We start from the raw sequence: 50491 nt of genomic DNA on the forward strand, positions 1-50491 counted from the left end.
TTTATATAGGAAAAGGGAAACAAACAGAGCTGTATTGAGATATATGAAATGTAAATATGCAGATCTTTTCCTTGTATAAGCTTTGTATTTTTTAAAAGTCTTTTTCATATTTTGTTCATGCTCTGTTTATTTGTTTGTTGCCTTTGCGTAGGGTTACCTCTCTTTATATGTCTAACTACGATGTACTTGTACATGTACAATAACAAAATAGATATGCATTATAGCCCTTCTAGGTCCTTAAAAACATTGTCTATTAAGTTTATGTACATACATTGTAGTATATTCCTTTTTCGTTATACAGTTGTTTTTTTGTTTTTTTTTTTGGTGTTCTTTTCAAAATCATTCTATTAATACATATTATAATTAACTTTTGTTTTGCAAATGAAATATTTCAATTGTATCATCTTCTTTTTTTGTAGTAACGCCTGTACAATATAAGATTGTAAAGGGGAGCAACTTTGTAGTAACGCCTGTACCATATAAGATTGTAAAGGGGAGCAACTCCACCTGTCTTTGGTAACTATGGCTTTAAAAACGTACAGCCCATGACAAGCGTCCTTGGCTACGAGCTTGGCCTAATTTCAAGAATTTGGTGTTTTATTTTCTTCTCCTCGTCTGCCCCTTTATTTTCCCAGTTCGTGTGACCATCGTATTGTGTACTTTAATTGTGTTGCTTGAATAGAGAGTAACAGAAAGTTATTTACTCTGAACACAATGGTCACAGGATAGATAACTCAGCTGAAATTGATCCTTTTCTCTGCATTCTTCTGGTGTTTGTTGATTAAATTCGGATCACGGTTCGATTCATTTCTTCGATCTTAGCTAAAGTAAAGGAATGCCTATGAAACGGTACGTGACAATAACTTGGTTTAATCACTTTTGTATTTGTTTTAAATTACTTCACGATGGTCCGACTTCATCACTAAAGTTTTGATGTTTTCCCCTCTTAATGAAAATGATCAACTAGGCTAACTAGGCCTACTAGATCTAGATCTAGAATTACCACTGAAGTTTCTTAATGATTTATTTGCTTTATTATCTTCGCTTTATAGACGTTTTACAGTAAACTACATTAACTATGTACAGAAGAATAAAGTGCACATAAAAAAGTTGATTACTGTGACTAAACTATTACTAGTTGGTTTTCCTTTGAAATCTTTACTATAATACTATTAGACCTATCTATACTTTACACACGTTTACGGTAAAAAAAAAATATGAATGTAGTAGGGCCTAGTTAGCGTGATAAGAGTCTTTTAAAATTATCTAGAGCCAGCGTTAAGGTTGAGACTCTAATTATTGGTATGTTTGGAAGTAGCGAATGTGTCACATATTCATTGTTAATTAGCTTACAGTTTGTTAATAGCTGGTAATTACACAAACTTCTGCTTGCTGAGATTGACTTTTATTATCTCCCTGGGCAATGAATTGTAGATCTTAGACTGTCATTCCGTGATGAAAATACGACTCCGTGTGCGTGTATGTGTGTGTGTGTGCTCTTGTATTATCTTATATATTACAGACGTTACTTCAAAAAAAAAAAAAAAGAAGACAATTACGTCCTATGCATTTCATGTGTCAATCTAGTCATGCATGTTAATCAATGACTTAAACTCTGCTAAGTCCTAGGTTTTCCTGGCTGATTCAGGCAACCGATTCCATTTTTTAACAGCACTAGGGAAAAAGGAGTAATTGTACGAATTTGTTCTAGCACAAGGAATAAGAAATGTGCCTCTATCTTAAGAAATGTGCCTCTATCTTAAGAAATGTGCCTCTATCTTAAGAAATGTGCCTCTATCTTAAGAAATGTGCCTCTATCTTTGTGTCTTTCTGAGTATTTCATTGGGTTTTGTTTTTCTATTTGTAAACTATGGTTTAGTGTTTTGTTAACTGTTTTAGATGTTTCGGATGTTCCTTCGGAGTTGAAGATAGTTTACTCCCTAGTCCAAACCTCCCGCAGGACGACGGGTGGTGGGAGCGGTCAGGGTTTTAACCCGGGACCATCGATAAATCCAAATGACAGTCCAGCGCGCAAACCGAACGACCAGGAAGCAGTTTTAAGTATTATAGCTAATTTACTTTTTATTCTTCTGTCCTGAAGTGTGTTACTGAAATGGTGTTACTCGAATCCAATCATAATATTCGTTTGTTATAAATCTCACTGCACTATTTTGTATTTGTTCTAGTTTCTTAAGGTTTGTGTACGAGAATAATTGCATGGAGATGTCACAATAAATGACTTGGGTTCAAATTGAATTGAGATTGTTTACTTTAGATTTCTCAATACTTTCAAATGTGCACCTTGTTTCAACTAACATTCAATGACAGGGTTATTGTGTTATATCAATGTGATGGTATCACCTTGACATTGTATCGTTGTTATATTTTTTTCACTTCCACCTTGCTGCGCTCAAAAGAAAATAGTTGAATAGACTAAGTGATATTAGAATAGACATCATGCTTAAGTGATATTAGAATAGACACCATGCTTAAGTGATATTAGAATAGACACCATGCTTAAGTGATATTAGAATAGACACGATGGTTAAGTGATATTAGAATTGACACGATGGTTAAGTGATATTAGAATAGACACCATGCTTAAGTGATATTAGAATAGACACCATGCTTAAGTGATATTAGAATAGACACGATGGTTAAGTGATATTAGAATAGACACCATGCTTAAGTGATATTAGAATAGGCACTAAGGTTAAGTGATATTAGAATTGGCACGAAGGTTAAGTGATATTAGAATAGGCAAGAAGGTTAGGTGATATTAGAATAGACACCATGCTTTAAGTGATATTAGAATAGGCACCATAGTTAAGAGATATTAGAATTAGAAAAACGAAAGAACGGAATTTGTTTAAAACATCTCGATCTTCTTTTCTTTGGCGATTCCTAAACGTTGATGATTTGACCTAACAACTTCCTAGGTACTTTGATCTCTATGCTTACATGCTACTTTTTTTACCAAAGGAAACATCTTCTCTATGGTAAAGTATGTATTTATGTAAGATTGTGTCAAAGAAACGGTCAATAGCTCCGCACTGACATTGGTTTGATATCGATTCCTTGTAATCATCACCTGGGAAATCTTTTATTTCAGAATTAGATTTAGTCGTGATGACATTGATTGGGTTACATTCCTCAAGGTTCAAACGATTTCTGATTTTTGAATGAGGAAAAAAAAATAGCAGGACGACAAAAAATGAATATATAAATACAGTGATAGTAATTTTTTTAACATAATTCTTTGTTAACTATTTAGCCACAAAAAAATGTTCGGTATCATTAAATATCAGAAAAAGTTTAATTTCTAACCAATGAATTGATTATGACCTCCGAACTTTGACAGGGAGGCAACCAGTGACAGCCTTTTAGCCAACGGTCCCAGGTCAGAGTATGTCAAACGATATCAAGAATATCCCTTGCAGAGAACCAAAAGTATACGACCATCAAATGAGTTGATAAAAGGTCAAGGTGAAGTGGAATCTGTGACTGTCTTCAGGTAATTTCAAAATGTGTCCCCTTACCAAAGAGTAGACCTAAACGAGCGTTGCTCTAATACAAACCCAAAATGAAAGTATTGGACGATATTAGGTTTTTATTGAATTAATTCAAGATTGTGACTTATCGTGCTGTGCTAAAGTATTTCTTTTAAATTCACTTTGGCTTACCAAGCCTCGAAGTTCGAGGTCCGAGTTCGAAATGAGTTTATAGAAAGATCAAATAGAAATTTAACTTCAAAAACGACAGAAGTAAAAAAAAAAAAAAAGACTTTAAGAATAAAAAAAAACATATACAAAGTGTAATTGTATCAATTAGTCGTGTATCAGTCATGTCATTAAATTTGTAATAGATGTAGACCAACAACAATAAATCTGTGCGATTAGTAGTATTTTTACCAATGGACCTCATTCATCAATCGTAAAACAAACAACATTTTGCCACGTGGTTCTCTATATCTTCTCTACAAATTACGCAATCCATAAAAGCTGTCACGTGATACGTAATTTTCATTGTTGTATCAATATTATCACGTGGCTAAATGTTGTTTGTTTACGATTGGTGAATGAGGTCCATTGTTTTTGTTTATTTCATGCTTTTGGCTTTCTCAATACGTAATGATCATATCACTAATCTGGACCAGTTGGGGAAATAGGGTATGGGGTGGGAAGAAAGAAAGGGAGATCTGGGTGAATTTTAACCTAATCGGTTTTTAAAGGAAATTTTAAAAAAATGGTGGGGGCGGGGAACGACCTAAATTTGAACTCATGGCTCACACCTCCTCAAGCCTACATACTAACCACTAGTGCTAGTGAGGTGCTTATGACAATCAAAGATTGTATAGTCTTGTTTAAAGCGGCGACTTATAAAGGGGACTAATTCAGCTTATACCATCATTTCAGGCAAGTACTATTTCTTTCCCTTGCTCGAGATACCAAACAGAATAATTAATTACCAATAGTTAATTAACTAATTGATTTTTTTTAAATTCATTCTTGTGTTGTCAGGTAAAATAAATAATTGTGCAAAATTTCAGCTTGATCCGAGATTGGGTGTCGGAGAAATAATGAGTACAAGTGAGTTGATATAAGCTTTGTACCAGATAGACTAAGTGAGTTGATATAAGCTTTGTACCAGATAGACTAAGTGAGTTGATATAAGCTTTGTACCAGATAGACTAAGTGAGTTGATATAAGCTTTGTACCAGATAGACTAAGTGAGTTGATATAAGCTTTGTACCAGATAGACTAAGTGAGTTGATATAAGCTTTGTACCAGATAGACTAAGGAAGTTGATATAAGCTTTGTACCAGATAGACTAAGGGAGTTGATATAAGCTTTGTACCAGATAGACTAAGTGAGTTGATATAAGCTTTGTACCAGATAGACTAAGTGAGTTGATATAAGCTTTGTACCAGATAGACTAAGGGAGTTGATATAAGCTTTGTACCAGATAGACTAAGTGAGTTGATATAAGCTTTGTACCAGATAGACTAAGTGAGTTGATATAAGCTTTGTACCAGATAGACTAAGTGAGTTGATATAAGCTTTGTTAAAAAAAAATTGAATCCACGCCATTGTAAATCCCAATTCTTGTACTTCTCCATTGCTCGAACAATTCTTTTGATTTCAACATTACAAGTAGGCAACTTGAATTAGAAATTCTTTTATGTATGTGGCCATTTTGTTTTGATTTCATTTTGTCCTTCTTTGTCAAAGCTTCTCGTGTTGTCTCTCTCACAGGCGAGACTTCCCCGAGCACCCATTGGCCAAACGTGAACGACCTGTACCAAGAGAAGGAAACTTAAGACCCGAAGGTCAACACGACTTCACGTCCTCTTATCAAAACGAATACCCAGGTAAGTTTTCGATGATTAGTGCTTGGCTTGATTTACCCTGGCAATCAAAATGTATAGCAAGCTGTATGGGATAGTAAATGTAAAAATATTGCCATTGGAAGTTATGAAGCCTACCTCTCCTTGATTAGAAGAAAGTAGCTAGCAGAAGATGGCCTCTGAAAGAGATAGTTGGAAAGCCCTTTGTGAAGTCCGCGAGACACACATGTGTGTAGAAGCTCTTGTAGAAGACAGACGCAGAAGAGGTTAAGAAAACTTAAATACCCCCCCCCCCCCGGCGGACTACGACTTTGTCTTCGTCAGATGTGGAAAGATATGCAGATCGCAACTGAGTTTGCTTTGTCTTGTGAAACACTGCATTCATCCTAAATATTCGGAATCAAAGACATTGCCATGAATGTAGATTGATTTTAATCAATTTTACTTAATAAAAGAAATATTGTTTGCTTGATTGTACTTTTTAATGCCCAGTTTTAGTTCATCAACTTTGCTGTTTTAACAGATATTTATAATTGATTAGCTCGTCCACATCTAGATCTATTATAGAAGAAACAGCCAGGCATGACCCGAGTAATGTGACTCCTAAATGCCTTAACAGAACTATACACTTAAAACATTATACCTTTTCTACTATAAATATTTAGTTGCAGTGTTAGACGACTGAGTGTTGATTGTAAATATACAATTACACCGTGTGTTATCTTTAAGAACCCTTTTATACCTTGGCTATCTTTGTTCATTTACATATTGATCTGTTCATCGGCTGGTACCTACTTTATTGCTATTACTTCAACTTAAAAGGATCAACTAAAAATAGGTGTGTTATACTTCAGACAGTCAACATAACTACCTAGGCGTTTAACCCTGCCGCTGTCTTGTCCTTGTGGTCTTATAGGAAAGCAATTACTGTCTTGGTTACTAGATCTAGATCTTCCATGCTTATTTCAGACCTCGCTACCTTGTGGTAGGGTTTTAAAAAATTCCCAGAACTGTGAAAGATTTAGCTGTGTTGATACATTTCCTTTCTGTTTGCAGCATAAGACATTTAATTGCTTATGTTTTGTTTCTTTCTTTGTACGATTGTGTGCATGTGTGCTCTCTGGTCTGAGGTCATTTCATTTTGCTAATGTGATGGACAACATTTTTCGAAATCATCAAGGTTTTACTGAAGATTCAAAGCAAAATATTATTAACAGTTCTTTTCAAAATAGGCAATAAACTTTGTAATTCTTAAAAATCCTGCAGATCTGTTATGATCATAGCACACCGGACTTTCTATTAAATTTTGTTTTAAAAGATGTTTTCTCCCAGAAGGCCAAAAGTATCAATGACACTTTTTTTTTTAGCATGAGACAGTCGATAGTGAAATCGGATTTTCAAAAGCTGTTTTTAGTTTTTGAGATTTAATTTTGACAAACACAAAGATGGACAAACAGCGCAATAGCAGTAACAGCTCAAAAGAAATGCTTCACAAATGCAAATGAATGCTTGTGGGTTGTAAAAGAAAACACAAATAACTATGTATCAGAAAGTGTATATGCTCAAATCATCTAGATAATCTCAATGTGTCCATGCGTTCAATTCTAGTCTCCAGGGAAAATAACTAGATCTAGAAACCATTGAACTAAAGGGCTTCATTCTTGTGTCAATTCACAAAGTACTTAAACAAAACAATACAATTTGTGTGCTGGTGTCTGTGTGTGGGTGGGTGTGTGAGATAAATCATTTTAACCAGCTAAAAAATCAGTGGCAGATCCTAATTAAATCAATGACAGAAATCAATGGATTGATTATAGAAAGACCTTTGAAGATCGATAAGCAACGCTGGAGTATTCAAACTTTGCATTTGAATTATGAATTGTTCAATGAATGACGTAGGTTTCTGTTACTGTGGCTAGTTGTGTGTGGAAGAAACAAGGCGCTCAGGTACATCACACACGAGAGATATTGGAACAAGGAAACCTATTTTGCTATAAGGTCTCTCTTCTCTGTCTGCCTGGACACTTTATTTCTCCAACACCCATTCTCGGATTAAGTTGAAAATTTGCAAAATTATTAATTGGCGTAGACAATAAATTAATTAACAAGAAAAATTACTGAATTAATTACCGGTTATTTATTATGATACCTACGATTGTAACTAATTCTCAGATGTGATTAATTATCTCGAGTTTTGTCCCCTTAAATAATCATATGTAATTTTTCTCCTACACCCATTCATGGATCAAGTTGAAACTTTAAAAAAGTATTTATATATGGTGTACCTAACAAAAGATGAATCAATAAAAAAAAATAAATACATTTGCCCATTTGTAGAGAGGTGAACTCCACTTTATAAACAAAATAACATGGGAGATAATCATAAATTCTTTCTATGTTCTTACCTAACCTGTAAATACAGAAAGAAGTGGAGAGAGACGCATGCCCTACAAGCCAGAAGCGCAGAGAGAGGCACTTGCTACCTTTGATGCCCAGCCTTCATACAGAGGTAAAAACAAGCCTGGGTTTATGTGTTAAATAGGTTTCTATTGCTAACAGATCTCGAGCCACATTTTTTGTTGTCTAACGATTGCAATGGATTTCTGTTTTACATTTGCTCTATCATCATTTAATATTGCACACATACATTTTGTATACAGGATTATTTCTCTATACACGGCTTGCTTGAGACGCCTAGAAACTTGGGACGTCAATGTCATGTAAAACACAGAAAACGTGACTCTATACAAGCCTATACCCAGTGACGTTGAAATACCTGTATAACTCAAACTAATCACCAATAATATACCGAAGCAATGAAGTCTCACGGCAACAATCCCTCACGGACATCTTTTCATTCTTTTTCTTCTATTTTTTTTTCTCTTTCACTCGCTCTCTGTACATTATGTTTTGTGTTGTAGATTTTTTAACTAGGTTTTGAATTTTTACAAATAAAATGCACATAAAAATACTTTTAGCTCAAATATGTTACATATTTGTTGGCAAACACTGGGAACGTACATACAAGCCTACATTGGATGACTCCAGAGCTGGAAAAACTTACAAAGCTAATATTAACTAACTCCATCTGTCTGTCTGGTACAAGTCTTGTACTGTTTCTCTCACCTCCCAGTCTCTGATCAAATTGAAAATTTGCACAATTATTCATAATCAATGACAATACATGAATCATTCAAAAAATTACCAAATAGTTAATCTATTACTGGTAATACAATATTATTGTTCTTGTAGAACAGGGAGTTAGACCCAGACCCTACAAGATTATTGTTTTCTATGTTATGGCCTTTGTTACTTTCCTTAGGTAAGCTTTTTTATTCTTTTTTTTTTATGTTTTAATTGTGCTTCTGTTAAGATGACTACCGCGAGTGGGACCTGCCCAAGAAGCACCAAATTGAAAAGGAGTCTTGGCGCCCTCCCCAGCAGCCTTTCGAAGGGCAGACAACAATCATGACAGATTATGTAGAGCATCAAGTATCCCCACGAGTTGATCATAAGCCTAACCTCAGGTGAGTACTTGCAAATAGTATAACCGCACTGCAACCACTAATCTTAGCTGAACTAGTACTAAGACTAAGACAGAAAAATTTGAGAAAATAGTGTAGCCATGCATTGTAAATATGTGACATAATCATAATTTTAATAATAATAATAATTTTATTTATAAAGCGCTGTTAACAAACAAAATATAGGTTTAAGGCGCTATAATAACATTACAAACACGACAGCTAAAATGACAGTTAATCTAAAAAAGTTTTATACAGATAGGTCTTAATGTTTTTCTTGTCTGAGATCAATGGGGAGTTCCGAACCTTTGGTCCGTGCACTGAAAAAGCCCGCAGACCGTAGCTTTTGAGGGAGAAACATGGCACCACTAAAAGCGTTGAGTCCATTGAGCGCAGGGCTCTCTGAGTGACATATGAAGTAATCAGTTCGCTAAGGTACAAGAGCATCTCATTGTTATATATACACTGATGACCAAGTGTGGCCACCTTGTAATCGATTCTCGCTTTCACGGGAAGCCAATGGAGCGTGCGCAAGAGCGTAGTAGCAGAATCTCGTCTTGCTTTTCTAAGGACTATTCGTGCGGCGTTGTTTTGGATTCGTTGCAGCTTGGCTATTTTGTCATCGGGTATACCTGCAAGCACGGCGTTGCAGTAGTCAAGGCGGGAGAGAATGAATGCCACAGCTAGCGTTTTTGTTGACTCCGTTGTTAAATATGGTCGGATCTGGCCTAATCTGAGCAGCTGCAGATAAAGACCCTTGCAGAGCTGACTTATGTGTGGCTCGAAAGATAGTGTTGAGTCGAAGAAAACTCAAGATTCCGCACTACTTGAACATAAGGAACCTGGCACTACTTGAACATAAGGAACCTGGCACTACTTGAACATAAGGAACCTGGCACTACTTGAACATAAGGAACCTGGCACTACTTGAACATAAGGAACCTGGCACTACTTGAACATAAGGAACCTGGCACTACTTGAACATAAGGAACCTGGCACTACTTGAACATAAGGAACCTGGCACTACTTGAACATAAGGAACCTGGCACTACTTGAACATAAGGAAGCTGGCACTACTTGAACATAAGGAACCTGGCACTACTTGAACATAAGGAACCTGGCACTACTTGAACATAAGGAAGCTGGCACTACTTGAACATAAGGAACCTGGCACTACTTGAACATAAGGAACCTGGCACTACTTGAACATAAGGAAGCTGGCAGGTCGTGATAAAAAGAGAATCTGAGTTTTCGACTTTTGAGACGTTGTTCCGAGCATTCCGAGTGCCGTTCCGAGTGCCATTCCGAGTGCCATTCCGAGTGCCATTCCGAGTGCCATTCCGAGTGCCGTTCCGAGTGCCATTCCGAGTGCCGTTCCGAGTGCCGTTCCGAGTGCCATTCCGAGTGCCATTCCGAGTGCCGTTCCGAGTGCCATTCCGAGTGCCGTTCCGAGTGCCATTCCGAGTGCCATTCCGAGTGCCGTTCCGAGTGCCATTCCGAGTGCCATTCCGAGTGCCATTCCGAGTGCCATTCCGAGTGCCATTCCAAGTGCCATTCCGAGTGCCATTCCGAGTGCCATTCCGAGTGCCAATCTTAATTATTTCTGTCTTATCTTCGTTCATCTTGAGCTTATTCTCAACCATCCAATCGCTCACCCTTGCAACGGTCCACTGATGCGACACCTCTGAGGGTACTGAGGAATCGTATAACTGTGAGTCATCGGCAGAGAAATGGTATAAGATGCCGGTTGGCATTATGGCACCGCTGAGTGGATATGTGTACATGGTGGACAGTGCTGGACCTAGAACTGATCCTTGGGGTACTCCGTACTTAAGCTTGTTGATTCTGTCCCGTTAACAACGACACTTTGAGTGCGTTGAGTCAGGTAGGATACAAGCCACTTTAGGACGATTCCTGCTAAACCAAAAGTGGCAGAGAATCTGGTCATCATAATTTCATGGTCTAGCGTATCAAAGGCTGCGGACAAGTTCATCATGGAAAGAATTGAGATGTGACCTATGTCGGAATTGTGAAGTAAGTCGTTTAGTAACCTGACCACTGCTGTCTCTATACTACGGCACTTCCTATATGCAGATTGAAATTTTTCCAAGAGACAGTACTGTTCAAGATGAGAAAGAATTTGCGCTAACATGTTGCGCTCCAATGCCTGAAGTCAGTGAAGAGTTCACAATGTTAGTAATTGTGGGTACAAACTCATCTAAACATTCAAGGAGCAAGGAAGTTGGAATGGGGTCAAGGTCACATGACTTATTTTGCATCTTTAAAATAATACTTTTGACATAATCTTCAGATACACGCTGAAACGCGCAAAAAGGAGAATTTTGAAAGATTGGAGAGTGGTCAAGCTGTGATGAGAGGGATGGCATGTCGTTTCTGATCTGCTCAATCTTGCCAATGAAGAATCTATTGAAGGAATCAGTGAGTTCAGATACTGAGATAGATGGCGGCAAACGTTCGTTTTTTGCTCCCCCTAACATTTCAGCGGTGATCCTAAATAGCTCCTTTGAAGAATCAGAAGTTTCGATTTTTTGTCGAATATGACTAGCTTTTGCGTCTCTAATCATGCGGTTAACCTTGTATTTTTTTCTAGGATGTAGATTTGTCGATGTATTATTGAAATGTTTCGGATGTTTTATCAGAGTTGAAAATAATCTACTTCCTAGTTCAAACCTCCCACAGGACGACGTGTGATGGCAGTGGGAAGGGTTTGAACCCGGGACCCGAGAGATGGCAGTAGGAAGGGTTTGAACCCGGGACCATCGAGACGACCAACTGACCATTCAGCGTGCACACCGCAAGAGTAGGAAATTGTTACTTAGTTTTATTCACACCGTTTAGTGCCCTACCCACTTCCTTTATCAACATTTTGAACATACGCTGGACATTAGTAAGTGTTAAATATTTTTGTGACATCAGAAACTAACGTAAGTTTTGACAAATAAAATGACTATAGATTATTGACAAAGTCAATTTGCAGTCTTTGCTATTACAGATGATGTTCGAATCAATGTGACAATGTTAATTTGACTTTGTTTAGATAATTGTTCTCTAAATATAGAAAGCATGATCTTTAGATTTTTCTGATTGACGAAAATGCACCAAAAGACTGATTTCAGATACGTGTATTTTGTATTGTCACACGCTATTTCAATTGTGGTTTGAAACAATTGGTTTTTTTGTTCTTCCAATGACAGAACAGTCCAGTCGAATGTACCTTTTAGTGATAGCACTGACTACAAAGACACATACAGAGAGCATCCACTTCCTGCCAAGACACAAAGAGAGAGGGAGAAATGGGTCAAGCCGAGTGTACCTCTTGACAGCACTACAGTTCATCAAAGAGATTACATTGGAGCGTACGCTCCAAAGCAGAAGAGTCTACGCCCAGATAATGGACCACAAAGGTCAGACATTCCTCTGGAAGGAGACACGACTCATTCACTAGCATATAAACCTCACGAGATACCTAAGAGATACAAGCACGAGCCTGAAAAATACACAAGACCAGATGGATTCATGGATCTGAACACGACTAACTCTACGCAGTTCAAAGAGCATCCCTTACAAAGACAGTCTCAGGTGAAGCCTGAATCTTCGCACCTCCTTCGGGGTTCTGGAGAAATGACCAAAGAGACCAACTATGGAAAAGATTTTCAGGAGCATCCTATCAACCGGACTGAACCAATCAAACCAAAGAATGATTATCAAGCACCTACAGTCCCAATGGAGTCACTGACGGAATACCAAGCTGATTTCTACGGTCGTCAACCAGGACCAAGGGAAAATTTTAAGCCTAAAGATGGCCCGATGCTCTCTGATGTCCCTTTTAATGACAGAACTGACTACAGAGACACTTTTGTTGAGCACAAGATAACTCAGAGACAACAGAAAGCTAAAGAAGAATACAAAGGTCCAATAGCACCATTAGATTCTAGAACCACTGCTAGAGATTCATATTTAGGTCTCTATCAATCCAAACGCGAGAGTTTCAAGCCGACTCAAACGTTGGTCAAATCAGATGCTCCTTTTGACGACAGCACGACCAATTACAGAGACTTTCAGCCACACGAGGTGCATCGACGGGAAATGTACAGACCTAGCCAATATGAGAAACCTATTGGTGAGATTGACTTGAGAACGAGTCACAACACCCACTATGTTGAGCATGCATTGGAAAAGCAGAAGAAGATTGAAAAGCCAGGCTCTTCTCATCTGATTGGTGGCACTGGAGAGATGAACACAAAGACCAATTATCAAGGAGACTTCTTTGAAAGACCCATCGACAAAAGGAAATCCATGAAGCCAGAAAATGAGTACCAGCCGCCAGCATTTCCAATGCTCAGCGAAACTACACATCGTGCAGATTTCTTTGAACGCCCACTTGGACCCAGAGAAAGCTACAAACCAAGGGAGGAACCGATGAACTCAGATATTCCACTGGATGACCGAACTGGCTACAGAGACGACTATGTACAGCATAAGATTACACCAAGAGAGAAGCGAGCTAGAGAGATTCACCAGGCACCAACTATGCCACTGGATGACAGAACCACAGTGATGGACTCCTACAGAGGTGCCGTACAGCCAAAGAGAGAAAGCTTCCGTCCTGATGGGAATCTACAGCTTCCTGACGGCCCGTTTGATGGAAAAACTATTACTAATTCAGATTATAGGGAACATAAGCTTCCAGACCGCTACAGGCACAAGGCGGACTCCTACATTAAACCGGATGGGCAAATGGATCTAAACACGACCCATTCTATTCATTTCCAAGAGCACGCCTTATCTAAAAACACGATAAATCGACCTGGGTCTTCAGGCCTGCTGAAAGGCTTTGGGGACATGAAGAAAGAAAGCAATTACCAAAAAGATTATCGAGAACATCAGGCCTCAAAAAGAGACCCTATCAAGCCCAAAAATGACTACCTTCCTTCTTCAGCTCCAATGGAATCGACTACCACCAATCAATCGACTTATTTTGATCTTGGGCTCGTGCCAAGGGTAAATTTCAAACCCATCAATGACTACGTCATCCCTAACATCCCGCTAGATGACCGCACTGATTACAGGGATACATTCACGGAGCACCAGATCTCCCCAAGACTCCAAAGAGCTAAAGAAGAGTACAAACCAACCACAGCACCTTTAGATTCAAGAACTATCACCAACACGTCCTACGTTGGAGCCTATCAACCAAAGAGGGAAAGCTTCCGACCAGATCAAACTTACGTAAAACCAAACACCGCCATAGAAAATAACACGACAACCGGAAGTGCCTACAAGCAATGGCCTACTTCGGAAAGATTCAAGCACAAGCAGGAACCGTATGTGAGACCTGAAGGTGCCATGGAAATGACCACCACAAACAGGTAAGCTTAGCCTCAACAATTGTGATCCAACGTATTTAAATTTCTGGAGTGGACATAATAATTTAACACTTCTTCTCTTCGCTATCATAAAGAGAACAAATCGAAGCAGGACTGTTCCCCTATCTTTGGCACATCATGTGAGAGTTACTTTTTCTTTATTAATGTGTACCTTGCCTTGTTCCACATACCCCAGACATGACGTAACTAAGTTGACTGACTCGTGTGAGATTTAATTCGTTCTTTACTATTTTATGCAGCTAATTATTATTCAGAGAGAAGTGTACATGTAGACTGTAGACCCTAAGTACTATGGAATTAATAGAGTGTTAATATTGTGCTAGGTGCACAAAGAAGTACTTACTGATTGAAGGTTTCGATGTCGCCTATATTAGCCTACAGATATTTAAGGGGCCATTATTGCGAATAAATGATTTGTCGTAGTCAAAGAGGCTTCTCGTTTTGTCAGTAAAATGTTTATACCATGCTACTTCATACTGACTTGTATACTTCGCTTTTAACGCTACCATAACAATATGTGTTGTATCAAATTAAAATTTTAGTTGTTTTTTAGCGGCCCCTGAAAGGGAATAGACGCTATTAGTTTTGTGTGGTCTGTCTGTCCGTCCGTCCGTCCCGTTTAGATCTCCTAAACTAGATAAAAAATATTGAATATCCGACATCATATTTTAGACCAGTGGTTCCCAAACTTTTTTGTTTTGTAGACCCCTTGCCATATTTTCTGGATTATGGTAGACCCCCTGTTTAACTTATATTGCACCTGCATTTTTTTTAAAACTTATTTCTAACTGTAGTGCGTCCAAGAATGAAAAAGTAATTTAAAGCTTCATGTAAAGTTAGAGAGATCTTTTTTATTGGTAAAATTCAAATTAAAACCAATTAAAATAACAATTAATGTATATTACTGGAATCTCCAAACGCTCTGGAAATGTGTGTGTGTGGTGGGGGGGGGGTGCAGGTTCATCATTCGTTGCTACGGGTATTTTGTTTCATGTAGAAATTTGTTGTTCCATGAAGTAGTAACTGGCGCCAAAACCACTAAGCTTTGATCAGGAGGGACTCATTAGTCTTCGCTTGCAGCACACCTAGCAGAAGGAAAACTAAATTCGAAGCTCTGTTGCCTTGCAGCTATACCCAAACCCGGCGATCCTTAGGCAGTTTGCATCACAGTGCTACAGAACCTGCGACCCCGCTGATCCCAAACTGTATATGTCGTTTGCAAAGAATTACATAAGCATAAGAAGCTTTTAATGTTCTAAATAACTCATACCACCGATATCGTTTAATCATATCGGATGTAGGTGTTTTATAAAATAATTAGTTTTTAAAACTACTTCAACGGCTGGTAAAAATCAATGTTTTGTTTATAGTGTTATTTATAGTGTTTTCCATATTTGGCTATAAGTATAGAAATCTTGTAAGACGCTCACAAACCACCATCTTCTCTGTATGATGTTGAAGAAGAGATTTTAAAGGTTTATTCTGAACTTTATCTTTGAGAGTTCGAAAGTTGTTCAAACCTTTATCTTTTTATCATGGTGGCATCGTCTCAAATGATCCTCCAGCGTTATTAATCACTTAGGCAACCGCTTGTTTGACAAGGAAGCAATGAATCCCGATTTATTTTCAATAAATTTTAAATATTTTTTTTTGTTAAGCATTAGTTAAATGTAGACAAAATTAAGCTATTTAAATTGGTATTGAAATTAAATTGCAATTTTTCATTTGATTAGCGGGAATATTTAAAGGATTAACTAAAGTACAAATCATATATTCCTGCATAAAATAAGTACATTACTGGGATCTGAAAATTAAAGTCACGACCTGCTTAAAGAAAATCTATTATTGTAGACCCCCGTGGACATCTCATAGACCCCTAATTTATTTGTTTTAGACCATTCAAAGTTCTGATGCAACGGCGACTTTTTTCTTTTCTGAAAGTGAAAAATCTAATTTTTTAAATCACTTATGCGAGCAGTTTTTTTTCATAAAAATACACCACTTTTACAACTATTCACTATTAATAGTAACAAACACTGGAGGCTGTTTAGTAAGGGATATGATGTATACCATTTTTCTAACACATTTATGCAAATCGTTTTAGATTTTTGGTCAAAAAAATTTTTTTTTCAAAATTGTAGGCCCCTATTGCTAAGTTTTGTAAGTTCTGTCATACTAAATACTACATTTACAAAAAAAAATGGTATTTTTTTTTAAAAGAACAAATTCATTTACTATGCAAATAAGTTGGACATAATTTAAAACAACTATTAATAAGTAGTTTTTCATATCGCGTGAGCTGCAGAGCACGATAACAATACTAGAGTACAAAACTAAAGGATTTATTTTTTATTTTTTTTACGGAAATGTATTTTACTTGAGGCTTTGAATAAGAGAGTGACCCTTTACAAAACAATTAGATCAATTAGATAATCATTATATGACATCAGTTAGGCCATGTTCACATCTAGCTTCTACTTCACTTTCACCTATCCCTTGGTTTGCTGGACTGTTGGGGCACCACACAAGATCTGTCAACCTTCTTTCTCCATTCTCCATTCTTCTCTGTCATTTGCCTTGATAGAATTTTATTCTGATATTCTTTCTGAAAATATTGAAATATGCCTTTTTAACTGCCTGGGTGGACCACTTCGAGGGCCGATTTTGAGTTAGTGTTTCCACACTAACTGTCTTTGTAACCTTGTTTTAATTAACCCTGAAAACAATGACACATCAGTCTTAATTTTGATTTGTCTTTGGTTTTTTTTCCTCAGAGAGGCTTACAAAGAGGTCATAGGTCATCGAGAGCCAATGGTACGTTTGAGTTCTTCTCATTTGTTGCCGTCTGGTAAATTTGATGACAACACTATCTACAACACGGCGTTCGTCTCCAAAAATGTGGAGCAGACACAAGTAAGTGGCATGTTAGTAGTCTCCCCTTGTTGTACACTACTGTAGTTTAGAATGTGTCATTCACTTTTGCATACTAGTTACATATCTTATTTTCTTATCTTATATATGGCGGACGTTCCTTCATAACAAAGGATTATTACGTCCTTTGCGAGTATCCACGTGTTAATCTTGTCATTTATGTTGATTGGAGAAAGTATCAACTTTTAGTCATTGTTTTTCTTGGCTGATTCCGTGTGTGATTCGTCAATCCATTCTCTGGAAGCTCGTGTTTTTTTTCCTGATTGTAAATGGGGGAATAGGAAGCGCGGTGGCTGAGCGGTAAAGCGCTTGGCTTCCTTTCTGGGGTCCGGGGCTCGAATCCTGGTGAAGACTGGGATTTTTAATTTCGGGATCTTCGAGCGCCTCTGAGTCCACCCAGCTCTAATAGGTACCTGACATTAGTTGAGAAAAATAAAGGCGGTTGGTCGTTGTGCTGGCCACATGACACCCTCGTTAACCATTGGCCACAGAAACAGATGACCTATACATAGACCGCAAGATCTGAAAAAGAACTTTACTTAAATGGGCGAAAGGGAAAGGGGGGGGATACACTTTCATCACACCAAATACTATCAGCGTTTTTTTTTTAATATTTAAAATAAAGCTTATTCTGTTTCAGTCTATGAAACCAGACAACCGATATCATCCCTCTTCTCTGCCTTTCGAGGATAAAACAGAATACAGAGCCGCCCATGTTGGCTATTTCGCCCCCAAGGAGAAGAGTTTGAAACCTGACCACATGTCTGACGCCCTGGGTCAGCGCGATCCTTCAAACCCTTTCCACATCAAGGACGATTGGCGTGAAAGGTTGACGAGACCAAGGGAGACAACAGTTCATGGCTGAATGAAAATATAGTCTTCTCTCCCTTTACTGTTGTTGTTCCTATAAAGCAGTGCCTTTATAAGTTTCATAAGTTACCAAGTTTATTTGTAAACGTTAAAAGGTATCTGGAATGTAATGAGCACGCCTAAGCTGTTTATAGTTCATATATAGGGAAAATGTTTGATTTATGAAATTGTTTATCTTCTTTCTAAGTGTAACCTCGTATATTTAAATGATTGTTTCTTTAAGATTGGCCCAACATTTTTCATATTTCATAATTAAGAACATGTCATATACAAAATACTCCAGTTAGAACTCTCTCTTAAAATATTAGATATGTGTTTTAACCAGGTAAAGAATCTCTTATTTTTCTGTCCCCTAATGATTGTTTCTTTAAGATTTGGCCCAACATTTTCATATTCAATAATTGATAATATTCCATATAGACCTACAAAGGACTCTAGTTGTTGTTTTTTTGGTCCCCTATAGCAAACTTTCTATGACTATGCCTCCAATATGAAAACAAATGTGAAGGCTAGGAGTGCATGTTGGAAACTATTTTTAGCGGCCCCCGATAGGGGAAAAGACGCTATTAGTTTTGTGTGGTTTGTCTTTCCGACGTCCGTCCCGTTTTTGTCTCTTAAACTAGAAAAGATATGGAAAATCCGACATCATAATAATTTAGTCCATTCAAAGTTCTGATGCAACAGCTACTTTTTTTCTGAAAGCGAAAAATCTAATTTTTAAAATCAAGTATACCAGCAATTTTTTTCATAAAAATACACCATTTTTTACACCATTCACTATTAATAATAACAAACACTAGAAACTGTTTAGTAACAGAGCATCCCACACTCCATATCTGTAGCACACTTATGCAAACGGATTTAGATTTTTTGTCCAAAAAAAAATATTTTACAATTGTATTACAAAGTAATTTCTGTCATACTAACTACTACATTTACAAAAAAAAAATATGTTTACTTTTATTTTTAAAGGGAAACAATCTATTTAGTAAACATATAAGTGGAACATAATGTAAAACAACAATTAATAAGTAGTTTTTCATATTATCGCAAGAAATGCAGAACATTTCAAACATCATGGAACTCCAACTAAAGGAATTTTTTTTCTTACGGAAATGCTTTTTTTTCCTTTTGGCTTTGAATAAGAGATTGACCTTTTACAAAACATTAGATCAATTAGATAATCATTATATGACATCAGTTAGTCCAGGTTCATATATAACTTTACCTTCACCTTTTCTATCCCTTGGTCTGCTGGACCGTTGGGGCACCACACAAGATCTTTCAACCTTCTTTCTCCATTCTTCTCTGTTATTTGCCTTTGGTAGAATTTCATTCTGATATTCTTTCTGAAAATATTGAAACTGCCTTTTTACCTGCCTGGGTGGACCACTTTGGTGGCCGATTTTGAGTTTGTGTTTCCACACAAACTGTCTTTGTAACCTTGTTAAAACGTGCAATGATTTTCTAATACCTTACAAACATCCCTGAACAAACCTGCACTCTAGATTCGCACTTTGATTTAAATTGTTTTCCATTGTTTGATGTGAAATGTAACTTGAAATTGTGTTTACTGTATAACTTATCTACTCTTTATACTTTAATACATTTTATTATTGTGGCTGAATCTCTCTTCATATGTATTATTTCTCGACTTTTGTTATATCTATACATTTGTATATGTAAAATAAAGAAGCTTCTCCTTATCCTTATGATGAACACAATCTCAATTCCTTTGAACTTGAAGATGGCTGTGCAGTCTATCTTCGCTTTGAAAAGACATGACAAAATGCTTCTACAATATTAACACGAAAGAAACAAAGAAAAAGCCATTGTTTCTCAAACTTTTCATGGGGAGGATCCTAAACTTAAACATGTTCGCCCCCTCCCCTGTCAAACTAAGGAGTCTTGGAGAGCGCAATAAGCTCCATCAGCCTTGTCCGTTACGGAGCCCTGGCGCCAGACCTTTTCTTGCATATTGAGCTTTGCGCATTTCTTCTCCGGTCTTCTACAGCGTACTGTTTCTCTTAGCTGGTCAAGTTAAGCTACATTTAGAAAGTGTGAAGGGGCGCTACTGTAATGGGAGAGCCGTTTGCGGCTATAAAGCATGTACGTTGTCATTGGGTTGATCATTGTACGACCAAACTCGCGTTCAGCAAAATGCCTCTGTAGCTCTTTCTGCACTGTCGATGGTAAATTTCTCCTTAAGTTCCTAGACTCGTGAATGCCTTCCATAGCGACAATATTATGGATTGAATAAAGGCTAGTGGGACTTTAGTTTCTATTCTTAATCAGCTAAAGCGATTTCCTCAGCAAAATAGACAAAACGATTTGGGGGTTGGAAATATATATATATATATATATATATATATATATATATATATATATATATATATATATATATATATATATATATATATATATAATTAAAGCCTAAACTATTATATTGTGAGACCCTCAGTTAGTGTTCAATGTCCAAGCAATTTTATCATTCACCGGAGTAACACGCTTGTGGTATTTTAGTTCTGTTATTATAAAACAAAATTCATTCACAAGACCCCTGTCTTATAAACAAGGGACAATGTTTGTTTCTATTTGTGTTATTTAAATTGTAATCGATTGAAACTGTGTATTAAAAATGAAACTCAGCAATTCTCTTTATTTGTTTTTCTCTTTTTTGGATAGCCTATGAGCCTATATACAGTGCGATTCCTAAGTTCCATACTCTAAAACTAAAATAAAACGGCAAAACACAATATAATTTTACTCACATATACTCGATGATATTAATTACTATTCACAGATTAACGTAGGCTACTTGATTTCTTACTTCTTATTAATGTTCTTTAATGTACTCTTTGTTTCGTGGCAAATCGGTTGCATTGTTACAATTTGGTGAAAGCAGTTGGTGATGTTAAATTTTCGCTTCGTTTAGATTGTTACTAGTTAGCCATGCAACAGGGCACCAGAGTAGTGCCAGAGCTTAACGAGAATTGCAAACAACTTTTTAATTGCGCATCACGGGCTAGGACAACAGTATACACTACTGGAAACAGAAGTTTGAAGAAACTGGAAACGTGACCTCTAGGGTGAGAACCATCGGATGAAATCATGAAGGAAAACGTGTTACATTTTGTACCAGAGAAAGATGGCACACATCAACGTGCACGTTTCTGTTCACAGATATCTCGAGGGTAAAAATATAAAACCTTTCAAATATTCTTTGAATAAGAGCCGCGGTGGCTGAGCGGTAAAGCGATTGGGATTTTTAATTTCGGGATATTCGAGTCCACCCAGCTCTAATGGATACCTGTAGTTGGGGAAAAGTAAAGGCGGTTGGTCGTTGTCCTGGCCACATAACACCCTCGTTAACCGTAGGGCACATAAACAGATGACCTTTACATCATCTGCCCTATAGTCGACAATGTCTGAAAGGGGAACTAATGTCTGAAAGGGGAACTAATGTCTGAAAGGGGAACTAATGTCTGAAAGGGGAACTAATGTCTGAAAGGGGAACTATTCTTTTAATGGGAGAGGATGTTCTCGATATTTATTTTAACGCAAATTTTTAAAACTTTCCAAAGAAACTTTTATAATTTACTGAATTAAATTTTGCCTCGCGTCTATACAAAGATTGTCAGCTTTAAAAGGGGCATCAGTATTGCAGGCGAAAAGCTGACAAGTGTAAGTAGCTTTTAAATACCTAGGAGCTATCGCCTCAGATGAAGGAACCAAACCTGAACAATTGCACTTCCACAGAAGCACTCAAAACTCAAAACAATCTGGAAAAACAAAGTCATAGCCCTCGACACTGAAACCAGACTAGTGCTCTCTTGGATCACTGACACATTCTTAGGCCCCCTATAAGCCTGCAAATCTTGAACGCTGGCGGAATTAAGATGCTATAGAAAGATCCTATATGTATTACATACAAAGACCGCATCATAATCGAAGAGATTAGAAACAGGATTAATACTGCACGATTACCTGCTAACTACTAAAAAAAAAAAAAAAAAAAAACGCTAACTAAAACTCAATGGCCATATCACAAGTTACTCAGGGTCACAAAGACCTTCCTTCAGGGAACAGTACGGAAGTCAATCTTCTCATCTTATCTTATATGATACAGACGTTACTTCAAAAAAGAAGATGATTACGTACTATCATGCATTTAGTCATGCATATATATTAACCAATGACCTAAATTCTGCCAAGTCAGGTTTTCCTGACTAGCTCAGGCAACCCATTCCATGCTCTAATAGCGCTAGGGAAGAGAGAGCATTTGTACAAATTTGTCCTAGCATATGGAACGAGGAATGTGCCTTTATCTTTGTGTCTTACTGAGTATTTTATTAAATTTTGTTTTTGTATTTGAAGATTATGGTTCAGTGTTTTATGTATAATTGCAACTTTACTTATAATTAGTCTTCTATCCTGAAGGCTTTCTAAATTTAGTAATTTTACTAAAGGACCGTGTTACTATAGTGACACTCTAGTCAAATGTGAAAATTCGTTTATTATGAATCTCACTGCTCTATTTAGTGTCTGTTCCAGTTTCTTAATGTTTTCTTGAGTTGAGGGGTCCCAAACAGAGGATGCATATTCTATTATTGGCCTAACCAAGGTTAAATAACATTTTAGTTTTATGTTCTTAATAGATTTATAGAAATTTTTTTAAATAAACCCTAATGTTTTGTTTGATTTTTTGACAGTTTCGTTAATATGGGGATTCCATGACAGTTTTTCACTTATTATAACACCTAGGTATTTTCCGTTTTTAGTTTGTGTTACCGGTTTACCATGAATAAGATAAGTGGAATTTATTTCATTTAGTTACTCTTAATAACTGACATTTTTCTGGGTGGAAAGACATGCTCCAATTTGATTCCCATTTCTGTAATAATCTGACTTTTAGTGGACCTAAGACTGTTCCTTGAGGTACACCTGAGTTTACTTTTATTGGTGTTGATTTAGAGCCATTTATTAGTACATTTTGTTCTCTTCCTATCAGAACATCTTTAATCCACTGATGCAAAGGACCATCCATGCCAAAATATTTTAATTTTTTAAGCAAACTATGGTGGTCAAATTCTTCATCACCCGGTATTATATTCCTACTGGCTAATGCCCCCTAATGTAATGGAGCAAAATTAGATTTTATACGATGGCTTATTGGGTACTCCCAACCCCAAAGGCCTAAACTAAATACTTTTCATATACTAATATAGATCTATTCCTAAATGTGGCCAGAGCCTGATCTAGCTATAGAGATAAATGACAGCTTACGTATTGTTAGACATGTCATAATAGTGTCGGAAACTGAAACAGAGAACTCTTGCCAAAATGAAAACACTAATTATATTAATGCTCAAAGTTTGGATATCTAAACAAACGTGCAGATCTATTAATACTATTATTATATAGATCTAGATCTATATTATATTATAGCAATCTAAGAATATACCATAGAATCTAGATCTACATATAGTCTAGTCTATCTCATTAAACTGTGTTTGTGAGACCATGAGATGATGAGTAGGTAACTAGGCTAGGTTTTATGAAAAATAGTTAATAGATAAAATTAGATTGTTACTTGTATAATGTATTGTAATCATAGACATAGTCATAATCATTATTCATAGCTTCATAGTACTTCATAGCATAGTTGATACATTCCAACTAATGTAGATTCAAGTTTCTACTAATCAAAATCCAAGTCACTCAGACACACTTACATTGTTACACTACTCACACTTTTACTCACAGCACAGCAAAATAATTCACAATTCGGTGTTCATACATGTGACATGATACTAATGATAGCACCTCAGTCAACTCACTTACTCAGTATTAATTAATTCAGTAAATGTGAAATCTATGATATATTAATATATAATGATCTTACTAGTAAAAATAATATTTACTAATGTTCTTAGTCTTAATATTCTAACTAACTTAAACTATTATAAGTATAGTATAATCATTATAATGGACTTCATTCACCAATCGTAAACAAACAACATTTAGGAATTTAGGCAGGCTATTTAGCCATGTGATGTTATAATATTGATAATACAATGAAAAAAATGTATCACTGACAGCCTTAGCCTTAGTGTTTATTACGTAATTTGTATAGAAGAGATAGAGAATCATGTGGCTAAAAAAAGAAGAGAAAGTATAAAAAAAAGTAAAATAATAAAATTGTGATCATTTTGAAATAGAGTATAGACTGTCTTGTGCTTCTTGGTATACTACTACTAGTTTTTGCCATCTACTTTTTTTTTTAGAATATAATATAACATATATATATTATATATAAATTATATATGTCTTGGATCAACTTTTTTCTAGGAGATTATTTTTCAGTTCTGTTTCTATTATTTAGACATTGAAAATGGAATTACCTAGACACTATTTACCTGCCCGCACTTGTCCTCATGTTGGAATAGACTTGTACCAAAGGCTTTTGTTTGCTGACTATGGGTCGTATCAAAATGTGAATGTGTCTGTTGACGTAGTTGATACAAAAGAGATTATTACCAGTTGGCCACAGAGGGGACAAAAAAGTATTCAAGACTTAAATAAAATTTTGCCAACACTCCCATTATTTGATCAACCTCTACAAGGTGAGTAGGAAAAATGGAGATCTAATTTCTTAACCAGGTGTAATTTTGTGTTGTTTTTAACTAATTTATATGTTATTGTTGCTATCTAGTAGCTTTGATAAAAAATTCATTAACTATATAGTTTCAAAGTCTTAGAGCTTGGACAATGTGTAAAGTTGTAATTAAGTCTCATATAACAATTCTATTATTATAAATAAAACTTGACTTAGCTAATGTAGTATGTAAAATATTTTCAGAACTATGGAGAGAAAGGGATAATATTTTGGGAGTAAAGAACTTTAATGACACTCTGAGTTCAATCAAACAGTTGCTCAAACTGACACGTTTAAAAAACACTGCTATCAAGAAGAGAGATAAGGTACATTCTGCCATTAAGTCTAAATGCACAACTTATGTTTTATTTTAAAGCTTAGCTTTATTTTTATACTAGTATTATGTCTGGTAATACATTTTGGTATAGCAACAAATAATTTATGAATAGCTTGCAATAGCTGTAATTTAAACTGGTTTTATTTACATGCTTTCTTTTTCCATTCCTTTTTTTTTTTGGGCGCAAAGAAATTTGAAGCTTTAAAAAAAACTTACAAACATTCTGGTGAATCTGCCCTAGATTTCAGTGATGACGTAACACTTCAGAAGATGATGACTCATTACAGCGAAGTTTCTCTGGCCTATAATGATAACGTAAGTTCTAATTCTATTTCTTATTCTTTTTAATTTCATTTTATTTCAATTCAACAACTTTTTAAAAATTTGTTGTTCTTTTGAAAAGGTTTTAATGATTAATACTGTTTCCCCAGTGTCTGAATGGATATAATAGAGATTTTTACAATGGTCAACTATCTGTGATATCAAACAATAGGGATGAGGAATATATTTCTTATGTTGGAGGGCCAGATATGAAAGAAATGTGTATCCTTTTTTGGTAAATGGCTGTTTGCATATTAGGGAATATTATCTATAGATGACTTCTCAAAATAAAATATTTAAGAGTTTAGCAGAGATTTTGATGAATTTCTGTTGTCAATCATATCAACAATGTTTTTATATTATATATGATAGAATCAGTAAGATTCAAATACAGATGTTTGAAAGAAAGTCTAATTAGTTTCCCCATCTTTTGATAGTGTAGTTCCAACAGTCGTTTCTAGCTCTGAAAATAGTATTAATTAGCTTAACTATTCTGATGGCTATAAGTGTTGTTGTTTTTTTAATCTAAAATAGTCAAACATAATTGTCTACAATATACGTTTCTTTGTCTTTGCTTGTTAACTTTAACTCCAACTACTAAGATATAACAACAGTGTCTCAAGAACCAGACAGCTGTTTGAAAACTCCCCACTTAGTATGTCAACAGTCTGCAGAGGAGAGAATCAACCAACTTGAAACTCGTTCTACTTGTTATGATGAATTATGTAAATATTTTGATTTAAAGATATTAGTGAATTGTGATATATAGTTTCTTATGGTATAACAATAGGTTTTAATTAAATAAATGTGCTAATGGGACAATAATTGTTGGTTGCAGTTTTGGTGTGTGCAAGAGAAAAACAAATGTGTGAACTCTTTTTGGCTGATATGGCTGGCAGGACATTAGTGCCTCAAGGCTCTGTGAGAATATCTGATGACTGCTGGACATCTATAAGTTTTAGGTAAGTTTAAGTAAGTAACTTAGAAATGTTATTTGCTTATAGTGAAAAAAAATCTAAAGATACTCTTAAAAAATCAATACTTATTTAAAATACAGTTCAATGTCCAATTCTTTTTTAATAGTATCAAATTAAAAATTATATAATTAAAAATATGTTTTTAATCTATTCTATTATTGAACTCCTCAGCAATTATTTAGAAAATGAACTTCTCTTGACCAGTTCCAGTGGAGATGTGTTTCTTTGGGATATTTCTTCAAGGTTTGTTTTTTTTTTGGTTCTTGTTAGCATTGTGTGTTTTCTTAGTTTCCAAGCCAGACTTTTTCTGAATAAGTAATAAGCTTTTCATTGCAAAGATTGCACCTAACATAAAAAAAAACATAAATATATATATATATATATATATATTGTTTACTGACAAAAAAAAATCTAATGTATATTGTTGATATATTGTCAGACTGAAAATTCAATAAGTTTTATTTTTTTTCTAAAGAGTTGTTTGGTTATCAGCATGAAAGAAAATAATGACAATTTTATCAAACACTGTTTTACCTTTCTGACATTTTCTTTTTTTATTTTCAGTTCAGAAAAAATTGTGTATAAAAGTTCTCGGTTTGATTGCCCAGATAAGTGGAGCTGCGCATATTTTGCTGGTCATCCTCGTGAGATTGTGGTGGCTGATAATACTTCAGTGGAAATATTTGACCATAGGGTATGTTTCATTAAAAGATAAGTGTTTTCTAATTGTGTTTTATAGAGACCTGAACAGTGCCATTTTATAGAAAGTTCCGCTTTCAGATCTATAGGGGAGATGATGTTAAAGTCCTTGGTAATATGACATGTTACAGATATATGATGATATTTCCCTGCCAAAGAATTAATCAATAATGATATGCTAAGGGCTCATGGCGAGCGGCAATTTATCTGTGATAAATTAATAAGAGCTAAATACTTGTGGTAAGAATTATTAATAAATTCTAGTCCATATACAGGGGATGACTTTGAACATTTAGCCACAAAAGTCATGATATAAAATATGAATATAAAAGTAATCTACTTACATTATCCATAAGGAATACACAAATATATGTACACAAATAATGTAAATAAATTCACAAATATATACACACAACTAAGTAAAATTGTTCTCAAGCACTTTACTAAGTTACATACCACCAATCCAAAGTGAAAGGAAAAGGGAATGAAAAAAGTGTAGAGCTCAAACAAGAGATTGATCCACTCACAATCAGGTCTCGAGCGTGAATGGCTCTGCCTACGAAAAGTTTGTCCATATAAAGATGGAGAGGGGGTGTAGCGAGAGTGGTGGGCATAAAGCCACAAATGTGGTGTAGACTATCTGGCATCTTTTGAGAAGAATTCCTCGCTTGATCGAGACGAAAGTTTCCCGGGGTTAGAAATTGCATGAAAGCGCAAATCGAAAGGCCAGGAAATAGGTCCTTTTGTGTCCCTTAGTCTTTCTGCCCAGGTGGTCAGCGAATGTGAGGGGGGAGATGATCAGGGCTTGACCAGAGTGATGGAGATAACATCTTGACACTGGCTAGCGCTAGTCGGTCAGGGAAAATGTTGCCTGATGCGTGGAGTTGAATAGGCCCTTTGAAGTGTCCTGCCATTCCCAAGAGGGGGGGGGGGGTCTGCAGAGGAAAGCATTACCTGGCGTGGGGGAGGGGAGGTCTAGTCCACCTTTGTCCACATTGGTCCAGTGAATAGAAGGGGGGCAACGGATGTCCGCCAAGATAGGTAAAGGGAGTGTATTCTTGTCAAGAGTCCTATAATGGCACAGGTCGAGATAGGGAAGGTAAAATGTGACGTCGGTGCCAATTTGGGGGGAGGGGGGTTTGGATTGGAGGGATGGTGGTGGTATCTTAGCGCTAGGTGGGCTAAGTTTAAGAAAATTGATGATTAAATGTTAAATTAAAGTAATTAAATGCTCGGACCTGAGTGATACCTTGAGTGGGCTAAAACAGGTCGTCACAGTAACAACCAGATGTATTGTGATGGAATGTGTTCAATGTCTCCTCTAAACAAAAATTGTAATAAAAGTACAACCCTGACATAGATGAAATGAAGGTGTTTAAATTCAGTCACTTGACCTTTAGAACTGTAGTTATCTGTAGAGCTATTTCTTAATAACTGACAATTTCTTGATGTAATGCGTTAAGAAAAGAAATAAAATCAATATTTTGGTCATAGGTTCTTGTTGGCCTGACAGGGAAGCAAGAGTTTCATTTCAAGAGTTTGGACAACTTGGACTAATAAATAACAAATAAATTATAAATTCACAGCAAACATTGTTAGGGTACAGCGCTGCTACTTAAAACAGCATAAACTATCAACAGCCTTGTGACATTGCAGCACAGCATTCAAATTCCCCCCCCCCCCTTTTTTTTTTTTTTCAAAAAAAAAAGTATTAAACAGTAAAGATTGATAGACTCTGTATTATTTAGTTTATATTAGATTTTCTCTTTCTTTAATTTTTTTTGTGTTTAAAAAACAAATGACTGGCTCTCTACATACATTAAGTAGCAAAACTAATATTTAAAACAGTTCTAGTGTGTCTGCATAGACCTGTGTTTATGTGTGGAGACATCTCATTGGTTCATATTTTACTTTTGTTAGCCATACATTTTATAAAATTAAAACATTTGTTGTTTGTTTTTTTCCAGTCCAATTTTCAGAATGGTCAAGAGTTGTTTTCACTGTCCACTAGATTTATTACTGTGAATGAAAAGGTTATGGCTGCAGGTTTTCTGGACTTTCCATATCATGCGGTGGTGACAGATTACTCACTTTTTGTAATGGACCAGCGATTTGGCTCTTCCCCAGTAAGTAAAAGAAAGCATTTTTAATTGCCTGAGCCTTACTAACATTTTTGTCATTTGTACAGTGCAGCTTAAAGATGCTCATTTGTTCTCTATGATACTGCCAGGGAGCACAAGAAGAAATTAATTTGCCAATTTAGGGTTAGGCCAGACAACAACCAGCAGAAATTGTTTTCTGGTACATATGGTTACCTATTGACAACTAAGGGCCAGAGCAGGTTCAGGATTTATGGATTTTCTTCACTCCAATCAAGGGTCAATAATGACATTTCCTGAAAAGAAAAAAGGACTTAGTTGTCGAAGTGATCACGTCAGCATATAAACTGTCCACATAAGTTGGTGAACTGCCATTTGCTCTCAAAAGTTTTCATTTGAGTTTCATCTTCTTGTGAGAACTCCCAATTTATTTGATGTTATATTAATGGAGTTCTGTCATATATATGTATTCATGGGGGTATCTTATTTTTTTAAATGTCTAGAAAAAAAAACATCATTAAGTTGTCAAAGCCTTGACTATGTATTTCTATGTTATCCAATCAGGTATTTCACTGGAGTACTGAGTTTAAAGCGGCACCGCAGTATTTACAAATCATAGACAATGTCATGTCACCAGGTAAATTGTTTTATTTTTCTACTCTCAGATAGACAATGTCATGTCACCTGGCAAATTGTTTTATTACCAAACTATTGCCACAGTTCTAACACCTACAGTGCCATGTGATTTCCTTGATAATTAACCTATTAATAAATGAAAATAATTTTTCAGACATGGTTTTTAATTTATTATTAGATTTTTTTTTTAAATGTATGGCATTGTTCAGTATTGTATTTAGAACTTTCTAATAAGTTTATTTATTCAGAATCAAATACATTGCCATGTAATAAATCAATTAACAATTTAAATGAAGAAATGTTATCACTATGAATATAAAATTTTATTATTTTTTCTACTGTTTATTTAAAACAGTTATGCAAAATAAACACAGAGTAATTTCAATTTGCTGTATAAATATATTTTCAAAACACATTGCATGTCACCTGCAATAAACTAAAACTGTCCTTTCTAACATGAATAATATGTTTCTTTTAAAGGTAAATTGATATTTCTAGCCAGTCAACAACCAGCAGAAGTTATATGTTTTCCTATAGATATTGATGGTGGAGACATTCCCAAAACTAGTCTTCTGCCATGGAAAGTTTCTGCTATTGGGTACATTATTTCAATTTTTTTTTTTAAATTTTATTTCAAGCATATACACATACATTTTTTTTTATTTCTACCATTGTGTAATATAAGCACTTATCAAGATGAACATTATGTGTATGAGCACTTACCAATCTGCACATTATGTCATTTGGTATTCTCTGGCATTTAGCAGGGATTTAATAACTACTAGTTTAACATTCCAATGTGCCTTAGGGTTCATGCTGACTCAGCAATTATCAGGTTGCTGCCTTCTCAAGTTTAAGTTAAAGAAACATATTTATGCTTAATCCACTAATTTAGTGTAAAAAAAAATGCAACCAAATAATAAGTGAGAAATTAACTCTTTATTGTTTCGATCAAAACATCTAGAGATTTCAGCCAGAGTGAGCATCATGACTATGTCTGCGAAGTGAATGTAGCATCTAGGAAATTCCAGACTTCATTAGCTGGACTGGCTGTGACAAAGATGTCAAATGAAAATGTTTTAACTGTATATCAGGTGGGTGACTTTTAAAAAATTCTTATTTACTTATCAAATTATGACTGGCAGGGCCGGTCTTAGGCCACTGCAACCTTTGTGGCCGCAGTGGGCTCCGCACTTTATATGCCCCACGCTTATTCTGGGTGTAAATGATTAGATTAAACCATTTAACTTATTATTACAGGGTTACCGCAGCCTCCTGATTTTCCAGGAGCTCCTGGAAATCTCCATAAATTACAAAATATACAAAAAAGTAAAAAAAAAAATCTCCTGAAATTATTGAAATCTTCTGAAAAATTCAAACAAATCTTTTTGAAAAATGGACAAAATTGTCATTTCGGGGTGTCATTCAATATGAAAAATGCCAATTCTACTCGCAATTAAACAAAATTGGCTTGTCAGCTTTCATTTGATTAAAAATGTAATAATAAGGTGAGTTTTAACCAAAACAGGAAGTTCAAATACTTAATTTACTTTAATAGTCACTGGCATATACATATTCATTTAAATCTATCTCGAACTTTTAAAATATATAAAAAAGCGATATTTTGCTAGTCAATAGTAAATCTAAAAGACAGATCTGAATGTTTATTGGCTTTTTGTTAGAAAACTATCATCTACTGTAGATGGCTCTTAATGTTAATTATTTGACTGAGATTTTGTAGTTAGTAAAGTATGAATAAAATGCAAAGACGAATTTATTTTAATACAAAATCTTATTTACTTATATTCCTTATCTCTACCCAGACTAGGCCCCGAGCAATCAGTTTCGCATAGGGCCCGCAATCTGTAGCATCGGCCCTTATGGCTGGCATGTCCATTGTTTATGTTCTTTACTTACCACAACAGATGTTGGAGCTAATGGAGTTATTTGATGTCTATGAATTTCTTAAGTCTAGGCCTTGTAGTTAGATGCTCCAAACAATATGCAAAGAATATCAAGTTTGTTGAACCATTTTGTCACTGAGATTTCTATACATTTTTAATCCTAGCCCCGTCTTGGATTTGAACTCTAGACCTATGTTATATACTTCATCACTCTGAGAGTTCAGCTTGTAATGTTCACTGTTAAAGCAACTTTAGCAAAATAGAAGTCGTTTCTGTTCATTCAAAATGTTCATTTATATTGTCAAAATAATTTTAAATACAAGGCCATTGAATATAATATCTTGTTAAAAAGTAGTTCAGTTCCCCTTTCAGACCTTGCAATCTATATATATGGTTGTCAAAAGCTTAATTGAATGTGTTGTTTTTTTTTCTTTCTTTCCTCAGATGGATTCCTATGGTGATATTTTTTTTCAGACTGTAAATTTCAACCACTCTCAAACAAAGGTGAACCCAAGCTCAGAATTAGACAGACAATCGGCTAGGGTCAGAATCAACGAGTGGTTGAGAAACTTAGATAAAACCATAAAATCTGGTCATGGAGAAGTCACCCCAGATATGAATGTACACAAAGAGACATTTGGTAAATAAATTGATTATTTGTCACCATGGAAATGAATGCATATGTTATAAGCTGCAACGATCTGTAAGAGATAAAGTTGCAATGAGATGTCTGTTCTTGTCCATCTTTTTTTTTAATTGCCTTTATATAGCGTATCTTTCATATGGACCTGTTGGAGGAGGGGGTATCTGGTTTTTGTGGAATGAAGCTGTTTTATTTCATAAAACAAATATTCTGCAGCTCACTTTGGAATTTGGATCCTTGAATTTTACTTCTAAATTCTTAAAAATACCAGAATTACTCAATGTCAATGTAACATCAGTTTAATTCCACATTTGTTTCAGTACTTAAGCTTAAAAATTCTGTTCTTCTGTTTCATTGAATGGTGTAAAATTAAGTAAGTCTTCTGTTTCATTGAATGGTGTAAAATTAAGGTAAGTCTTCTGTTTCATTGAATGATGTAAAATTAAGTTAAGTCTTCTGTTTCATTGAATGATGTAAAATTAAGTAAGTCTTCTGTTTCATTGAATGGTGTAAAATTAAGGTAAGTCTTCTGTTTCATTGAATGATGTAAAATTAAGTAAGTCTTCTGTTTCATTGAATGGTGTAAAATTAAGGTAAGTCTTCTGTTTCATTGAATGATGTAAAATTAAGTTAAGTCTTCTGTTTCATTGAATGATGTAAAATTAGGTTTTCTTCTGTTTCATTGAATGGTGTAAAATTAAGTTAAGTCTTCTGTTTCATTGAATGGTGTAAAATTAAGTTAAGTCTTCTGTTTCATTGAATGGTGTAAAATTAAGTTAAGTCTTCTGTTTCATTGAATGGTGTAAAATTAAGTTAAGTCTTCTGTTTCATTGAATGATGTAAAATTAGGTTTTCTTCTGTTTCATTGAATGGTGTAAAATGATGTTAAGTCTTCTGTTTCATTTAGTTGGTGTAAAATTAAGTTAGTCTTCCGTTTTGTTGAAGAAATTTCTGATGCTGTTATAAATCATTTTTCTTTCATTGTATATTGTCATTGTCAGAAGTAATAGTTCAAAAAGTTCATAACTAGTCTTAGTGAACATTCTATGGTGGTAGATAACTGAAAAACTTGAGTCTGGGATTCAATGTCATTAATTCTTTGATCTCAAAATGAGGTTTGAGGAAGTGCCATGTTATTCATTGATTGACTTATCATTTTATTTTAATTGTAAATATTAAGTTCTTTTATTTTTTGTTTGGTTTTGTTCTTTATGAACAGATCCTGAGTTTCTGAAAGATATTCTTCAAACTCCAGCTTCCTTGCCACTAAATGTAAGCTCCTTTTAAACTTTTACAATGGTGCTTTAATATTTTTAACTTTGATCACAATTTATTTTCAACATTTTTGCCTAAACACCTAAGGAAATACTAATGTATACATTTAAATATTTGAAAGCTTTTTTTAAAACACATTCCATTATTCAAAAAAGCACTTTTTCACACATAGGGCTGTCCTTGTCCTTGGTCATGAAGCAAGATCATTAGCTCTGTTGACCACATGCTGACTAAATTGTTTCTAAGTTTTGTGCTGGTCAGCTGTCTTTTAAAATACTGAACTGTAATCTGTTTTGTAATCTTCCAAGAAGCCTTAAAAATGTGATTTCATTTTAGAGACTAATTAACTAATTTCAAAATTATGGAAACAAACAAAGAAAAGTCAGTTTATTCAATCTTTAGCAACAGCAACAAAATAGCAAAAAGAAACTACATCCTAAAAATAGACTCACAGCCAATAAATAAAGAAGAAATTCAAAATATCTTGGTGTAAAATTAGACCAAAGACTGTCTCTAAAACATTTTATGGCTGATTTAAAAGAAAAGGCATTACAAAGATTAAACATAATAAAACACCTAGCAGGAACATCCTGGGGAGCTGAAAAGAAAACCTTAAGACATTTATACACTGGAAACATCAGATCTGTCATGGATAACTGTCTCTCCATACAAGTAGCTGCCAACAAAACCTATCAATCATCTTTAGACACAATTAAAAACCAAGCCTTGCGTCTAATGAGTGGAGGTATGAGAACTACTCCCACAGCAGCCTGTGAAATAGACTCCAATATTGAACCTCTTAAGTTAAGGCGCAACAGAGCAGCATTAGAAGCTATTGAGAGATACGGTAGGTTGGAGGACGATCATCCTAATAAACTACTGACACAGAGAAATAGGAAAAACAAGCAAAGAAAGCAAAGAACTCTGATCCAACTTACTGACGAACTAGCCCTAAAACACCACCTACCCAATAACAGAGAAAAAATTACCAGATTCTCAAACATAACTCCTGGACTTAATACAAACAAACAACCATTAAAACACATTTAATACATAACACTCTAACAAAAGAATCAAATCCACTGGAGCTCAAAGCACACTCAAAACAATTGAAAGCTATCCAAAAACAGCCATCCATATATACACAGACGGATCAGCCTTCAAAGCCGCCATCAATGCTGGTCTTGGTACCTACCTATTATTCCCCAAAATTAAACACTTTGAAATAAGTGCACCCTGTGGTGACTACTGCTCAAATTTCCAAGTCGAATTTGAGGCAATTACCATAGCTTTGCAGACAGTCAAAAACAAATTATATGAAGGGATACAATCACCATCAGATATTTTTGTCTTTAGAAACTCCCAATCCACTCTTCTAGCACTTAACAGCAGCTCCTCAAAAAGCCCAAGAGAATAAGCAACACTGATAGTGATAATACATCAGATGATGACAAAATTAAACATCAACATCACATTACAGTGGATCCATGGTCACACTGGCGTCATGGGAAATGGAAGGGCAGATAAGCTTTCAAAGGCAGGATAATCTATGGAACAACCAGATAGACTTGTTAACTAGCTTACCCTAAGGTCAATGTTAATCAACAACCACAAAGAGGAGTGGCTCAACCAATGTGCAACATGAAACACAGGCAGAGCCAAGTAGAAAGAAATGACCATGCCTAACAAACTGGACAGTATTAACTTCCTCCCCTGCAAAGAGCAATCTACAATCTTCCTACTAAGGACAGGACACACACCTCTGTTAAATTACCATCTCAATAAAATAAATCCCACACAACTTCCACGTTGTAGACACTGAGCCCACCCTTATGAAACCGTAAACCATATCCTTTTTGAATGCCCCTTCCTAATCCACCTTAGGCAGACCCTTGTTGATGTCCAAGAGCTGAGCCGAAGGCTCTTCGAGCTCTAAGTTTGAACAAAAAACCTGTTTGGATGCCAAACAGTAAAAAAAAAAAAACCTGTGAGAACACAGTTCTGTTTGAGAGAGACCCAAGTCAATGCCTATGTAAAACATTGCTGTTTCCAATGCCTTTGGCCCCCGACGCATGCTTGGCTGCACATGGCCAAGGGCACCGGGAGCCTCCGCCATTTTCCTTCGTTGTACCAAGCTAGCTGTGCGGGACCCGCCATTTATGTAACGGTCCCTTTGAGGAACAGCGCATGGATGTGGGACGTGTTCGTGGGGACTTTTTTACAACCCCGCCTGTGCAATGGGTGGACTCTCGTCTACCCGTGGGCATCCCCACGGGAGTCTTGTGTTGCTACCCATTTTGCCTAGCCACTTCCTCTATTGGCCGTTTCCACGCGAGCACCACGATGAGGCAGGGCAACGTGCTCGCGTTAGGCAGACCCTACTACCACTACAGCCCAACATAACCAACACCCTGTACGGCAGTGCTGAACAACTGAAGAAAACAGCACAATATTTTTCCTTGGCACAGTCTGCAAAAGATCTGACAGCTCAGCAGCAAAAAGCTGGCTAGAAGAAGAAGAAGAGACTAATTAAATTCTAAAGCTAATCTAAATTTATATTGTCAAGTAATGGGGAAAATTTAGCACAAATAGAAATAGCCATGTTTAGAAGTTAACAAAAATTAGATTGACCAAAAGAAGACTAGCATAATTAGAGAGTTTCTCAAACATTCAAACACCAACCTCAAACTAATATTTGTATGGCATTACATCTACATAATGTTATCTATATTAATATCTTTACTCTGAAAGTTAGTTAGGCCCTAAATAAATCCAGAGTGTAAATGTTGGGATTGATTTGTTTTATTTTTTCTTATATTTGTCCACAGACAGCTAGTGTACAAATGTTGCAGCTACACAATAAGATCAAGCCTCTCCATAAACTGTCCCAAAAAGGATCTAACACACAGTTGTTGCTAGCCTTGAGGGATGGTGCAGACATTCATGAAAGCTTAAAGAAAAGGGTTAGTATTTACCAATCACTAGATCTCCAGTCTTGAAGATAATGTCTCATATTCATTGTTTTACTAAATATTCATAGATGTATTTTTAGTTGAAATTTCTAAGTTTATGAAGGTCTTGTTGCTATAAATCTTGTATTTGATAGTTGTCTGCAGCTATTTATATAGCAAAGTTATTTTGAATGAAGAAGATTTGTGTATGAATGTCTTTTTATGTTAATAACAAATTACACTTTTCATTTTTGATCCCTGCTTTAACTGTAGCTTGGTGTGTGGCCGGAAAAAGCATTTGACCTTTTTTTTTTAGTGTTGCTTTCACTTCCAACTTTGGATGGCTGCCTTGTCATCTGGTATTGTAATATGTCTAATGTGAGTCTGCTGCATTGTTGATGATCAGAAGATTGCATGTGTCTTTCTGTGTGTGTATGTTATTACTAGTGTTGAGTTTCCTATGAATCAACAGACGAACTAGACATATACAAGATTTAAGTAACTGCGAACAGATTAATTCAACTTCAAAAGCTTCATTATAGAAAATGTAATCCACAACTGGAATGGCACAGTCTCAGTCACTAACATGATAGATATTACTTCAATGGAAGCCTAGCATCAACTTCCTCTGATCTGTGTTTAAGCTGCAGTATTGCTATGATTTAATGTAACAATATCTGTGCGTTTATTAGGTGTGTCTCAGTATTCCTGATTGGTGCCATCCTTCACTGAACTGCTGGAGGTAACAATCTTCAATTCTGAAGGAACATCAAAAACATATAAAAGAAACAACATTTATTTTCTTGGCCAACCTATCACTTTATAACCTGAGCAGTGGTGCATGCTGCAAAGGCTCATTGCTAAGATTCTGTTTTGTGAAGCAGGATATTGTAAGAAACTAACTTGGTCCCTTCATCACAGTTTTGGTCTTACCTAGTTTGATTTTGTCTCTATTTTGTAGCCTATTTTCTTCACTATTTTCTCTTGATTAAAATTAAATCTTTGTTGGCTTCATAATGAACTTTTCATCCATACCTTAATCCATGATTAAATCACCCCTATGTCAACTTTGGCCAGTTTGTTCATTTATAAATGATTCTTTCATCTTACTAATAAATGATCATAAGACACAAAGATAATGGCACATTCCTCGTCCCATATCCTAGGACAAATTTGTCCAAATACTCCTTCTTCCCTAGTGCTATTAGAGCATGGAATGGGTTGCCTGAGCTAGCCAGGAAAACCAGTGACTTGGCAGAATTTAAGTCATTGGTTAATATGCATGACGCGTAGGACGTAATCATCTTCTTTTTTGAAGTAACGTCTGTATTATATAAGATAACAAGATAAGTTACCTCTAAAATGAGGCTTGTCTCAATGATAAAGTTATGAAGGCATACAAGCCATTGCTGGCATATCTAATATATACTGGAAGATGGATAAAATCAATTACTTATCAACATTGAATAATATAATAATATGCTATGCAAATGACTCCTATCTATACTATTGCCTTTATTATTATGTTCTATTGTACTAAGCAAAGTGTTTTGTTTTATGCCATGTGGTAGCTTTCATATTCAAAACATTTCATCCATATATTTATGGTCCAGTTATATTTTTTGCAGGAAGATGATCATGAAAAAAAGAAAAAGAAAATGAGAAAGAAACACATTTTGGAGCAGAAGAAAAAGACTTATAGGAAAAGAAGAAAAGGCAAATCCCTTTTTTCTGACTTGGCCATTTCTTCTGACAGCAGTACAGCAGAAAACATAGCAGCACCTGTTGGATCATGCAGGACAGACAATTTTGCGTCTTCTGATGAAGAAGGTACATTTGATAATAATTTAGTCGTTACACCCTCAGATAGACAGCTCAGAAACAGGAATTCCTTGGCAAACAGAAGCACAATTTCTGTTCAACTAAGTGACCTGATGAGTGAAAATGAAGATGAACTTTTTGACTCCTCAGGCTCTCTGTTTGATGTGAACAACTTCACAGACAGTGACAGTGACTCTTCCCCGAATCAAGCTAACCAAAAAATGATTGTAAAAGTGCCACGTGTCAAATCTTCCAAATCTGTCTCACCTGTATGGGGGCTATGCTCACCAAACACGCATTTAAGTAAAAAATTAATAGGCACCAAAAATTCTACCAGCACACCAAATAAAAGAAAACCTAAGAGAAATCACTTGGCAGCAACTAGAAAAAGACCTTGCCAAGATCTCAACTCTTCACATGAGGAGATAAATACTCATTCATTAGGACAATCAAGTCCTAAATTGTCACAGGAAGCTGAATCTAATCTGTTCAACCATCAGCCTTTAATAAATTCTACACCTATTTTATCACATAAACCACAAGAAGTGCTTGCTCTGAATGAAGCCTCTGATCTGAGCCAGCAAGCTGTGGACATGTCAGACATTTTTTCTATAGACACACCAGTTGCAGAAAGCATCTCCCCTAATGGTCTTAGAGGGAAATCTCCACAGGTTGGTCTAGATGAATCATATGTCAGCAATTCGCAGGATACTTACTCGAGTGGACTAGCTAGTCAGCTCACACCCTTGTTTCAACGATTTAACTTATCCACCGGCCCCAATGAGCTGAAGCTGGCTGTAGAAGATGGCTTTAGGCCTAAAACACTATTTAAAGACAGCAGCCTTTTAAGGGCACAAATAGTTCAGAATGAACCAGTTCAGGGTGAGTTGGAAATGACTCATGTCAGTGCCACACAGGAAACATTTTTAACTCAGAATAGTGCAATATCTAATCTATTTACTTCTTCTTTGGGATTAGGACTGAGCTCAGATCTCAGTTTGAATCAATCTCCTATCACTGATTCACAAGAACTTTTTCCTGACAACTCTTCCACAACTCACATTAGTTGCTCCCAAGGATCGTGTCAAACAATTCCTGACACTCAATTTACTTTGCCAGGTTGGGACCTCAATGTGACACACATTAGTGCCACACAGAATAGTACGTTGACACATGAATGCCATGTGTCATTACTCGACAAGATGCTGACACAATCAATGTCCAGCTTTGGCGATGCCTATAATTCTACGTCACGTTTAAGCTGTGAACCTCCAACACAGCTCCAAGAATTCAGTGAGCCCGTGAATGAATATCACGATGTTCTGCAGTGGCTTCACGACAACCCATCTCCCAAACATGCAACACCGCCACTTTCATGGGATAGGTCATCAGTGACCATTCAAAACCTGAACTCATGGGGGCCAGAGTATAACAATAATAGTTGCAGAGGTCAGGACTCTGACTCGGAATCCATGGAATTGGTCTGCTCTTCCTTGCCACCCAGCTTAACTAGGGTCACTTTGGCCAGTACCAGAATGAAATGTTTAGTGGATCCTAACTTGGCTGGCTTCTTAAGTAGTCCTTTTAACATTAGAAAAAGAAACACTGCTAACAAAACTAAACAATTAAAATAGTTGTTTCTATTTATTAAATATGTTATTTAGCTAAATGTCTTCAATATCAGTTGATCACTTCTGTTCAATGTAGCTTGTTCCTTTCCTGCTCATACTGTTTACACTAAACATTTGGCTTAGTTTATGAGGCGTTTTAAAACCAATTCCTCCTCCCAAAGAATCAGTAAATGATTTTCTTGCCTCAGAAATCAAAAGTTCTCTTTGTACATCAGAACAGACAATCAGATTTCCAACTAAATGAATTAAAATTATTGCAACTCGGCTGTACTCACCTTTTCTGGAATAAGGCCTCGCTCTATCCTAAATAGTCTAGTGAATCTGTAACATAGCCCAATAAAAGGATTGCAAAGTCAATATGGGGTCATTAAGAGATAAGAGGAACCACTGCCTATTAAATCATATGTTTAAAAATGTGTAATGTTACATTTGTGCAATGTGCTTTCTTAGTTGTTTTTTTATTACGTTTTCTGTTAATTACTTATACAGTAAAAAAACAAACACCACACAAATGAGTCAAATACTTACCAGTATAGTTTTACATTATTTTGACAAATGACAAGACTGTTTGTATAAATAGTACAAACTTATTATATAAATAATATATATAATATCTAAGTTTTTTATGCATTGTTTTAAAAGTGGCGAATTTTACGAAAACAAAAATTGCTGCATTTAAAAAATTGTTCACTTTCAGAAGACATATTTCAATTTAGCAAGCTATGAAATATGGTGAAATTTTTAAATAGTTTTTTTTAGTTTTTGAGATCTAGACATAAAGATTAGATAATGAGAAAGACTACATCAAACTATCTTCTTATCTTATAAAATATAGACATTACTTTAAAAAAAGAAAATGATTATGTCCTACCTGTCATGCATCTAGTCATGCATGTTAATCATTGACTTAAATTCTGCCAAGTCATTGGTTTTCCTGGCTGGCTCAGGCAACCCATTCAATGCTCTAATAGCACTAGGGAAGAATTACAAATTAGTCCTAGCATATGAAACTAGGAATGTGCCTTTATCTATGTGTCTTTCAGAGTATTTTAATAGATTTTGTTTTTATTATTGAGGATTATGATTCAGTGTTTCATGTATAATTGCTACTTTACTTTTAAGTCTTTTATCCTGAAGGCTTTCTAAATTTAGTGATTTAACTAAAGGTGTTACTCTAGTCAAATGTGAATAATTGTTTGTTGTGAATCTCACTGCTCTATTTTGTTTCTGTCCCAGTTTCTCAATATTTTCTTGAGTTAAGGAATCCCAAACAGAGGATGCATATTCTATTATTGTCCTAACCAAGGTTAAATAACATTTTAGTTTTATGTTCTTATTTCATTTATAGAAATTTCTTTTAAAAAACACTAATGCTTTGTTTGATTTTTTTAATAGTTTCATCAATATGGGGATTCCATGACAGTTTTTCATTTATTATAACACCTAGGTATTTTGCGTTTTTAGTCGGTGTTACTGGTTACCATGAATTAGATATGTGGAATTTATTTCTTTTAGTTACTCTTAATAGCTGTCATTTTTCTCTGTGGAAAGACATGCTCCAATTTGATTATCATTTCTGTAATTAATCCAATTCTCTTTGTAAAATTTCTGTATCTTGTGTTGTTTATAGCAGCTTTTATGTTGGCCACTAGCAGTGAATTACATTCCAAATTGTTTTTGTGTGGTTAAAATGTGCATCTATTTATTATTAGTATTTATCTTTATGAATTTATGAAAATGTAGGTTATGAAAATAACAAATGTTCTAACCAACCTTTGAAGAAGACATTCCTTGGACCAAGTGGTACATGTAATCTACTAGAAGAATGTATCTTATTTTTTTTCTCTTAATGTTCCAACTTTTGAATAACTCCTCTACTTAATTCAATCACCTCAAGATACAGATCCATGGAGCAAGTGATGTTAAGTTACTTGGTCACTGATTGCTAGAATATCTTATGTATCCATTACCTTTTTGTTTTTTTTTTTCATTTAATTCATGTAGTTTCCATCAGTTTTGGGTGTAACAGAATGTTGCCAGCCACCTTGCTCATGTTTTAAGAATGTAATTAGAAGATGTTTGATTTCAGTGTCTTATACAACACAATAAAACATTTAAAAAAATAAAACATGAAATAAACATCTTTCTTTTTTATTGACTCATAACAATTCTAAAAAATCTAACAGGGTAAGATTAGTAAGACTTTTGCAGATCTCCACAAAGATGGCAATAAATTGTTTCTTAAAAGGTTGATAATATGATATTCTTTTCATTTGTTGCTGTCTCAAATCTTCCAGAAGATTCACTTTGCAGTTTCAGACTAGTAAAGTAAGTAAAATTCCCCTTTCGGACCTTAAGGTCTATAGGGCAGATGATTATGATGTAAAGGTCATCTGTTTCTGTGGCCTATAGCTTATGAGGGTGTCATGTGGCCAGCACAATGACTAACTGCCTTTACTTTTCCCCAGCCAGGTACCCATTAGACCTGGGTGGACTCAGAGGATGCAAAGATCCCAGTCTTTATTAAGAAAAGAGATTTGCCAAAAAATAAAATATTAATGTTCGTTTTGTTTGGGTTTTAATCCAGTGGACACTTGTACAATTTGAAATTTTAAAAAAAATGAAATGCTGGACACGGCACATTTTAACAAGGCAATTAATTTGTTTTCGTGCAATAACTCTGTCAGTACTTGTATCCAAATGAAACATTTTATTAGGCGTATGTACTCACTGAAAGTTTTTGCTTGAAAATCTCATGGGCATAACTAGGCCTGGAAACGTTTTTTTAAAGGATTTTTTATTTTAAAAAACTTATGAATACAATCATCATATAAATACATTACGAGCCTGCTTTCATTAATGTTAACTAAGGTTGCAGTTCAAGCTTCTGCAATCCAATCACAAGTAATGCCCCAACTACACTTGGTACCGCTCAAGTACCCGGTGTAACCGCTATCATTGTATACTACCTTTTTTTTTTTTTTTTATAAAACATTTTGTTAGTTTTTTTAAATGTTTCTTTATTAGTTTTCCGACTCGGACCTTTTTTTTTTTTTTTTTCCGTAACGGTCTTTGATTCTGTCATTTGTTCTGATTTCTAGCGTCAAATTAATGTGATCACCGGAGACACTCGGTTGAATTCGTGTCAAAAAAAACTACTGACCTATAAAACTGGTCTAATAACGTTTCACTTCACTAGGTTCGAGGGTAACACAAAAGACCAGGGCCAAAAGAACAGCTGTGAAATGTGTCCCCACTCAGATCAATGGTTAGCTACTTCGAACTGGATTGAACTGAGACAGGCCTGTGTGACACGTGGCTACACAAGTCAGATCGTTTTGATAGCTTACAATCTAGAGCTTGTGAACTAGATAAGAAAAACAAGAAGCGTAGAGCTTGAGGTCGAAGAGGAAGTTCATTTGTCCAACAAGAACTTTCTTGTTTAAACCTTTGCCAGACAGCATGCTACCCATCCCCACACTTAGTAGCCTACGAGAGTCAAATAGAGTCTAGTGCATCACCAAAATATTCATTATATATATAAGTGCATCTCCCAAACTTTCATTATATATAAAAGTGCATCTCACAAACATTCATTATATATAAAAGTGCATCTCCCAAACTTTCATTATATATAAAAGTGCATCTCACAAACATTCAGTCTTCCATTCCACCTTCATTTCCACGTCTATAAGCCTTCAAAAAATGTTTACAGCTCATTAAAAGATATATAGTAGTCACTATTGCGGAACAGTTTGCTGCTATTTTTAGTTTTCAATTTGTTTGCTCCGTAATGGTTAGACCATGGAACTATACTAATGGAACACCAGCTTCGAGATTTTATGATCAGAGTGCCGTCGCGCATCTTTTTTCGCGCACCATACCAATTTGAAAAATCGATGAGGATGCCAAAGAAGAAATTTACTCCGAGAGCCACTTGGATTGACCTTCATTGAGAGTAAAACTTCCCCACACTATATTTTATTAGATCTGTAAAAACTTTATCCATTTTCTGACTATCTGATAAAATAGATACAATTTCCCTGAATAATGGATCGTCACAAAAGATTTTTTTTTAAGGCCACTTCATTAAAATAGGTGTTTCCAGTACTTCCTCATTTGGGTATTTTACACAAAATCTGGATTTTTTTTATGTACATGTCATTTTTATCATCTGTCCCGCGCAACCAAACCATCCACTTTTCCCGGTCACCAATGTTCTTAACAAGATATCAAGAGAGAGAGGCTGGTCCATTATTTGCGTAGTCCAGCCAGCTTTTTTTTTTTTGACAACCTTTTTTCGTTCTCTCTCATGAAGGATATGTTTTGAAAATTAGTCTTACAAAATACAATTCCAAACCAACTCATGCAGTTATCGTCTTTTCACAGTATTGAGGAGTCATACTTTTTGCTAGCCAGAGTGTTAATTGGCAAAAGTGAAAAATTCATTTTCTTTAATTTTTTAAAGTAAATATTCATAACTATATCTTTTATATAATAATATATTTTTAAAATAATAATCTTTTATATAGACATACTTTAATAGATCTAATAAATGATTAACTCGGACCTACCAATATGGGTATATAAATACTTAAATCTGGGTATTTAAAATTTCGAATGCGAATTTTTAAAAAACCGGACTTATATTGATCTAGATCTCTTGTATAATATCTAGAATAATATAGATCAACAACACCTATGCCTAGACTAAAGTTAAAGACAAAGGTCTAGATTTATTTAACGTTTTAAAAAAAATCAATAGATCTAATATAGACAGTCATGAGATCCACTCTATTTTATCTAGATCTAGACCATACATGAGATCAATAATTGTCAATATTAATATGAATATTTATAGATCTAGTCCTAGATCTAGTCAAATCTAGTGACTCTAGTCCAGAATCTAGATTGAAGATTCTAGATCTATCGATCATCTATGATCTAGTCTGTCTATAGCTATACTTACTATTATAGGCCTACACTTTTACAGTATATGAGTATACTCATACGAGTCATACTGGCTATACTATAGTATAGACACTATAGTTAGTTACTTAGTATAGATACTATAGTTAATACTTTTTAATAGTAGATCTATAATCTATCAATTCTATCTAAATTATTCTAAATCTAGACTTCACTTTCACATCACATTTATACTTAAAGTGACGATACTACTTATAGATCTACCAGTTGATAAACATCATCATCATAGATAATAATCTACATCTATAATCATAGTGCCCTTTATTTAGTCAATATAGACTTTTTATAGTCAAGTCAAGGTAGTGGAACGTAAACTCGAAGGTTTAATACAATATGGTATGAGTCTATGAGTTAGTATAAGATCAATTATTTTATTACTTTGTATGTGACAGTATGTCAATGTCTCAATTAAAATAATTAATATCACCAGCCATATCATTTTAAATATTTAAAAAGTAGACATAGATTTTTATTATATTATAAATAGATAGATTAGATCTACATATAATTTTACAAACTTTAGAAATGATTGATTTTATTTTTTATTGATAAGCCTTCTAGACTAGATCTAGCATCTCTAGCTAGACTCTAACATGTAGATTGTAGATCTTGGAATTGGATCGAAATTCACCTTCCTAAATTGTCTCTAAAGTCTGTAGCTGATTTGAGAGGCCCAACGAGGCAAGAGTCTATTATTATTAGTACTCTATCTCTTGATCTATCTAGTAGGCCTACTTAGCTAGTGCATTAAGCTTTAGCCATAGTGTAGTCAAATCTTGACAACTAGTCTTCTAGATCTAAGCTTCTAGAATAATTAGATCTAGATCCAGTTTAGATTTAGAATATAAAAGTATTTTACTAGCTAAAATACTAAATCTACTGATCTAAATTCTAGATAGATATACAATATATAGATCCAGTTTAGATTTGGAATATAAAAATATTTACTAGCTAAAATTCTAAATCTACTGATCTATACTTTATATTTTAGATATTATATGACATCTACAAAAATTATTATTAAGATATAATTATAGATTCTAGACTAGTTATATATGTACATAAATAAAAGATAAAATTTATGCAGGCCTAGGTCCCATAAATTTATAATTGATCCAGATCTATCAGTAAAAGTTACCTTCGATTGGCAGTTTTACCCAATCTAATCTATACAAGACAATTTATAATCCATGCCTTGCCTACACCCCATATATATTAGTTTCCATTCCATGCCATACCCAGACCCATGAGTTCATGAAATAATAAATGATGTGGTGTCAAGTTGGATCTATCCCCTGAAATTCAGTACTTTAATATAAAACTCACATATCTAGTTAATTATTTGCTGACACTCTGATAAACTTGGACTTGTGTGATACATATATGTTTCTTATCAGATTTAATTAATGAAGTTTTGGTGCATTTTAACCACTAATAAGGCTACAAAAGTAGCATCAGGTGTATTCTAACCATTGGTATTTTTCCTGGCAACATTTCTATTCTAGTCTGTGATAAATTATAAATAAAAAAAAATGTTTGTAATGTTTCAGTTATTAACAAGTAGAACCATGGCAACCAGTTCTGATGATGTACCAGAATGGCTCAAGGATCATACTTATACTATTTCTACTCTCTGGGCATCCATTCAATATTTAATGTAAGTACTACTATACAATTTTTATTTTAGTTATCTAATAGATGTTTTATGAATTGTGTGATTTTCATGGTCAAGCAACATCCAAATATCTGGGATGGAATTTAACATTTTTCTCTAAGTTTTTTTATTTTTTATTTATAACACTCTTAAGCACATTCATCTTTCATGAATGCCTAATATACCTTGGCTGTTGTGCAGGCCATTCCTTTACAATAAACTGTTAGATGAAATTAGGCAAAATTGTCTGATAATTTGTATGTTTGATACAACGTTTTCAATTTAATATTATTATTTTTTTATTGTAATGTTTTCAAAAGAAATTAACCAATATGCCTAATTGTATAATTACAGTTATGTTTGGAAATGCAAGAAAAAGGCATGCATTCCTGAAAAGTCAATGATTGGTTGCACCTCTTAAAGGTAAGGTACTGCAATTTTTCCCATGTACTTTTCTCATGGGATGAAGTACTTGTATTTTTGAAAAACTAGTTTTCCATGAAAATGTAAATCATAATATATGTTATAGTTGCTTTTAGATTAGTTCAATGTGCATCAAATTAACTGAACATCTGCCTTCACCTATAGTAATAATTCATAACTAATTAAAGTCAGGGCCATGTCTACACATTAACGCAGTAGCTCCTTTTAGGTAGACTATTTTTAGAATGGCAAAATTATATAACTATAATTAATAACATATATACTTTTAGCATGGTCAACACATATGTCACACATATTTTTTAATTTTTTTTTAAATCCTTTTATATATTTTTATAACTAGATAACTTTCTGTTATGAGAAAAGATGAGATTCTTGGACTCCTGCATAGCACCACCAGAAAGGAAAATCCCATCATGTTGCAAAATAAAAGTCTTGGACCAATTTTAATTTAAGATATATATATATTATACTGTAAGCTGTATACATATTTATGTATATCCTGTCATTCAGCCAACAGGTTTGGATTTAGTATTTCTTTAAATCTGTTTGATATTGTACTTGAAAACTATTAATCTGAGCCCCATTAAAACAAGAGGGAGTGCAGTGGATGAGTGGTAAGTGAAATTTTACTTTTTAAAAATTAAAATAAGAATCTAACAAAAGTAAACATATAAAATATGGTGCATTCTCCTTAAAACTAAAACCTGGTGCAAAGGTTTAAAATGTTGGCAAAAAAAAAAAGCAACATCAATTAAATATTCTTAATTCCCTTTGCAAAACTTACTGAGAAGAACATGCATGTTGTTCCCTCATAAGTTTCTTGACAGAGGAAATCTTGTTTATATTAGATTTGAAGTAAGCAAATTAAGAAAAAAATTATAATCATTATTTCAAATGGTTGTATCTAAACCTTATGAATTATTTTTCAGTTATAAGTATATTGAAATGAATGGATAATCATGAAATTGTTAAATAATTGCTGCTATCATTCCATTGACTAAAGAACCATAATTTTTTTTTTAATTAATTTCAAAATTAATTAATTAATTAATTTTCAAGCAGAGTTCACATAGATCTTGAGTGAAATTTTTCTTTTTTTGACTAATGCTTCAATTTTATTTTATCATTAGTTTTTTATTTTTATTACCCAGAATATTTTAAAAATGAGTACACTATTTTCATGTAATAATGTAACTTGGTATTCACACATCAAAATACGCTATAATCTTTAGGCCATATAGATTTGTATAAATATAAATTAACTTGCTTAAATACATTGACAATGTATATTGTTTGGATAAGAATAAAGTTTTTCTGTAGACAATTATTGTTCAAGATTTGTTGATGCTCTTGCTTAATAAATTATATACACAGGTCATTAGTTTTAACACACTACTGACACAAGAAAAACTGGTCGCCCCCACTTCCATTACATAGATGTAATAAAACGTGACCTCAAATCAGTGAACATCAATACTGACAATTGGGAAGACATAGCTTTAGACCGCAACAGATGGAGAGACAGTGACCAAGAAAGCTATGGACAGTGAAAGTACATAGGTCTCAGCTCAGGAAGAAAAATGTACAATCCGAAAAACGGCCAGCTCCTCTACCACCGAAGCAAAAACCACCTTAACCTGTGCTATCTGTGGATGGGAGTGTCTCTCCGAAATAGGGCTCCACAGCCACATGAGGAAGTGTGCTCTGAGATGAAACCTTAGTCTTTCTATTTCTACGACTGAAGGAGGCCAATGATGATGATACAGGTCATTAGTTTTAACACGTCTGATAATAAATGACAGTACAAGTTATTGAATGAAAATTTGTCATTATTTCAGGTGCTTTAGGCCTACATCAATGTGAGGTACCAGTACTTTGATTGTGTCATATAACAATTTAAAGCAACATTTTAAAATGAATAGTGTGTAGAATTGACAGTAAATACATTTAAGTGATGGGCTGTGATCTGCATGAATTGAATTTGTGTTTTTGATCTTTACTTCAAGTAAATGTTAATGAACAATTAATTTTTAATGAATAAATAATTTAAAAATAAATACAAAGAAACCATAAACATCTACTTTATTTTAATAATTTTTTTTCATCAGAACAGAATTTCCAACTTTGCATTCTTAAAATAAAATATAATTTAGAGTAGAGTCAGAACACAAAATCATAGTTTTGAAATTAAGTAAATTAAGCTAAGCTGTGATCTCTTATAAACATTTGTATATAGACTACACACAATTTAATTATTATTTTTCATCAAATTGCAGGAACTAGTACATGTACTTATGCATATTTGACAATAAAAAACCTTAGTCAATGAAATAGTAATACTAGTAAATGAGATAAAAGTAAACTAAATATCATCAATGCTATTGAAGCCACACTTGTTTCTTTTTATCTTGTTTGGTGGACTGCAATTAAAGTTGCTATTAATTTTACTGATTGTCTTAGCTGAAATGCCAGTGTCGTCTCTTTGAATCCTAAGCTTATTTTCTTGGTTACTGGAAGTCCAGATGTTTGGAGTTTCATTTTAAACACCTATATATTCCGAAATGGCCTTCCGATAGGTAAAACCTATTTGCCTAACATGTCATATGCACATAAAGAGGTACCACATAAATGCTTTAAAGACAAGCTTAGGCGCCAACTTGCTTTAACTGACATAGAATAAGAGAGCACCTGGTTGCATACAGCTTCAGAGCGAGACAGCTGGAGGTCACTTACAAAGGTGTGGTATACACCAATGAAAATTAATTGCCGAGGGTAGACGGCAAAAAAAAAAAAAAAAAACTGATTCTACCACAGGTGGACAATGGTTATGCCTGTGCTCAGTGTGGCATAATATGTAGATCACAGCTGGGGCTGAGTAGCCACTGGAAACATAGCATTCCTCATAAGTCTTCGGAATCAAAGACAAGCCTATCATTTTTGTAGAATAGTTTGTAGCTTCTGTAAATGCATGAAATGCCGTCACAAATGACACAAGTCCTCTGTGAGTTTGATGGATTATAAACATCTTACTTCTTTGCCTTATATTAAATGGTCCTTCTGTCTGTTCCACTATTATAGGTTTATCTAAATATCATTGATATATCGTAACATGTCATCAAAATAAAAACTAGAATCTCTGCAACTGGTTTACAAGTCAGAAGTCATCAATAACACTTGCCATTTAAAAAAAAAAAACAATTTAGATTACTGATTAGTCAAATTAGTGACTGATTATTCGATTCATTTTAGGCTTATAATTTTTTTTATGTGAATATATAATGATCCTTTACACTTTGTGACTTTACTAGTAGATCTATACTTTGGAGTAGACTTGTTTGTTGAGCTAAAGTCGGAAGTACACATTGAATTTTA

The 50491-nt window shown here is 34.8% G+C and overlaps 2 protein-coding genes and 1 long non-coding RNA gene across 4 annotated transcripts; all 3 read left to right on the top strand.

Moving 5' to 3' along the window:
• Positions 1 to 518: 518 nt before the first annotated feature.
• Positions 519 to 20732, top strand: LOC106051746 (uncharacterized). The gene is made up of 8 exons (XM_056023051.1): positions 519 to 849; positions 3362 to 3514; positions 5256 to 5371; positions 7770 to 7856; positions 8721 to 8874; positions 12087 to 14261; positions 17054 to 17192; positions 17851 to 20732. Exons 1-8 carry the CDS (start codon positions 836 to 838, stop codon positions 18073 to 18075), a joined length of 3063 nt encoding a protein of 1020 aa, XP_055879026.1. The 5' UTR covers positions 519 to 835; the 3' UTR covers positions 18076 to 20732.
• Positions 20733 to 23568: 2836 nt separating this feature from the next.
• On the top strand, positions 23569 to 42165 carry LOC106075758 (uncharacterized). 2 transcript variants are annotated; one of them, XM_056023069.1, is made up of 17 exons: positions 23569 to 23619; positions 24466 to 24706; positions 24943 to 25064; positions 25265 to 25390; positions 25507 to 25618; positions 25999 to 26121; positions 26235 to 26358; positions 26545 to 26616; positions 26938 to 27067; positions 29040 to 29198; positions 29736 to 29808; positions 30288 to 30405; positions 30772 to 30901; positions 32156 to 32351; positions 33574 to 33626; positions 36458 to 36592; positions 38209 to 42165. In XM_056023069.1, the coding sequence occupies exons 2-17, from the start codon at positions 24475 to 24477 to the stop codon at positions 40033 to 40035; spliced, it is 3732 nt and encodes a 1243-aa protein (XP_055879044.1). In that variant the 5' UTR covers positions 23569 to 23619; positions 24466 to 24474; the 3' UTR covers positions 40036 to 42165. The 2 variants fall into 2 exon arrangements, with proteins under 2 accessions (XP_055879044.1, XP_055879037.1); XM_056023062.1 differs by having other exon boundaries at positions 23569 to 23615.
• A 3006-nt stretch (positions 42166 to 45171) lies between these two features.
• On the top strand, positions 45172 to 47918 carry LOC129925031 (uncharacterized). The gene is made up of 4 exons (XR_008776896.1): positions 45172 to 45357; positions 46572 to 46678; positions 47030 to 47098; positions 47460 to 47918. It is a non-coding gene; the product is annotated as an uncharacterized LOC129925031 (long non-coding RNA).
• Positions 47919 to 50491: the final 2573 nt, after the last annotated feature.

Source organism: Biomphalaria glabrata, chromosome 1, assembly GCF_947242115.1.
Source record: "Biomphalaria glabrata chromosome 1, xgBioGlab47.1, whole genome shotgun sequence".
In the NCBI taxonomy this organism is placed as follows: domain Eukaryota; kingdom Metazoa; phylum Mollusca; class Gastropoda; family Planorbidae; genus Biomphalaria; species Biomphalaria glabrata.

Bases quoted from the DNA above. Each gene is read 5' to 3' on its own strand.
- LOC106075758 (XM_056023069.1), top strand. From the start codon at position 24,475: ATGGAATTACCTAGACACTATTTACCTGCCCGCACTTGTCCTCATGTT. The intron at 24,707-24,942 runs GTGAGTAGGAAA...AAATATTTTCAG, and splicing joins ATTTGATCAACCTCTACAAG to AACTATGGAGAGAAAGGGAT. The intron at 26,122-26,234 runs GTAAATATTTTG...TGTTGGTTGCAG, and splicing joins TACTTGTTATGATGAATTAT to TTTTGGTGTGTGCAAGAGAA.
- LOC106051746 (XM_056023051.1), top strand. The intron at 7,857-8,720 runs GTAAAAACAAGC...GCTTCTGTTAAG, and splicing joins TGCCCAGCCTTCATACAGAG to ATGACTACCGCGAGTGGGAC. The intron at 8,875-12,086 runs GTGAGTACTTGC...TTCCAATGACAG, and splicing joins GATCATAAGCCTAACCTCAG to AACAGTCCAGTCGAATGTAC.